This window comes from Hevea brasiliensis, chromosome 3, assembly GCF_030052815.1.
Source record: "Hevea brasiliensis isolate MT/VB/25A 57/8 chromosome 3, ASM3005281v1, whole genome shotgun sequence".
NCBI classification, from domain to species: domain Eukaryota; kingdom Viridiplantae; phylum Streptophyta; class Magnoliopsida; order Malpighiales; family Euphorbiaceae; genus Hevea; species Hevea brasiliensis.
In genome coordinates, this window is record NC_079495.1 from 112,084,055 (window position 1) to 112,143,949 (window position 59,895).

General features: G+C 34.0%; 7 protein-coding genes across 15 annotated transcripts; 4 read left to right on the forward strand and 3 right to left on the reverse strand.

Annotated features, from left to right (window-relative positions):
* Nucleotides 1-10,471: 10,471 nt before the first annotated feature.
* LOC131178564 (transcription factor BC1-like) lies at nt 10,472-12,578 on the reverse strand. Its single transcript, XM_058143511.1, has 7 exons — nt 12,203-12,578; nt 11,814-12,005; nt 11,647-11,712; nt 11,437-11,505; nt 11,250-11,333; nt 10,839-11,017; nt 10,472-10,555 (listed from the first exon to the last, which is right to left on the reverse strand). The coding sequence occupies exons 1-6, from the start codon at nt 12,536-12,538 to the stop codon at nt 10,871-10,873; spliced, it is 894 nt and encodes a 297-aa protein (XP_057999494.1). The 5' UTR covers nt 12,539-12,578; the 3' UTR covers nt 10,472-10,555; nt 10,839-10,870.
* A 5,367-nt stretch (nt 12,579-17,945) lies between these two features.
* LOC110659439 (RNA polymerase II C-terminal domain phosphatase-like 3) lies at nt 17,946-24,668 on the forward strand. The gene is made up of 12 exons (XM_021817372.2): nt 17,946-19,099; nt 19,220-19,352; nt 19,472-19,527; nt 19,619-19,679; nt 19,810-21,249; nt 21,609-22,187; nt 22,294-22,440; nt 22,536-22,804; nt 22,905-23,016; nt 23,110-23,367; nt 23,602-23,648; nt 23,732-24,668. Exons 1-12 carry the CDS (start codon nt 18,459-18,461, stop codon nt 23,793-23,795), a joined length of 3,807 nt encoding a protein of 1,268 aa, XP_021673064.2. The 5' UTR covers nt 17,946-18,458; the 3' UTR covers nt 23,796-24,668.
* A 1,019-nt stretch (nt 24,669-25,687) lies between these two features.
* LOC110659440 (protein NETWORKED 3C) lies at nt 25,688-27,603 on the forward strand. The gene is made up of 2 exons (XM_058144641.1): nt 25,688-26,390; nt 26,624-27,603. Exons 1-2 carry the CDS (start codon nt 26,291-26,293, stop codon nt 27,358-27,360), a joined length of 837 nt encoding a protein of 278 aa, XP_058000624.1. The 5' UTR covers nt 25,688-26,290; the 3' UTR covers nt 27,361-27,603.
* Nucleotides 27,604-28,292: 689 nt separating this feature from the next.
* LOC110659441 (coiled-coil domain-containing protein SCD2) lies at nt 28,293-33,341 on the forward strand. 7 transcript variants are annotated; one of them, XR_009147799.1, is made up of 17 exons: nt 28,295-28,893; nt 29,010-29,182; nt 29,321-29,396; nt 29,521-29,562; nt 29,650-29,712; nt 29,869-29,922; nt 30,011-30,034; nt 30,140-30,211; nt 30,354-30,464; nt 30,540-30,600; nt 30,984-31,100; nt 31,254-31,375; nt 31,555-31,624; nt 31,827-31,868; nt 32,043-32,083; nt 32,178-32,312; nt 32,404-32,530. XR_009147799.1 is itself a non-coding variant. In XM_058144642.1 (17 exons), the coding sequence occupies exons 1-17, from the start codon at nt 28,360-28,362 to the stop codon at nt 32,847-32,849; spliced, it is 1,854 nt and encodes a 617-aa protein (XP_058000625.1). In that variant the 5' UTR covers nt 28,297-28,359; the 3' UTR covers nt 32,850-33,341. The 7 variants fall into 7 exon arrangements, 4 of the variants coding, with proteins under 4 accessions (XP_058000628.1, XP_058000629.1, XP_058000626.1 ...); XR_009147800.1 differs by having other exon boundaries at nt 32,178-32,308; XM_058144642.1 differs by lacking the exon at nt 32,178-32,312 and adding an exon at nt 32,725-33,341 and having other exon boundaries at nt 28,297-28,893.
* Nucleotides 33,342-34,059: 718 nt separating this feature from the next.
* On the reverse strand, nt 34,060-38,580 carry LOC110659442 (DUF724 domain-containing protein 3). 2 transcript variants are annotated; one of them, XM_058144647.1, is made up of 7 exons: nt 37,988-38,580; nt 36,879-37,280; nt 36,015-36,443; nt 35,462-35,707; nt 35,135-35,183; nt 34,958-35,062; nt 34,060-34,846 (listed from the first exon to the last, which is right to left on the reverse strand). In XM_058144647.1, exons 1-7 carry the CDS (start codon nt 38,486-38,488, stop codon nt 34,194-34,196), a joined length of 2,385 nt encoding a protein of 794 aa, XP_058000630.1. In that variant the 5' UTR covers nt 38,489-38,580; the 3' UTR covers nt 34,060-34,193. The 2 variants fall into 2 exon arrangements, with proteins under 2 accessions (XP_058000630.1, XP_021673072.1); XM_021817380.2 differs by having other exon boundaries at nt 36,864-37,280.
* A 4,141-nt stretch (nt 38,581-42,721) lies between these two features.
* LOC110659443 (serine carboxypeptidase-like 45) lies at nt 42,722-45,876 on the forward strand. Its single transcript, XM_021817381.2, has 10 exons — nt 42,722-43,135; nt 43,234-43,335; nt 43,433-43,528; nt 44,043-44,135; nt 44,234-44,313; nt 44,457-44,738; nt 44,857-44,981; nt 45,146-45,238; nt 45,331-45,448; nt 45,548-45,876. The coding sequence occupies exons 1-10, from the start codon at nt 42,883-42,885 to the stop codon at nt 45,695-45,697; spliced, it is 1,392 nt and encodes a 463-aa protein (XP_021673073.1). The 5' UTR covers nt 42,722-42,882; the 3' UTR covers nt 45,698-45,876.
* A 77-nt stretch (nt 45,877-45,953) lies between these two features.
* Nucleotides 45,954-50,440, reverse strand: LOC110659444 (protein NEOXANTHIN-DEFICIENT 1). 2 transcript variants are annotated; one of them, XM_058144648.1, is made up of 11 exons: nt 50,283-50,440; nt 49,493-49,623; nt 49,286-49,369; nt 49,099-49,162; nt 48,898-48,944; nt 48,327-48,381; nt 47,816-47,854; nt 47,373-47,541; nt 46,809-46,872; nt 46,669-46,725; nt 45,954-46,321 (listed from the first exon to the last, which is right to left on the reverse strand). In XM_058144648.1, the coding sequence occupies exons 2-11, from the start codon at nt 49,555-49,557 to the stop codon at nt 46,051-46,053; spliced, it is 915 nt and encodes a 304-aa protein (XP_058000631.1). In that variant the 5' UTR covers nt 49,558-49,623; nt 50,283-50,440; the 3' UTR covers nt 45,954-46,050. The 2 variants fall into 2 exon arrangements, with proteins under 2 accessions (XP_058000631.1, XP_058000632.1); XM_058144649.1 differs by having other exon boundaries at nt 50,276-50,412.
* Nucleotides 50,441-59,895: the final 9,455 nt, after the last annotated feature.

Below are 59,895 nucleotides of genomic sequence, written 5' to 3' on the forward strand. Positions count from 1 at the left end.
AGAATTTGATTTAGAAATAAGAGATAAAAAAGGTGTTGAGAATGTGGTGGCTGATCACCTTTCTAGGATAAAAACTGAAAATAAAGATGATGAAATTGTGCCAATTGATGAGTTTTTTATGAATGAGCAGTTGTATGTGTTGAAATCTGCACTTCCATGGTTTGCTAATATTGTGAATTTTTTGTCTTGTGGTGTCTTGCCACCTGATTTATCTTGGCAACAAAAGAAAAGATTCTTGCATGATGTTAAATTTTATTCTTGGGAAGAACCTCTTTTGTTTAGGAGATGTAATGATGGAATAATTAGGAGATGTATACCAGAGGAAGAAATAAATGATGTTATTTACCATTGTCATTCTTCTGAATATGGTGGTCATTTTAGTGTCTCAAAAACTGTTGAAAAAGTTTTGACATCAGGTTTCTATTGGCCAAATATGTTTAAACATGTGAGAGATTTTGTAAGCAAGTGTGATAGGTGCCAAAGGGTAGGCAATATGTCTAAGAGAGATGAGATGCCCCAACAGTCCATATTAGAAGTCGAATTATTTGATGTGTGGAGAATTGATTTCATGGGGCCATTTCCATTCTCTTATAGGAATAAATATATCTTGGTAGGGGTGGACTATGTATCTAAATGGGTAGAAGCTATTGCTACACCAACCAATGATGCAAAAGTTGTGGTGAAATTTCTGAAAAAATTTGTTTTGACCAGATTTGGTGCCCCACGTGCTATAATCAGTGATGGTGGTAGCCATTTTTGTAACCACCGATTTGAAAAATTGATGAGAAAGTATGGGGTAAAGCATAGGATTGCCACACCATATCACCCTCAAACAAATGGCCAAGTAGAAATCACAAATAGAGAACTTAAGCAAATCTTGGAGAAAACTGTCAACAAGTCCAGAAAAAATTGGTCCCTTAAATTAGATGATACTCTTTGGGCATATAGAACAGCCTTTAAAACCCCCATAGGAACTACACCTTATAGGTTAGTTTTTGGGAAATCATGCCATTTGCTCGTAGAGTTAGAACATAAAGCTTACTGGGCCATAAGAGCAATCAATTTTGATTTACAAGCTGCTGGACATAAAAGACTTTTGCAACTTGATGAGTTAGAAGAATTGAGACTTGATGCTTATGAAAATGCTAGGATCTATAAAGAAAGAACTAAAAAATGGCATGATAAGCATATCAAGAAAAAGGACTTTAAAGAAGGAGATTTGGTTCTCTTATTCAATTCAAGGTTGAAATTTTTTCCAGGAAAATTAAAATCAAGGTGGTCCGGTCCATTTAAAGTTGTAAAAGTTTTCCCTCATGGTGCTGTGAAAATTTTTGGTGAAAAATCTGGTAACTTCAAGGTAAATGGGCAAAGGTTGAGGCATTATTCAGTTGGTGAGCCAATTGAGAAGATAGCAACTTGCTATGTCTCTCATTCTCCATAAAAATCTTGAGTGAGTAAGGTCAAGCTAAAGACCTAAACTTAGCATTTTTGGGCATAACTCACAATTTTTCATTGATTCTTTATTTCTTTCATATATTTATTTTAAGTTTTTCTATACTCCTTATTCAGAGTTTGACATTGTTCTAATTTTCTTGTGCAGATGGGATACAATTCATTGCAAGCAAATGAGCATAAAAATTTTTTATTTTAGTTCTAGCTTTAAATTTCAGCTTTAAATTTTAGTTTTAAATTTGTTCACTTATACTTTTCATCTTTTTATTGTTGAGTATTTGCTGGTGGATCTTGCTGGATTCATTGCCCTTTTTGTTAATTTTAAGAGGAAGTTTTTCCAAATTTTGACATCTTGGTTTAAAAAGGAAAATTATTTGAATGTGGATGTGTGAATTGATGCTTTGAAAAAAATTATTTTTATGAGAATTTGATGAACATAACAAGTTGAACAATTAGAATTCATGTTATGAAGGTTTAATCTTTTGAAATCTAAATTGTTTTAATTTTTGAGGTACTATGAAATTTTGTCAAATTTGGGCAGATTATTTCACAACTTTTGGCACAACCCCCATCCCTGTGTTTTAACTTATGTCGTTTGTTTGTTTTGCAGGTTGAGAACTCACTTCATCAGAATGGGCCCGCAACCACCCCAAGCCCAAGCCCAAAAGCCCACTAACCCATTTTGATATAAAAAAAAAACTAACTAAACCAAACCCAAAGCCCATAACCCATAACCCAAAGCCCATAACCCATAGCCCAAGCCTAAAACCCAAACCCAAAGCCCATAACCCGATAACCCCATTCCCTCCTTCTTCCTCTCGGCATAGTGCCCGACACAACCCCCCCTCTTCACCGTCACCTCCAACACCCACCATCTCAACCACCATTTTCCTTCTTTCCTCTTCTACTTCTTCGCATTCTTCTCCTTTTTCGGTCCTTCCCTTCCATTTCGCCATGCCCGATTCCCCTCTCTCCTTCGAAAACTCCCCTCCCAATCCCTCACACCTTACACCGCAAACCCAAACCACCCAACCCATGAATGTCGACTCACCGGCAATCCATTCTAGTGATGCCCCATTGCCACATACAAGAAGAAAAAAGCGAAGAGCATTAAGCCACACAAATCAACAAGCAGCGCCAAGAGGAAGAAACCCGAACAACCCACACAGCCTTAACCAGTCCCGCCGCCCACTTCCGCCGCACCTAATGTTCGCCGTGGAATCCCAAAATCAGCGGTAAAGCGCCCAGGGAAATCTAAAGGTAACTTCACCATTCCTTAATCTATGCCTACTGCTAAACAATGGGTGTTGCCTACTGCCGAAATGAAAAGAAATAAGACAAGAATCGAAGCTCGAAAAATAGTTCAGACTCGGTATTTGGATGTGTTTACACTTAAATCTTTGAAAATATATGATGAAATGCAGACTTTGTTAGATGATTTAGGTTGGGTGTGATTTGTCCATAAGCAGGAACTGGTTTACCCCACTCTAGTGCAGGAATTTATGGCCTCCCTGTCCACTAGTAAGCATAAATATGACTTGGATAATGACTTGACAATCAACTTTAGATGCCTTGGTCAAGATAGGGTACTGTCTATGGATGATTTTCATCATATATTCGGGTTTCTCACTGATGGTTTGCTCAAAATGCCTACTAGCCGAAGGGATTATAATGGGTATGAATTTTAGCAGCAAATAGCTCCCTCAGCAGGTGTTTTCAAACCGGGGCACAGTAAGGCCTTTAAAATTGAGAGTCACTCCTTGAGATTGCTTCAAAGATTAATTACAAATACAATTTTAGGAAGAGGAACTAGTGTTGGCACAATGTCTTTGTATGACTTATTTTTTCTGTGGTGTGCAAAAACTAGTAAAAAGGCTTCACCTGGTTATTACTTTTGCCGTCATGTGCTCCACCAAACTACTAGGGGTACTGGTAACATTGTGTTTGGAGGCTTGGTCACACCCATTGCACATTATTTTGGTTTTAACCCTCAAGTTCACAAGTGTGCTGCTGTTACAACTGGTTTGCTATATTTGGATGGACCTCATTTGGCCAACCAAAAATTTTGTATAAAAAATGAGGCTACACAGCTTTATGAGATTCCGGCACCAACAGCAACACCACCAGGCTCCCCTACTGCAATTAGCTCCTCCTCAGCATCTGAGAAACCATCTGAGAAGCCTTTTACACAACCTCCATGCCAGGCTCCACCAGCTGCACAACCTGCTTCATCAACTGCTTCTAACATTTATGGAAAATCTCAGTGATGAGATCTACTCTTTTCGGTAAATGACAGATGTCTCTTTTCAAACATTAAGGGATTTAGCTGATATATATTTGGATAGAAGTGCTAAAATGCCAGACGAGTTGAAAGCCATGCGAGCTAAGCTAGAACAGATTGAAACTAACCAGGCACTCATTTTGAGCATCATTTCTCCACAGTAACCACCAAAAGCACCACCACCTCTACAAGATGGCAAGGGCTAAGGAGTTCTTATACATGATTGACCAGCTTTTATTTTCAGTTTACATTTAATGTCTTTATTTTAGTTGCTTAATTAATTAGTTTTTTTTTTAGTAGCTTGTTTAGTTAATATTCTGCTTGTGTTGCTTTTCTTTTACTTGAAACATTGCTTATTCAGTTTTTTTAGTTCCTCATAAAGTACATTTTTCTTTTATATCTTTAGTACTTTGCTCACTTGCTTTGATATGCTACTTCGGATTTACACTTGATGGTTATATTTTTTAGCTTAACTTCCCTATTTCAACTTTTTGAGTTTAATTGATTTAATCGATTACATTCCACTATTTCTTTTGCAATGAGTGCAGCAGCTGTCCAAATTTTATTTAATTAAATTGGCTGCACCTTCAATGAGGTAACAATTCTTATCTCAGCTTGTGTCACTTTCAACACAAGTTGTGCTATCACTTATGAAATAGGGTAATAATTCTTTATGCACATATAGCCAAATTATCCCATTCCTTGCACTCTTTTAACATTGAGGACAATGTTCATTCTGAGTATGGGGGAGAGGGTAAATTTTTTGCAAAAATTATTTTTCCTTTTTCATTTGCATATAGTGACATACTCATTCATTACTTCATACTTGTACATATTCACTTATATACACTGCATATAGCTTCATATATACTTAGCTATGCATACTTAGTTACATATAGGTTGACTATACATTTATACATTTATGCATTTCATTTATTCATTTAAAATTTTTTTGAATTTTTAAACCAGTCTTTGAATTCCATAAGTCACTTATTCAAGCAATCCAACTTGCCTTTAGATGGTTAGTGGAATTAAAGTTCCAACTGGGTACAAAGTCTTAAGCATTATTCTTTCTCTTACTTAATAGCTGAAAATTAATATATTCATCTAGGTATGCAGATTCTGATTAGTTATTTTGAGTTTTGAGTGTCTGAATAAGCCTTTAAGGAAGAAAATGGTCATTGTCGTCTCACCATTCCTAGAACAAGCATCTTAGATCTTTCAAAGCAAAATTTTTAACTTGCATTTGATAAGAATATGATTTAGGCATTCCTTCATATTTTAAACCTCACATTTAGCCTTTACCTACCTTAATTTCATTTCAACCCTTGTAAACCCCCTTGAACCTTCATTCCCTAATTTATTTGGAACCCAAATCATTTACCTAGCCATAAAACCTAAACACTACCAGCTATTTATGAGAATAATATTTTAGCAATTAAGTGCATAAAAAAATAATAATTAAAAAAAAAACTTAGAGGATTGAAACATCTTGAAAAGTGCTAGAGTAATTGTGAAAAGTTGATCGAAAAAAAAAAAGAGGTCACCAAAATATCCCAAAGGTAATTTTGGGTGTGACATGAAATAGGGACACATACAAAATTAAATAAATAAATAAATAAATAAAAGGGTATAAAAAGTAGTCCCTTTATATAATCATTGTGATAGCACTTGAGATTCATTGTGAATTTCTTTCCTCTTGATATATATATATATATATATATTGGATGCACTTTGAGTTTCACGATTAATATTATTCTTATATTTTGTTTTCCTTATTCCCTTTCTTTGTTAACCATAATTTTACCCGATTTGACCTCATTACAACCCTTAAAAAGACCTAATGATTCTTTGAAAAAAGCTTGTTACATTAGTAGAGTTAGATCTTTTATGCTTGCATATGGGTTTGGCAATATAATCTTTCATACATTACTCACCATCTATTCGAGACACATTGGCTATCTATTTCATTTAGGTTTGCTTTGGCACAATTGACTCTTGTAGCTGGTTGGTATTTGTTGCTTGGGTTGATTGGTTAATTATTAGCTATTCTGTAATTGTTGAGAGTGATTGCTTCATTCTTTGTGCTTCGCTGGTGGGAACTTGGAATGTTGGTGGCTAGAGGTAAGTTGGTGTTTTGGATTAGTGATTTTTGAGTTTTCAAAGACTGATTCTATTCCCTTCCAAATGAGTTTTAATAAAAATTTTGCTTGGGGACAAGCAAGAGTTTGAGTGTGGGGGAATTTGATGCATGCATTTTATATCATCATTTAGGTGTAATTTTTGCACATAATTTACCCTTGTTCATAGTTATTATTATAGATATTAACATATATTTAGTCAATTTTATAATTTTTACATTTCTTAGTTTAATTTTTAGAATTTATTTGTTTTGTAGGTTAAATTTGGAGAAATTTGGTGTATTTTGATCAGAGTAGCCATTTGGAGGAAATTAGAGTTGAAATGCAAAAATTTTTTGAAGTTGAGTTAAAAAATGGCCGAGAGCTTCACAACCTGTAGCACAACCAATTTAGCTTATGTCGCGGGTTGTGTCGATCGTCAGATATTCAGGCCGCAGGTTACACAACCCGCGACACAACCCGCGACACAACCGATTCAGCTTATGTCGTTTTTACTGGAAATGGCTGACGTGGCATTTTCGTTACTCTGATTTTATACCTCACTTTCTCTGGAATCTTTCACCTTTTTACCCATTCTAGGGCAGACCTCTAACCCATATAAAACCTCATTTATCTATTTTCTTTCTAGAAGGAGGAAGGGAGGCATTTTTGGCAAGAAAAGAAGGAGAGAAAGAGAGAAGGACAGCAGCCATTTTCCAGCAGTTGCAGAGGCCATTTTCTGCACTCTCCAGTAGTAGATTCAGCAGCATTCTTCTGGGTTTTTCTATTCCTTAACTTAGATTTTCATTATTTCATCATTTCTACACTTGAGTTTGACTTGAAACTATGATTTGTGAGTAGTTGTTTGAGATTCTAGAGATGGGTTTGTAAATATTGCTTTGTATTGTGGTTTTGAACTGATTTAGTCATTTAAATGAGGTTTGTTACATTTTGATTTTTTACTTGTGAGCTTGTTGCCTTGCTTGATGAATGGGCCCTCATTAAGTTAAGTTTTAATCCTTAATAGATGGACTGAAAAGTGAATATTTGGGATAGATAATCTTGCAATAAACTTAGTTTTCTTGGTGTTAGAGATAACCTAAGAGGATTAAGGGGACTTTCCAAAATCAATTAGAGCTTTAATTGGGTTTTTGTTAAGTTTGAAATACCGTGAAAACAGGGTTTGATTTAATGAATACCAACTTTGAAATGCTTGAAAAAGGTTTCAAAGAATTAAGAATTGATTTCCCTCAAAATTGCAATTCTCATATGTTTGGCTAAATTAGGGATAAACCACATGTAAACAATATGGAAAATCCAATCTCTAGAATCACTTTAATTTTTATTGAATTTAGATTTAATTCCTCCAAATTTCATAAATAGAAATTTCAAATTAAATTTTAGTAATCTAGTTTAATTAATTTAGTTAATTGTTTGACTTAGTTTAAATTCCTCAAATACCAATTTTAATTTTAAATTTCATTTTTAATATCTTTAAATTTTACCATTCTAATTAGCTTATCCTTTTATTTCCAATTTAAGCACAATTTCCTGTGGGATCGATATCATTTTTAAAATTATACTACTGTGACCCGTGCACTTGCGGACACACTATCAACAAGCTCTGTTTAACTAGTTGATAAATAATTTCAATTTAGCAACAAGAAACTTCAGCTCTTTCCTTTTTTTAGTGAAACTTTAACCTCCTGTGATAGGCAAGTTATGGGTAAAAATCATCTTACTATGATTCAAATCTGATTAATAACTCTAATACTTGAATTCTTACTAAAATTGATTAAAACTCATCATAAACTACACATGTACAATTCCAAACACGATTATTATTACCCAAATATTCATTCATTTATTTATTTACATAAATGGTTAGGATAAAGCATATTAACAGGTATGGATCAAATCAAGTAGTCGAAAATACCTTCGGCACTACCATCCTTAAGTTTCACCATCCACTATCAATCTTCTCTCTCTCTCTCTCATTCTCTTACATCCTTTCTTCTCTATATTTCTCTCCCTGCGTCCTTGATCGCTTATCCTTCATTATCAGCCACCAACATAGAGGAACATTCCTTAAATGGGTAGTATAATCTTTGCGAACTATTGATTAGCTTATCGCAGACTGCTTCCTCCCAAAGATCAATCACTCCCTTAAAGATCTTAAATTTACAAGTTTCCAATTCTAGCACTACCTTACAATTCAATCCAACGTACGGTTGTAATCTTTGTGTTCACAAATTGTCAATGGTGAATATTTGGTTACTTTGTTTTCTTTTAGGACAAATCTCATAGAAAAATGAGTGAGGATTGACCAGCTTCCTGGTAATTTGTCTCTGGATGTGCTTCAATCATCAAAATCAATGATGGATTATATGAGAAATAATCACACAACTCATCAGAGCCTCCTGGAATTGCAACTCCTTCGTGTATTTGGCGTCTGAAACTGGAAAGACTTCTCGGTGGTCTTCATTATCGATGAGCCCAAATAAATAGAAATCGTCAACAAAATAACGATCAAAGACAACTTTATTTTTGGCAAATAAACCCTTACCCTTCATAGTTGATCACAAATGGGTACTGTAAATCAAAGCCTCCGTTTCCTTTACTGGTCGCTTAATTTTCAATATTTTCTTGTGTTTCTAACATTGATAATTGATATTTCCAGAGATTTTTTGAAAATCAATCAAGGAAATGCCAACATATATGATATCCTGATGGACCGTAGCCTTACTTTCAGTTGAATCCTGCCGCACCCCCTTTCTCATTATTTTTTTTTCTTTTATTTTGTTGAAATTATGTATTATATTAATTTTGTTGATTTCATTGACATGTTGATTTGCAAAAAAATTTTGTTAATGGATTTGTGATAAACTTATTTATGGATTTGCGATTTTTTGTTTTCAAATTACCCAGAAAGTGTAGAAAGAGAGAGAAAACAGATGGGGAGAGAGAAAGCGAAGCAATAGTAATAATGTATATTATTAAAATTAGTTGTTTAATATATTTTAAAAATAATTATTAAAAATATATTTAACTAAATTTTAATATATAATATTTTTTTAAATTTATACAGTTATAAAATAAATCAATAAATATTAAAGTAATAGAATAATTGATTTTAATATATTTTACATATTTATTTAATAAATAAATCAACTTTGAGATATAAACACACAAAGTCAAAAAGTAGTTTAAATAATAAGAGTTTTCTTTGTGCAATGAGAGGCTAAAGGTTCAATTTCCCTCTTCAATGTATATATATATATATATTAAAAAATTTGGTCGTGTTGACCGATTCACCAATTATTTGACCTGTTTACTCAAATCAAACTTAATTTTCAGTCAAAAAGAATTCTTTGTCAGAATTAAACTAATCATTAATTTGATTTCTTATTATACTGATCAGATGATATAAAATTGTAACTTTTATTTTTGGTATTATCAAAAATTTTTCATCTATAATTATGGGTAATTTAAGAGAGAGATAGAGTGAGTGAGAGATAAAGAAGAAAAGGTATGGAAGACGGACGAAAAAAGAAGAGAGGCAGTGAGCGAGGAAACAAACTTAGATTGAGATGGCACTTGACTTAATTTATAAATATTTAATGTTTAAAAGTTAATTTATAAATATTTAATTTTAAATAATTATATATTTAATTAAAATATTTATAAGTGAATAATAAATAATTAATATGTTTAATAAAAAAATATTTTATTATTTTTTTAAATAATAAATTAATTTTATTGACTTAACATTTTATTATAATATTGTCAAAATATATATTTCAATCATATTACAATACAATTTAGTTTTAAATTAAATAAAAAATATTTTATTAAAATTAATAAAAATAACTTTAATTAATCTATTAAAGTTAATGTAGATAATTTATTGCAGGAAAAATAATTTTTTTAACATGAATATGAATATGATAATAAATATAATAAAAATATAGAGTGAAATTATAAAATTGAATGAGGATAATACAATAAGATATTTGATCAAATTAATTTATAAATACTAAAATAAAAAACTTTTCTCCTAATGCTTATTATTATTTTTATTATTTTCTTATAAACATAACTTAAAAACTCTAAACATTTCTTAAATAAATAAGTCTAGCTTAAAAACAAACACTTGGTTTCCTTAAAATCCTTGCTATAATTGAGTTTTTTTTTTTATATAAATTAAACTCAACCTAATATATTTGATTAGAATATATTTAGTTTGGTTATATGTATATATATATATATATATATATATTTTTACAAGTAAGCATATTGTTTTATTTTTTTGAAGCCTAAGAGAAATTTAACATAAGCACAATCTTTAAGCTCTGGTAAATAGAACTCATAAAATGACTCTATTATTGATTTGAAATATTTATCTCAAATTGATCGAATCGAATTACAAAACCTTTAAGATATGAAATTAATTTTTAAAGCTCCATTATGTGTTTTTGTTAAAACTGTATTCACTTATTAATATTAATTTATATAACCTCGATAAAATTATGCATATGATTTAATACATATCAAGATCTAAGTACTTAAAAAAAAAAAAGATTGAAATTGCAAGTGAGAGTAATATAAGACTTAATATCTCTACTACAGAACTCCAGTGTAATGAATGGGTCGAATATTATTCATTTCTCAGTCTAGGATTTTCTCTCTTTTATGTCATTACCTGAAAACCAAAACAACACAAAGAGTGAGATATGCGTCTTAAGGAACTACTTAAAATTATAGTTTATTTATTATTTATTAGTAGGATGTATAAACATTGGAATACATATAATAATTTTTCACATTTTGACATAAACATACAACTGGCTTTATAAAATGGTTTAAAGCCAGATTCAAAAGTCACTAGGGCATGTAGTCTAGTTGTATATCTACATATACAATAGGAAATTAATTAAGTTGTAGAAAGTAAATGGATTGTAAAAACTAGAAATATGTTTACGTACCTCTTTATCCTTATTTCTCAGCATGCCTAAACTTAATTAATGTTGTAATTAAGTAGTTGATAAGTGGTGGCATTAGTTGCCTCTTGATCAAGAAACATTGAGAATTGAGGTGTTGCCTCAACGAAAGATGAGAGATGATGGTTGGAGTTCGATTCTTGAACCAGTGAGCTATATATACCCTGGAATTAATGAATTAGAAAGAAAACTGTACATTTGAAATTAGATGAATAACTGGGAAGAAAGCCTGAATACTTGTGGAGAGGAGTCAAGTTTTAATTATTAGCACTAGCTAGAAGTGTAAGACTAAATTAATTATTAGTATCATCTTTGTAATGAAAAATGATTTCAGTTGAAATATGGAAGTGATAATTAACTAGTGGTGTTGTCAGGGAAGAATTGATTAATTAATACCTTTGGTGCTAGTGTGTTCATGTGGTAGTTCGCTTGAAAGTCGTTGCCTATGCCACTCACAAATTCAAGTTTTGCTGCAAGGAACTGAACATATATGTGTGTAAATGGTGAGTGCTACGAGTATATGTTAGAGTTGAAGAGATCATGATCAGAGTAATTCAATGATGTTATATATATATATATGTACCTCTACTTGATTCTGTAGGGTTTGAACATATCTAATTATTTCCTCCAGTATGAGAGCCTTGCCAGTTATCTGTTGGAAGGAATTGAACAATAACATATCTCATATTAATTCAGCTACACAGTAGCATTGAACCGTCTCCGGGAGCATGAGATTTCTAGTTTGAGCCTAATCAACAGCATGGACTCAAGTAGTACCTGGAAAGAATATTACCTTGTCACACCCAGGAACCAGAGATTGCAACAGCTTCATCCTCGTACTTATTTTCTTTCTTCTTACCTACATATATAATATAAACCCATTTTTTCAAGGGGAAAAAAAAAGGTGTAAAATACTAAAATACACAATTCGCATATATATGTCCGTTATTAAGTGTTTACCCTCTCAGCAAGACTGTGAGGGTCCGTTGCTTCGCCCCTTCTCGCTCTCACATGAACAAAACCTGTCAAAGGCTGTTGGCGAACTTTCTTCTCTTTTCTGGTACTAGTGGAGTTACGTTTTTTCCTATGTGATGATGATTTTTTTGAGTCATTGCAGCATTGTTTCTCACCTTTGCTTTCTATTTCTGATCCCTATCCAAGGAAAAAAAACAATATTATATTTAGCCATATATAACTATTTCATGCAAGAATTGAACTAGCTTGCTTTTAGCTTCTCTACTAATGGACTTCAGTTCAATACGTTAAATTAGAGTCCTCTTCATACTTGTAAGGTTTCAAGATTTAGCCCTGAGCTAAATCTACCAAAAACAAATAATTAATAAATGTACCTTCCAGGTGTCGACGTGCTTTCTCTTTTGCTCCATTAGTATCGGGGTTATCAATGGAGCAACATGAACCCATCCGCTCTCAGGATCAACCATAAATGATGGAGAAGTTGAGTGTTGATTTACAATAACAGGAGAAGCTAGAGTATCAGTGGAAGGGACTTCTGGGTTGTCTGCAAAATGGCTAATTTCATGCAGATTAGGAATCTCCTGTCGATAGTCTTGAGAAGAGCTGGGTTTTGTGATGGTTTCTTTCTCTTGTAAAGAAGAAAAGGTGTTGGTTTTCTGTAGCTGGAGAAAAGGGTCAAGAACAAAATCAGGATGAGAAAAGGCAGCCATTTTTAGGAACTGGGAAATGATCAGATGGTATTGGGAAGAAGACAATATAAAGATGGTTGGAGTGAGACAATTTAGAAAATATATATATATAGGGGAGCACATCAAGTAGCTATTTTTGGCCGATCTTGATAGCCAAATTGTGAAGGTTATAGGTAATTCACCAAATCTGTCATAGAGCGATAAACACGTTCGTGTGATGTCCCCATCTTTTCAATTTGTTGAATTTCAAGCATGCACTTGTCTTATCATTTATGATTGAAACTTTGAAATATTAGCTTCTCTCTCAAGAATCTATGATATAATAAAACAAAAAATAGATTTATGATTTATTCAATGGGTAATTAATGCCTTAGATCCTATAGATTTTTTTTGAAACTAGGGTTAAGGAATGGATTGGAACAACATCTCAATATTGAATAATAACATTACAATAATTATAGATTTAAAGTAACATTAAGCTAACATATTTAAACATAAAGGTAACATGTAAAATAATAAATAATGCATATTATATAATAATGCTGTAAATTAATATAAAAATATTATTAACCATTATACCCAACCCACCTCAGCTCTATAAATTCCAAGCTAAGCAGTCTAAAGTATTTCTGTAGTAATTTGTTTAATTGCATAGAAATTTGTTTCTTATGGTTCAATTGTTATTCCCATACATATTCTTTGCTTTTGCTTTTTAAGATTTTGGGTAGTCCCATAATCATCGACTATTCTTTATTTTGGGTTGCCATTTGTTTCATAATTTTTTTCAAAATCTTGATTTTCCTATCAATACACTTTAAAAGCCGTGAGTCACAAGTCAATATCCACCACCGATGATTTAGCTGGTTTTGCTCTTTCCCAACTTTGAATTGAATCCTGTAATAATTATAATTTGAAATAATTTAGCTGGCTTTAGTCAGCACTCTGCAGTACACACACACACACGGCCTCCATGACGATGACCAACCCAACCAATTACATTATACTCTTGCTGTATCTTGCTCATCCCATGTGGGAAACTTTTTCTTTTTTTTTGACAGATAGCACAACCTTAACATAGGAATAAAAACAAATCTTTACCTTTTATTTTCCTTCCATCCAAACGAAATAAGAAAATATTCCTTTATATATCTTCCTTGTTCATCTTCTTTACTCCTTTCTCACTTTTGTTTCTATACAATGTGTTAGGCATGGTTCTAAATAGCACCAGCAGCAGCAGTTATGTATTTAAAGGAAAATAAATTTAATATTATCATTATACATGCATAATGAATTTTTTAAAGTTACAAACATAGAAACTGTTATGATCATTATGTAAAGTATATTCATGTTTACTATTTAGTTGTATTTCTTAGATTTAAATATATATTCATTAAATTAATAAATTTTTTAATAAAATTTATGTAGCAATATACTGTTATCATTATAATACAGCCGACATAAGCTTGTTTTCGTTATCTGTAATTGTGATCATAATTTAAAACAGCGGCATTAAGACATTATTAATTATTATGATATATTTCTTCAAAATTCAAAACCTAAAAAATTGTGTGATCCACATTGATTAGGTCTTTTTTGTCCTGTTCAGAAAAAAAAAAAAAAAAAAAAACAGCAGGTTAACACCTTGGATTTTAGAACAGCAAAATCAAAATGTTCAAACCCTATATGATTCTTCTTTGACATAATATAAAAAATAGCACAATCAAAATGTTCAAACCCTATGCGATCTTCTTTGAAATGTATGTGTGTATATATATATATATATATATATATATACAACAATAAATATAAAATGGTATATATATGTGTGTGTGGTTGAGCAAGCAGTAAGCACCCAATACTTAGTCAATATATCTAACTAACATGATAAGGACACATGAAACATATGTAAATCTTTTATCACCAAATTAGATTAAGGTTTCCTTATCCTGACATTGTTTAATTTTATCATTCCTCGCATCTTAGTTTACCGTTTTAGCAAGGAACTGTGGCCATTCTGCCATGACTTATTGACTGACAACGTGTCGTAACCTGTGTAGAGTATTGTAAAGTCGGTTCTAATATCATGTGAAAAATAATTAATTTAACAAATAATAGTTAAATAAAAATAAATTAGATTAATTACCGAAATCTCTCATTCCAATCGTGACCGGTGCTTAATTTTGAAACCCCATTTCCATTGTACGGATTCAATGGATGAGAGTAGCTTGGTTGTCTCACGTGTTCTGAGCAGCATCGTCGGTGCGTAAATGAAAAATCAATGTTGAAGAGTTGAGCTCGATGGTCTGATAAGCGTGCTCGAGGATTGAGTCCAGTTGGGACTGAGTGCATCGCGTAGCCCATGCTTACTCGAAAGTGGCGATGAGTCGATAAAGCTATAATTAAGTGAGAATTTTAATGGATAAAGCATTTTTTAATGGTGCTGTTAATCTAAACTTAATTTTTTTTTAATAAAGAATTTAACAATTATTTTATATATATATATATATATATATATAATGAAAATAATAATTATTAAATTCACAACATTTTTTTTAAATATAGGATAAATCATTAAAAAATCAAACATTTATAATTTTTTTCAATTTTAGGAAATTTTTTTAATTTTATTAATTTAATCTCAAATTTTTACATTAATTTCACTTTTAGTAATTAATTTAATTAAATATTTTAATTAAAAAATAATTTAAATATTCACCAACATCATTAATATTAGTCAATCATTTTATTCTTTTTATCATTTTAATGATTAATTTCAAATAAATCAAATAGAAATATTACTTTATTTGATCAAATATTTATATATTCTTTTGAAAGTTATAATTAGATTTATTTTGATTATATTATTTTTTTATCAATAAAAAATTTTAAAATTAATGAAAACATTAAAATTGTTAAATAAATTAATAAAATTAAATAAATTATCTAAAATTAATAATATATAAATAAAAAAATTTGAATAATTTATCAAATTTAATGTTTTTAATTAAATTTATTATTAAAGTTGAAAATAATATAAAAAATTAATAATTAAATTGATAAAATTAAAAGTTCGATTAAAATTAATAATTAAAATAAATATTTTATTTTTTTCATTTAACTTAAATATATACCCTATGTTTAGATTTTTTTTATAGATTGCAAAAAAAAATTTAATTAATCTCTTAATGATTAGCATTAAAATTTAAGAGAAAAAAAAAAGAAAAAGGAAACGATTAATAAGAGGATGAGAAAACGAGAAATCCTTATCCTCCTATAGTGAACAAGAAATTCTTTTTTATTTTATTTTATGGGATATCCACGTGTCTAGTTGCAGTGCGGTATCACCATAAAATTGAGGTTCCCTTTGAAAATCTTCAACTATTATTTGTTATTATTATTATTATTATTATCTCTTGAATATTAGTATTATGTTAAAATTTTATTTTTTAACATATTTATTATTATATTTATTATCATGAATAAATCTCTTTTAATAATATATGATCTTTTCTAATCACAATCAATTATACTAAAAAAAATTCATATTTAGAGGAAAATATAGAATAGTCATGTAAGAAATGTAAATTTAACTTAATTTTGATTAACATATAATTATTTAAAATTTTAATATAATTAATTAAAATTTTATTATTAATAAAATTTTATATTATAATTTTGAAATATAAAAAATAAATATAAAATTATATTATTAAAATAAAAAAATAAACTACATAAAATGCAGATTATCGATAAAGCGATAATAGTTTTTAAAATTAATAAAAGAAAAAAATTAAAAAATATATACTTTATATTTTTATAACAATATATGTCTAGCTTAAAAAAAAAAGGGCCGGAAGGAGGTGGAGAGGCCAAAAATTCATGTGAATTTAGTAGATGAATTCCTAAAACGGGGAAGGTTTCTCCCTTAAACTGATGGCCTGTCAACAAAGCTGTCCATGCTCTTGCTAGGGACGCATTGTTTCCTGATAGCCTTTTCTTGTTGATTGAGCCCTGAAGCTCACTTTCGTGCATTTTCCACGAGGACTCCGCAGTTCAATATTATTTCATCCTCCTCCTTAAAAAAAAAATAAAAAATTATATGGTACACAATTTGCTTACGTCCACATAACCATTTGCTTTCTTTCGCAATGAAAAAATTATGCACAAAGATTACAACTCCCACTCGCTTATAAATATTTTTTTAAAATATTTTTCACATTTTTTTAAGTATTTATTCATCTAAAAAATAATCAATGAAAAATGTATTTTTTTTTATTAAAGGAAAAAATAAATTATTTAAAAAAAAAATAACTTTTTTTAAGTATATGTTATTTTTATGATTTTAATTATTTTAATAAAATATAAATATATTTATATATATATAATAAATATATATTATTAATTTAATATTATAATTAAAAGGATGAAGAGTATTTTTTAAAAAAGTAATTTTTACAAAATAAAGTGAGCTTTATAGTGCCTGTTCTAATGATTAAAAAATTGTAATAATGACCTTTTCCCATAAGTACAAAACAGGCCTGACCCATTACAATTAGAATTTTTAGTCTAAATGGGAGTCATCAGAAGAATCGTATCGACGCCAGCGCGACCGCAGGGCCTTGCATGACCAAGTTGTGAAACTTTTTGGACAACAAATGTTCACATCACATGACATCAACACAACAGTGGTATTTGACATGGCCAGGCCATGTGATCTGCTATCCAAACATTTAACGTTAACATGGCAGTGGAATTTTACACGCCCCGGCTATGTGACTTCATGAATCCAAGGTTCTTTTTTATTATTAATTATTAGATATATTAAAATATTAAAAATAATAATTTTTTTATATTATAAAAAAATAAATTTTTTTTATCTTTATAAAAAATAATATATATACATTAATTACACTTAATAATTTTTCCCTTTTTATATGTTCAGACTGTGTTTCTTCCTTACTTCACATGGTCAGACTATGTAACTTGCTGTCTTCACTTACTTTAATGCTTCCATCCTGCTTTGTGCATAATATTCATCTACTTTGAAACCTTTAAGTGTGTAGCAAATCTTCAAAATATAGGCCATTTTAACTAAACATTATGTCATCATAATATTTATTAAACAAATATTAGAAAGTTTAAAATAAATTTGATATAAATAAAAAATTAAAAAAATATTGGTATTTTATCAAATTATTAAAATAATTTTATTAATTATTTTGAATTCATATATTTGTTGATTTTAATTAACGCAAAATCATTACTTAATTAATTTATTAATTCTTGTTTTTGAAGAGAATTAATTTACTAATTCTTAATTGCAATAAAATTAACTTTTTCATTTGAAATTAATAAATGTTGATTAATATGTGGATTTTGAATATTCGTCTCCTTGGCGGATGGAAAAAGTAAACCGGATCCACCGAGAGGATATGGAGTCTGAGGACCAGACCCATCTCCAGTGGCTGGTGTCACCAAATAACACGATTTTTTCTTTTCCTTTTCCGGATCGATGACGTGTACGGACCAGATTCAAACTCCTCCGTGTACTAGATTCGCATCCATATCGCCTAACTTATACATATATATATATATCTCAGAGAAACAGGGAAAACTCCTCGGATCTCGGAGCAATTTGAAGTCTGATCTGAATAGCTCTTATGCGGATCTGAGATTCGAAATTTCGAACATGATGATTTGTTCAAATTGTTATAATTTATCGGGTTTATTAATATCAGATCTTAGAGAAAAAGAAGGGAAAGAAAAAACCCTAATTTAATCTGGTCAATTGGGTTTTTTTTTTGTTAAATTCATTTCTAATTTACTGAGGATTTTTGGAAGTAGATTTATCTCCAAATTTTTTTTTGGAGGTGTTGACGAAGGTGGATCTAATTTGTTTGAGAGAAGGAATAATAACGTTAAAGAAGAAACCCCGGACACGATGGGTAAAGATGATGAGAATTTGAAGGCGGAGGATGTGGAGGAGGGAGAAATTTCCTATACGGCGTCAGTGGAAGAGATCAGTGAGGAAGATTTTAATAAGCAGGAGGTTAAGGTTGTAAAAGAATCGAAACCTATAGATGGTAGGTTTTGGACGATGAGAGATCTGTACAAGTATCATCAGATGGGAGGAAGATACGTCTCCGGCTTGTATAATCTTGCTTGGGCACAGGCAGTACAGAATAAGCCTCTAAATGAGCTATTTGTTGAGGTTGAACCCGATGAGAATTCCAAGCGATCGTCGCCGTCGTCTTCTGTGGCGTCTGTTAATTGCAATAGTAACAGCAGCAAAGAAGACGAGAGGAAGAAAGTTGATAAAGTTGTGATTGATGATAGCAGCGATGAGATGGATAATAATATTGTGGATGTTGACAAGGAGGAAGGTGAATTGGAGGAGGGTGAGATTGATTTGGATTTTGACCCAGGTGAGAAAGCTGCTGGGGAGGGTAAAGAAGGGCTGTCCAATAGTGATGAAATGAATGTTGATGGCTTACAGATTGAGTCCAAGGAGAAGAATTTGGAGAAGGAAATCAACTCCATTCGTGAGGCTCTGGAGAGTGTAACAGTGATTGAAGCACACAAGTAAGCAATTTGTTGCTGTTGTTTCAATAATTGGGTGATATTTTGAGAGTGGAATAAAGATTGCACATGTTGAAAATTTTTGTTTTCTTTTTTTTCTTTTTTTGGTTTATCTGTTGCTAGATCATTTAAGGCAACTTGCTCAAAACTGCGCAACACATTGGAGAGCTTGCGGGATGTGGTTCCCGAATTTAATATTCCCACAAAAGATGATCTTATGCAATTGTCATTCACTGCTGTTCGAACTGTTAATTCGGTGAGGCACCTATCTGAAGTTTTCTGCATTCTTCTATGACAATGTCATGATTTTATAGTTTAAGCAAAGACAATAATTTAGTATTCTTTAATTGCAATGCTTGTTGTTCTCCTTTCCAGGTTTTTTGCTCCATGAACCATAAATTAAGGGAACAAAATGAGGATAACTTTTCGAGGTATAAACTTTAGTTATGCTTATTGCTTTCTATTGTGAAAATTTTTTTCCTCACCAAGGGTTTGGTAATTTCTTTTCTTGCTCTGTAACAGGTGTCTGTCCCTTGTAAATAGCTATGTCCCTCCTCTTTTCTCCCCTGAGCAGGTCAAAGAGGTATGGTTAATGTAACAAGAACCTTATGTTTTGTTATTGTTTTGTTTTTTTTTTCTTTGGTATATTGTCATTTGGGAGGATTCTTCTTCTTGTCACCAAGTAAACTTAAAAATTATATCTGTTTCAACAGATTGAGGTCTTGGTTTGCTCTCTAGATACTCCTGGTGTTTTGTTGAGTTCAATATCTGGTGAAAAGGAGAAAGAGACACTGATCTCTAGTGAGGTGAATAAGAAGGATGATGATGTCTCAGCTAAAAGTTCAGTTCATAATTTGATTACTACAAATAAGTTTCCTTCATCTGCGGACTCTTTTGTTAATAATAAGCCAAACATATCATTAGAAGCTCCAAAAACAGGAATTTCTACTTTTAAGAGTAGAACAGTTTTGCTCCCATTGTTAGACCTCCACAAGGATCATGATGCAGGCAGCCTTCCATCACCTACACGGGAAGCGGCACCATCATTACCTGTACAAAGAGCATCAACACCTAAGGTGGTGCTTGACATTGAAGATTCTAGAATGCGTCCATATGAAACTGATGCACTGAAAGCTGTTTCTAGCTACCAGCAAAAATTTAGCCATAGTTCATTTGCAGTGAACGATAGGCTTCCAAGCCCAACTCCTTCAGAGGAATCTGGTGATGGGGATAGTGATATAGGTGGAGAAGTTTCTAGTTCATCGGCTGTTGGTCACTTTAGACCTGTGAATCCACTTATTTTAGGGCATACAATTGCTTCTGCTGATCCTCCTTGCACTGAGAGTTCTAGTATGCAGGGAGTTATCCCTGCTAAAAGTGCTGCATCAGTGAGTTCTGGCCCTGCTTTAACTGTGAAAGCCTCTGCAAAGAGCAGGGACCCTAGGCTTCGATTTGTTAATTCTAATGCCAATGTTTTGGACCAAAACCACTGTGTTGTGCCAATGGTGAATAATGCACTTAAAGTGGAACCTTTTGGAGGAACTAGGAATTTAAAAAGGCAGAAGTCTGATGATGATGCTATTCCAGATGTTCCTTCTTTAAAAAGGCAAAGGAATGCATTGGAAAATCCTGGAGTTGTTAGGGATGTGAAAACCATGATTGGAAGTGGTGGTTGGTTGGAGGAAACTGATATGGTTAGACCTCAAACTATGAATAGCAACCAGTTGGCAGAGAATGTGGAATCTGATTCCAGGAGAATAGATAATGGAGTAACTTGTCCTACTACTGTTAGTGGAATATCTAGTGTGAATGTTAGTGGAAATGAGCGGTTACAAGTTACAGGAACTGGTGTTGTTGCTGGGGCTGAAAAGGTAGCTGTGGTGGGTACTAGTGCAACATCTCTGCCTGACTTACTGAAAAATATTGCAGTGAATCCAACAATGTTGATCAATATACTCAAAATGGGACAACGACAGAGACTAGCAATAGAGGGACAGCAGAAGCCTGTTGATCCTACTAAAACAACAACACATCCACCGAACACAAATTCAATACTGGGAGCTCTTCCTATGGTGAATATTGATCCCCCACAATCCACAGAAATTTTGCCAAGACCAGCAGGAACAATTCAGATATCTCAATTGGCTGCTGTGGTGAGTCCCTAGGTTTATTCTATTTGTTGAGCATCCATAATTATGATTATGTGAAGCATGCACCTCCAATGAGAGTTGTTTTTGTTGTGCGCCTATTGGGTTAAAACTGTAAGAGACTTTCATTAGAACTGTTTGCTATCTGTTTATGCTGTTAGACTGTCTGCTTGATCTTGAAACAAAGGGATTTCTATTGTTACAATTTTTACATATTTGCCCAAAAAATATCATTTCAATTCCAATTTTTTAAATATTATCCTTGGGTACTTTTTTTTTCCCTATAAAAGAATATGAGACATAGTATGTGATAATGCCTTCTTTTAAGCATCTGATGTTATGCATGTTTAAACAATACATTGCAGGATGAAATGGGAAAAATTCGAATGAAACCACGGGATCCTCGTCGTGTTCTTCATAATAATACACTCCAAAGGAATGGGAGCATGGGGTCTGAACAGTGTAAAACAAATGCAACCTCTACATCAACTAACCAGAGTACCAAGGACAATCAAAAAGTGCAACAGCAAGAGGTTCAAGTGGAAATGAAGCCAGTGCCTATCCAATCTCATGTGCCACCAGATATTTCCTTGCCATTTACGAAGAGTTTGAAAAATATTGCTGATATTGTGTCTGTTTCCAATGCATCAACAACTCCACCTCCTGTTTCTCAGACTATTGTATCTCAACCTGTGCAATCAATAATGCTAAATTCTGACAAGCCGACTGGAATTGGTTCAGCACCTGGTGTAGCATCAGTTGGTCCTCATTCACAGAACACATGGGGAGATGTTGAGCATCTATTTGAAGGATATAATGACCAGCAAAAAGCTGCTATACAGAGAGAGAGGGCAAGAAGGATAGACGAACAAAAGAAAATGTTTGCTGCAAACAAGCTCTGCCTTGTGTTGGATCTTGATCATACACTTCTTAATTCTGCCAAGGCAATTTCTTACTGTTGTATAGATAGCCCCTTATTTTTAGGCTAATATTTGAGGAAGGAGTTGGTGTTTATTAATTTAGTATGACTCTTGTCTACCTTTTGTTCAGTTTGTTGAAGTTGACCCTGTGCATGATGAGATCTTGCGAAAGAAGGAAGAGCAAGATCGTGAAAAACCACAAAGACATCTATTCCGCTTTCCTCATATGGCAATGTGGACAAAACTGCGCCCTGGGATATGGAATTTCTTGGAAAAGGTAGTTTTAGTGAGGAAGCTGTTTTTGGATCAAATGCTCTTTAGCCCTTGAGTTGTATGCAAAGCATTCTAATGCATTCTCTTTCTGCTTTGTAGGCTAGTAAACTGTTTGAGCTGCATCTTTACACAATGGGGAACAAGTTGTATGCCACGGAAATGGCAAAAGTTCTGGATCCAACGGGGGTTTTGTTTAACGGACGAGTTATTTCCAAGGGTGATGATGGGGATCCTTTTGATGGTGATGAGAGGGTTCCCAAGAGTAAGGATCTTGAGGGGGTCTTGGGTATGGAATCAGCTGTTGTCATTATAGATGATTCTGTGAGAGTCTGGCCACATAACAAGTTAAACTTGATTGTTGTGGAAAGGTTAGCAGTAGGACAACCACTTCATTCCATTGAAGCTCTTATTTTTGTTTGATTGCATCATCCCTATCTTCAGATACCCATTTACCCATATGCGTGGCAGGTATATTTATTTTCCTTGTAGTAGACGCCAATTTGGGCTTCCAGGTCCTTCTCTTCTTGAGATTGACCATGACGAGAGACCAGAAGATGGGACTTTAGCATGCTCGTTGGCGGTGAGGCAAAAGTTCTCCATCCCTGTAATTTTCTTACTATTAATTTAACTTTTCAAGCCCTTAAATAATTTTTAATTTTTATTCCTGAAACAGGTTATCGACAGAATACATCAAAACTTTTTTACTCACCCCTCCTTAGATGAAGCAGATGTTAGAAATATCCTTGCATCAGAGCAGAGGAAGATTTTGGCTGGCTGCCGAGTAGTATTTAGCAGGGTGTTTCCCGTTGGTGAAGCCAACCCCTACCTACATCCGCTGTGGCAGACAGCTGAACAGTTTGGTGCTGCCTGCACAAACCAGATAGACGAACAGGTTACTCATGTAGTTGCCAATTCGCTTGGAACAGATAAGGTAGTTGCTGGTTTTTTAAATTGTTTTTCAGTATTTTTATAATAATTTAAATTTTCAAATTATGAAAGATATGAATAATTTTTTTAATTTTTTGAGTTAAAAAATTATTTTCTATTATTACGTAGTGAACGCGTTTTTTAATTTTTTATAGAAAATAAAAACTGAAGTTTTTTAAACACATTTTCTTAAATTTTTAGTTTTAGGTTGGTGTATGACATCATATCTTTTGAACAGGTGAATTGGGCTTTATCTACTGGACGATTTGTTGTCTATCCTGGGTGGTGAGAATCTTTCCTGTTCGGTTATTTTGCACTATTATAGACCGCATTTTTTCCGCCTCTTTGATCTCTTACAGCGAATGCAGGGTGGAAGCTTCAGCTTTGCTATATCGGAGAGCAAATGAGCAAGATTTTGCCATTAAATCATAACAATCCCCTAACCCTTCTGGTAAGATTAAGAACCGATAATTATAACATCAAAGCTCTAGCTAAAGTTGGAGATGAGTCTGGTTGTGATGGGTGATTGGGGGCAGAGCAGAGATTGCTTGGGTAATTTGGACTATTTTAGTCTTTATAACCTCCCATTACAACTGATGGGTTTGCCTTCCATTTGATTTTGATCTACCAATGTGCTGAAGAATTGGAAAGAGGGTGTTTTTGGGTCAAGGACTCGAGGCATGTGGATTGCAGGAGCCCCAAAAGTATCCAAAATTGGATACTGGGTAGGTCGTGGGGGCGAAAAAAGAATCAATCGACTATGGTTGACCTTGGTGAACTGTTGTGGCAGGGCCAGCATAAACGGTAGTTTACTCAAGTTGTGTACTAATCGGAAGTGTTGTGGCTAACATGGATTATCATCAAATGCGAGTTTGGGAGATCCGAAAGTGAAATAAACAGTGAAAAACAGTAAATATTGTGAGAAAACGTGGAGGCAGATACGTACAGTTGTAGAAGTGGGATGTGGATAATGAAAGCACAAGAAAAGGGTGTGAGTGATAACTTTGGTGGTAAAACAAATGCCTGATTGAGGAATGGAGATTGGAGATCTTTTTCCTAAGATAAAAAAGCATTAAAGTCAAGTTAAACGTGCCTAGTGAGGAGCAATTGTCAATGAGGTGATAGGGTGCTCGAATTTTTTCCCTATTTGGATTGATTCCGCTTAACGTCGGTGCCATGGCCATTCTGTTGGAAGTACCCTTTCGACCATTTTATTTTTGTTTCTCTTTTATCCTTCAAAATGCAATTGGATTAAAAGAAAATTAAAAGAGAGAAAAGTATGTGCTCAATCTTAATGTATTGAAACTGGTTGTACATCGGGGTATGATTTTAACAATGAGTGAGAAAGCGATAATACGAAAATTTAAGTGAAACATTAAACAAAAAAGTGGCCTAAATATACTGCCATTCTGGCAATGACGGATGGTAGATTCTCAAATGAATATCAACTAAATGTTAATTGATCTAGGATTTTCACTGGCAAAACCTTGGCCACGCAATGTCGATGGGTCGATCCGCATATACTGTTAAGAGGACCGCGAATCGTTGACTTGGCAATGGAATTATGTTCCGATGGATTCATGTGCTTCTATCTGCCTCAGAAAACCTGAGGTTACAATTTGTCGTCTCTTTCCATCTCTGATTACCGCTTTAAGACTGTACTAGCTAAGAAGGAAGATGGACCCTGCACAAGCTGTGGTGTCACATTTTGTGAAACTTCAAAGCATCATAAAGAAGGATATATCAAATATCAGAATGGCTGAATTTGGATTTTTGTTTTGCTTTTTTCTGGAGGGTAGGTGAAGGTGTTGTCTCAAATGGGAAACTGAAAATTTTTGACACTGTCAAGCATGCATTTGTCAATTTTTTTTTTGACAAAAAAAAAAAGGAAGCCTCCAAAGAGAGTATACAAGAGCACATGAAGGAGCCAATAGATGAAGCCGGATGGAGGGTAGAGTATGTCAATGAGCTTAAATAGAGCTTTTCTTCACTTAACAAAATATTATGTCACCGAGCTATAGTTGGAGATATTAAAATTATTTTTAAGACTATAAAATTTTAAATTGGAGTTTAAAAACTAAATTAATAAAAAAAAATTAATAATATCATACTTCTAAAAAAATAATGGGTAATAAACATATTATTAATTGAGTGATGAAATTTTTGTGCATGACAAAAAAATTTTAAAATATAATGGCAGTGAAAAACAGAAGCTAAACTTCATACTAATAATGATAGTTTTTTTTTTTTTTTTCATTAATGGACTAATATTCAAACTTGAGAACTCATATATTAATCGTTACCATTGAGCTAAAATGGTGGAAGATACTCTCTTGATATCTTAATTGTTACCCCCATATTGATACATTTAATCTGGATAATCTATATTTTGAATAAACAAGATAAGATTCAAATTCAAAAGTTAAAACCTTTAACAGATAGAAGAGAATTAGTCATATCCCCTCGCAATCAAGAGGAATTAAATTCTTCAAAACTCTATAGGGATATTACAAGATACTCTCTTCATATCTTAATTGTTACCCCCGTATTCATACATTTAATCTAGATAATCAATGTTGAATAAGCAGGACAAGTTCAAATTCAAAAAATTAAAATCTCTGATAGATGGCCGAGAATCACACATATTCCTTCCAATTAGGAGGAATTAAAAGTGAGGTTTGAGAAAGAAAAAAAAAAAATCGAGGGATGATTTGCTAACGATCGTATCAGTGAGTTGAAATACAAAAAATATGGGGGTCCCCTTTGTTTGAGTGAAAAATAGTTCAACACAAGGTTGGTGCCCTCCAAGTTTAAAAATCGTTTTCAAGTTCCACTCCCATCTCTTTTTTTTTAGGTTTGGTTTGATCATTCTTTTCATTTCAGACTTTGTATATATGACCCTTTCCTAACAAACATTTCAGATTTCCATGGAGGACGAGAAACATGACTTCTCTGCTTCTTTTTCATGGTGGTCAGGCAGCCATAATCGACCCCTTCAATCTCCATGGCTTCAAGCCACTCTTTCAGGTTTATCTCTCTCTCTCTCTCTCTCTCTCCCCCTCTCTTCTGTTGCCCTTTTTTTTTTTTCCTTTAATACCTCAGAAATTATCAAAAAAAGACAAATTAAGTGGTGAGTGTTTGAACATACACTCTGAGATAGGCATTCGATTAATATGATCCAGGCCCAATAGGCTTCTCTGTCACTTGTTAGTCATATCTGGTTCAAGAACAGAACAGTAATTATTTGTGGCATTATGCAGATTTGGATGAGAAGATTCAAATGATGGTCAATATTATACAAGATGATGGAGATTCTTTTGTGGATAGGGCTGAGAGGTTTTATAAGAGAAGACCTGAGCTCTTGAAGATCGTGCAGGACCTGCAGAATTCCTATCTTTCCTTGGCTGAAAAATATGACCAGCTAAGATCTGCAGAATTCATTCCTGCTGCCCATTTGAGGTCACCTCTTTCTTCTTCTTCTTCACTGAAGCTCCTACAAAACACTAACAAAGAAAATACTGAGACAACCAAACTAGAGGAATCACCAATTTCCCAACCCCAGTCGGTTCAACAAGAAGATTCTGAAACTAAAACTCAAATCTCCAGCTTCGAGCAGCATTCCTTGAATAAACCAGTTTCATGTAAACAATGCAAGACGGAAGAAGATAATCAAGGAGATAATATGAACGGAGGAGGGCTGAAGAAGATTGTACTAGCTGGTGATGATAGCGAAGAGAAGGAGAATATATGGAATCAAACGAGGCAAAAGGTTTCAAAACTGATTGAGGACAATTTGAAGCAACAGAATGAGCTAATAAGGAGAAATGAAGAGAAGAGAGAAGTGATGAAACAACTTCGTGCCCAAATCAACAGGTTAATGGAAGAGAACAGGGCCTTGAAGAGTTGTCTTCCAAGTTACAAGGTGGATATGAAACGAAACGAATCTCGTGTCTCCAAGCTCAAGGGTCTCAATTGCATTGGCCAGTTTCAAGGCTAAGTTGGTCTTCACCTATTTTATTGGAAATGGACGTGGACATGGAAATGGTTGGTTTCTACTATTTCATTTTCCTTGGTTACATCGTTTTGTCACCCATAGTGTTGGATCATTGTTTCCCCTGGAACTTCTCGAGTTCGATCCAATCAAGCCTACTGAACAACAAAAGAATCCATGATTGTTTCCCATTTGTTGATCAAATATTATCTCCTTTGCAACTTTATAAGACTCGATCATTGTTGGTCATTTAATTTTACCTTCCATTTGAATGAAAAATTTAAAATGTGAGCTTTAAAGTTGATAAAATTATAGATTTTTTAGATTGGTTGTAATTATAAATTTGTATTAGACTCGCAAATATGAAGAATATCTTTTTTTAAATGTGAATTTAAAATGATTCATAAAATAATATCATTTAAAATTCACTATAAAAGTTCTTAATAAATCAAATGGCCTATTTAAATATCTTATTTCAAATTTTAATATTCAAACATAGGGTTATTTTATTTTTATTCCTGTTGAAATTTATTTGTTTTAAAATAGAATTGAAGCATGAAAAAAGAAATTGAGCATAATTAAAATTAAAAAAAAAAATTAATTTGGACTTTTAATATAATAAAAATAATTAAATTAATGAATTTTAACTTATAGGATGCAAGAAGATTTAGAATTTTAATTTAATTATATTTAGAAAACCCTTTTAACTCTATACATCCATTTATTCATGCTTTTATTATTTTGAAATTTCTATACATCGTAATATATTAATTTAGTAATATTAAACTCAACGTAATATTATTTTATAAATAATGATTTGTTTTTATATACATTTTGTTTCTACGGAGATTTATTTTATAAATGGATTTAAATATTATTTAAAATTAAACAAGTAAAAACGAATATATAAAAAAATAAAAAAATTGTGGCGTGGGAAAAGCATATCTCTGTCTTGTTTCCTTTGTACAGGATGCACGCGCGCACGTCCAAGACCAGCTTCTGTGGATGGTCTTGAGAGTGAGACGGATACTGACATCTCTCCGCTTGTTTCTCCCTCCAACGTCGTGCGTTTATCTCTCTCTATTGCACGCAGATCTAGGCATTCCTCAATTTTCAGACATCAATCATTTCCCTCGCTCACTGTCTCCGCTTTTCTCTTTTATGGACCGGAACAGAACCGACAGCCCCATCTACTCGCGCCAATGGAGCAGCGATTCCAGCGCCTCTGCTGGCACTGGTCCGTCATCTCCGGTGGTAATGTCGCCTGGACGTCACCACCACTCGCGCTCCTCTTCTGTCACCGGACTTTCCACCGTCAAGAGAAACCAAAATTTCGCTGCCAAAGCAGCTGCTCAGCGCTTGGCTCAGGTCATGGCTTCTCAAACCACTGACGATGACGAGGACGATGGTGACGATCTAGGGTTTAGATATAGTGCACCACCTCCTCTCTCTCTTTCTAGGAATCTTAACTCTGCTGCTACTACTAATACTAAACCTACGGTTCCATCTAGCTGGATCACTAGATCTCCTTCCCCTGCCGTATGTTTTCAGCACACCACACCCCCCCCCCCTACATTTTGAGTGAAGGGGGTTGAGTTTTAATTTTAATTAGGGTGAAGTAGAATGCTAATGGGAATTTTTGTATTTGAATTTAGTTATCTGGGAACATGGTAGAGGAAACTCCATCGGTTCGTTCAACATCAGCTGGAAGGTCCTCAATTTCCTTTCGAACAGCACCGCCGCTGCCAACCAGTAAAGGATCACTGAGGACTGCGGTTTCTTTACCACCAATGGAGCCTCCCAGAAACGGGCAGAGAGACAGTAAAAGGTAGTACCTTTTTTGACATTGCAATGAACTAACATAGACATTTATCTTCTTCTGCTTATTCAGTTGAGTAATCCGGGAAAAAAAAATTGTATTGGTTTGTGATTCAATAACTTAAAATGTGAACTCCCATAATTGCAGATTCTCATCAGATGTGGGACACTTTAACTCTAAAGATACAGGAGATCAGCGCGAGGCCTCTGCTCTTCGTGATGAAGTATGTTAATAATACTTGTTAAGTTTCTGTCTGTGTTGTGTTTGACTATAAAATGATTCTCTACAAGAGATACAAAATAGATTTTTCGGTTTTACAATAATGAAGGTTTGGCTCATTTTTGCAGCTTGATATGCTACAAGAAGAGAATGAGAACATCCTTGAGAAGGTGTGGTAATTTTGTTATTTTCCATTGCTAAAAGTATAGATTTTATTCACTTTATTTGGTGCAATAAAACCCAAATTCACTTTACAGCTCAGGCTTGAGGAAGAGAGATGCAAGGAAGCAGAGGCCAGAGTTAAAGAGCTTCAGAAGCAGGTGATTGTTTGTTTTTCTCACATTGGTAGACAACGTTTTTAATTCAGTGCGTTGGCTTTGGGTGTAATTATTGAAAGACTCATAGTGATCTCCTTCCCAGCCCTAACTCATGATTTCACCCACTCATGCTCTCTACTGCTTGTCGTGGGTCTTTAGGTTGCTGCTCTTGGCGAAGGAGTATCTTTGGAAGCTAAATTATTGAGCAGGAAAGTTGTTGTTCTAACAACTTCATTGATGATTGTCTATTTTTCTTCTTAATGTTCTTGTTATGACATGCTGCACTTCCATCTGCAGAAAGGAAGCTGCTTTGCGACAAAGAGAGGTAATGGTCATAGTTTTCTATTCCATTTTAAATATGTTACTGTCTTGATAACTTATTCTGGCTCGTCTATTTAAATTTGTATGTTTTCGTTTTTTCTTTCTTCAGGCTGCACTCAAGGAAGCAAAACAAAATAATATGGTGGATAAGGAAGTTGCATCTATTAGATCTGAAGTGGAGGTAAGTAGCGCTTCCATGTGACGCTTAAGTTTCTTATATCATATTTCCCTCTACTGCTAGTGCTAGAGTAGGTGATTGATTTAAAAGCCTTGTATTTTTCTTACCGCTGCTAATATGCAGTTGAATTTTGTTCTCAAATTAGAATGCAAAAGAGGAGGCTACAGCTGTTGTGCAACAGCTTCATGGAGCTGAATCTGAAGTGAGAGCCCTTCGCTCAATGACACAAAGGATGATTTTGACTCAGAAAGAAATGGTTTGTACTTCAACAATTGCAAGTGACCGGTTATAATCATTTGAGAACTAGTTAGTTACTGTATTTGCATCCCAGGAAGAAGTTGTTCTTAAGAGGTGTTGGCTTGCTCGCTACTGGGGCTTAGCTGCAAAATATGGTACCTTCTGTTCAAGATATGTTTTGATTTATCACTGGAATTTTCTTTCTATTTTCAAATTTTGGTTGGTTCAATTTGTTGGTTGAGGTAACTTAACAAAGCCTATGCTTCATCATTTTCTGAATATGACTTCTTAGTGCAGATAAACTTGGAGAATCTCTTTGAGATTAGTCACCTCTGAACTTATAATTGCAGTACCATTTTGTCCTTAATATGGATGATATGAGATGTCTTACTTTATTCTAATATTTGATTTTAAAATATTCACGTGGAATTTGGAGTTGGTATGTAATTTCATTAATTTTTGCCTCTGAACTTGGGTCATGCATGCATCTGCTGGCTTTATTTCACTCAATGACGTCACTTTCCATTTTCATGTTTAGGTATCTGTGCCGATGTTGCTGTGTCAAAACATGAATATTGGTCATCCTTAGCACCTCTTCCATTTGAGGTTGTTGTTTCTGCTGGACAAAAGGCAAAAGAGGAATGTTGGGAAAAAGGTTTTGCCCTCTAATTGATTTTGCAGCTACTGTGTTTGGCCCTATCACGGACAATATTACTGGATATCTTTTTCTCAATAGATTCAATGTTACTGCACATTGTGTTATTTATTTCAATTTCTTTCAGGCTTTAACTCTTATAACTTTGAGTAGGAGATGATGACAATGAAAAGAGAAGCAAACTTGCTGTTGACCTGAGTGATCTAACTGGAGAAGGAAATATTGAGAGTATGCTTTCAGTTGAAATGGGCTTGAAGGAGCTTGCTTCTTTGAAGGTTTTTTCCCCCTATTAACTTGTTTGTTTTCTAACGTCGGTACTATCTTCTGTTAAACTTGGAATTATTTTTCTGTGTTCTCAACCGTCTTTAATTAGCAGTTATATTTGCATGCTTTAGAGACTTCTTTATTGAGAATTCCCTCTATCCATAATATCATGTTGTTTGAAACTTTTAAGGTTGAGGATGCTATTGTGCTTGCATTGGCTCAACAAAGGCGCCCAAGTTCTGCTCGGCTATCCATCTCAGGTGTCAGTTGAATGACCAACTTGCTTAGCTTTATTCTTTGCTGATTTAGTTAGTTCATTCCTTTTCCTTTGTTGTTCTTGTTCTTTTTTGTTAGATTTCATTCATTTAGCTTTCTCTGCTACCATTTGTTGCGTTTTAGTCACGGAAATGTCTGCATTATTAATGTGTTCTGAATGTGTACTTTGCTCTTTGTTGCTCTCAGATATCAAATCACCAGGTGATCCAAAGTATATGGAGGCAGTTGGTAAGTCATATTTTTTGCTACTCAATGCTTTTTGCAATTAGAATCTTCTACTATGTTGAAAATAATGTAGGTACAGCCTACTATCACTAGTGTAAAATAAAGTTGATAGCCAATATTTTCACCATTATGACTTTAATTATAATTTCAATCCATGATCCATCTGTCCTCTGACAGAATTGTTTCCCGAGGAGTCTGAAGATGTTCTTTTCAAGGAGGTACTGGCATTTATTCTTAATTACCCTTGTTCATATCTCTTTTAATTTCCAGCAGTTTTATGATCTTTCCTTTGTGATGGATGAACGTGCTTAGGACTTAGGAGGAGTTGTGTTCTTTAACTTCCTTTGCCTTCTTCAAGACACTTTCAGTGACTAGCCCACTTGTTGTAAGGGTTTTCAGTGAAGAAACGGTGCCTGCCCAGTTATTCAATAAACATTTCTTTGGCATGTATATATTCATGTTTGTACAACTGATATTATGCAAAGAACAAATGTTGATTTCTTACTGGATCTAATCAATCTACAACATATTCACACAGGCGTGGCTTACATATTTTTGGAGCAGAGCCAAAGACAACGGTATAGAGGAGACCATTGCCAAAGAACGGCTTCAATTTTGGATCAACCGCCGTGGCCACTCACCAAGTTCACATGATGCTGTTGATGGTTAAGCTTTCTCTCTTTCATTAATAAATTACTGCTTAACAATTCCCTAAAACCACAAGGGAAATACATTGTAGAACTTCCGGTCCATATCACCAGAATCACTTGGGACATTTTAGGAAGTGTTAACTTCTACATATTTTTGGTCAGGACCTTTTCTATTTCTTTATATCACACTTTGGGTGTTTGATTTTCAGTTGAGCGAGGCCTGATGGAGCTCAGGAAGCTAGGAATAGAACATCGACTGTGGGAAGCATCTCGCAAAGAAATTGATCAGGACTCTTCCACCAAACGTAACAAGGAAATCAACTGGACAATTTAAGAGCTCTGGTTGATGGGAAATGTCTATATTTTTCTTTCTGCGTTTTTCCTTGTGTTTTTTGGAACATGTCTAATTATTTCAAGTGAGACATGGCCACCGGTTCTCTAGCGTCCACGACTCTATTACACTATACCAAAGTAGAGGCTTCCTCTCTGTTGCAGACAAATGAGGCACTGAGACAAATGTCTTGTAGAGAAATCATGATTGAAGATGCGTAGGATGCTATTTGATTCCTCCATTTCCTGCATTGTTTCACTAAACATGGATACGATGCCATTTCAGGTTAAACACATTGCTCGATACACGCAAATGTTTTTTAGCCACGTAAGATGAACAAATTACTAGTTCTCAATTCGAGTTGTAATTGTCCTCTGTTGTTATATTTCAAATTCTTAACAATATTTTGTCATTGGATAGGAGATGGAGGCCATTTTTATACATTGTAAGGGTGATCAGTATTTGAATTGATTTAATTTAAAATTTTTTCAGTAATTTGGTTTGGCTGAGCCTTCTAATCGGATTAAACATAATAATAGACTCATGCGATGCTGAAATAGCAATTAGCCACCATGATTAAATCTCAGGGTATTACTTTTTTATATTATTATATAAATTTAAATTAAGAGGATTGTAGCAAACTATCATATGATATTCTTAAAAAAGCAAATCTGATTTATTATAGATGTATATGAATATAAATAAGATAAAATTTTTTATTTTTAGGAATGAGTTTAGATAAACAACAGAGCTAATCAATGCTCCAATCAATAAATCAAATTAAATTAAACATTCATTTGACTTTTGTTTAATCTGCTAAAAGTTTAATTAATCCGATTAATCCTCATTCCTATTAACTTGTAACTTCTACATCAATGTTAAAGAAAGATGCCTCATTTTAAATTTTAGAAGATGCACTACTTTTTGGAGCATTAATTGAAATATCCCTCGTGCAGGGCACATTTCATGCCTGGCTTTTGCAAGAAATCTTGGTCGTTGAGAGGATGCTGTATAGCGGTTGCAATGCCTTTTTCCAAGTGATTTTCTTGATCTGCTTCATTTTCTAACAAACTGTGAGCCAATATCTGAAGAGTCAGAATAGTTGATCCCACAAGTTTTCTCCGCTGGTTTAGTCAGCTCCAGAGCCACAGGTGAAGAGCCCCAACAAAAAAATTTACTGAATTAGGAACAAACGCTTGCTTAAGTGCTTAGCTAGTGGGATGATAACACTTATATTAACCTAATAACCATAACATTAGTCTTGTATATACAAAACCGAACTAAGATTAAGAATTACCATCTTTTGGCCAAAATAACTACAAGGATCAATCACAAAAAAGGCATCAGTTACCATGGTGCAGCAGCTAGACTTTCAAAATCTTGCCTGGATTTCACAATGTCTTCACTGATAGCATTAGCATCTTCTTGTAAAGCAATAATCTCAGAATCTTTCATCACCTTCATTGCCACTTTCATTGCCCGTTGCTCTTCTATCTCCCTTAACTTCTTGTCAATTGCATCAATATCTTCTTTCACTTTGGCTTTTTCGTGATCACACTCTGCAATCTGAATGTCAACATTTTTTGACTGATCCTGAAGCTGTTCTTGCCTATCTTTGATAGACAGTAACTTGTTAAGACGGTCCACAACAGCCTTAACATCAAATCCAAGCATTTCCAGATCAGCGAGAGTTTCCAAATAGCTATAAAAAAGCATTCTAGGATCATCAACGTGCAACTTGGATGTCTTATCTACCACAGTGGCGAAGGTCAACATATGACCAATAGCAGATCCCTCCCGACTTGCCTCTTTACAATCAATCAAAGGACTAAAATGTGGATTTTGTGGTAGAGATTGGAAAGCTTCCAGAGACTCAACATTTTTCCAAATAGGTGAGCTCTTCACAAAAGGAGTTGTTTGAATCTTCACTAGGTCACTGTCTACTATAACATTTATTGCAGAAGATTGTGTGAATTCGTCAGCTTGTCTTTCTTCTTTACCTGCACGAACATTATACTCAACCATACTGGTATATAAAATCAAGAATGCATTAACTGAATTTTTGAAGTTACCAAACAGAGAAGGATTTTCAAGTTGTTAACCAATCGTACCTTCAGGCTCAAAGCCTATTACTGTACACAATTCTGCCTCTTCAGCTGTACAATGTTTAAAATTCATTTCATTAGCACCATCTCCAGCTACATTGTGCAGTTCACCTGCATGAAACAAATCAAATTAGTTTTGCCATAAACACTTATTCAGCCATTACTTAGGTAATATCTCTGTACCTGCTTTCTGCTGCTGAATTGCATCACTTTCTTTCTGTAGATTAATCTCCTGCACAGTTAAAGCACAAACACTAATTAACATGTATGGATATGACAAATTGACTAATTTGTTACTTAATTAGCTCCATATTATTCTAAAATTCAACATATTTCGTAGATAGAATGGAACAAGCAGCATATTATTCTCAAATTCAAATGCTTCACTTCTAGTGCCTGAAGATGCTGCTTTGCCAAAGTCAACGTGACTTTTCTTTGTTTGTAATGTTCTCATTCAATTGTTGGATCAAGTAAGCGTCTCTTCAGATATTCAAACAGCTTCAAATATACCTCATCAAGAAGCTGGTAAGAATTTTCTGGATATGAGCCCTTTCTCCCCTCAGCTAAGGCACCAGAAGATTCAGCATCTTTTTCTATATGGTCAACTTCAACAATAACTTCAGAAGAATCTCCTTTTGTCATGTCCTCTCTGCCTGCTGCTGTATCCCACTGGCTTGTAACTTGAGAATTCAGTTCCCCTTTTATCACAGAACTTTTCATTTCACTATTTAGTCCAGCTTCTTGTTGATTAGGCTCCTGGAATAGTAAGAAAAGAATCCAAACAAGTTGTCAATAAAATTGGAGAAAAAGTTAGCAAGAAGCATAACATTCACTTCCTCCTTAATTAAGGAAATAACATATATTGATCAGAGCACAGTTCCCAGGTTCACTAATTGACACTAGATCCAGTGATGCAAGCTGCAAACAAAAGCCTATGAATCTATAAACAAATTTTCCAGATACTTTAACAAAATTCATGGTTCGATGTGATGGCAACAGGAGATAATCACCATGCCAGTCTTTGCATTTAACAAAGTTTGCCAAAAGCAAAAATTAGGCTTACAATGTTCTCTCCCCTGAATGGACCTTCAGACCCAGCATTGTCAACCAATTGTTGGGTTGAGCATTTAGTTAGTGCGCTGTCTGTGACTTGCACTTCTTGATTTGTTGTCTTGATTGGTATCAACTTTGCAGGACATGCTTGTGGAGACAAAGGGTTTGCAGACTTTCCCCTTTTGAACTTCTTGGAAGGGCATGATAGTTCATCCTCAATCTTAGGTGCTCTCTTATTCACTTTCTTACTTGTTGATTTTGCTTCACAAGGGGTTGAATGCTCTAATAAGTTCTTCCTTGAATTTTCGCATGAGGATTTTCCTTCTGAGTGATCCCATTCTGCAGTTGAACTCTCAATATGAATAGCCACCTCAGGGCTTTTGGCATTGTTGTCAACATGGGTTGAATGTTCTTTGCATTGTATACCAATTGATACATCCTGAAACAGAGCCCAATATCTAAAGCTACATACACTAATTTGGTCATGCAGATGTACTAATTCTAGAGCAACAAAACTGTACTAAGTTAACACATAACAGCATCATCAAACTACCAGCAATATCTACAAGGGATGACAGGAGGGAAATATAGGGAGAAGTGGTTTCACATTCACATCCAACAATATTAATTCTAGTTTAAACTTGGGCAAAACAAAATCATATAGTTGTTTTCAAGGCAATGACCTATTCATCCTCTTTCTATCTACTCCTTTGACAGTCTCAGTCATTTAGTTAGGTGAACCTTTCTGTCAAAACCTTCTGTCCCAAAAAGGGAGAGTGCAAGATAGTTAACAATTAAGTACGGTTTAATATCAAAAAATGCAGCAGATGCAAAAGAAAATTGGAGGAAGGCAGAATACCCTGGAATAACTAACCCATGAGCCATTCATCAAGTGCAGGTGTGGCCTTATTTCCGATTGGCTGAATTGCTTCTCCACATTTGCGTGTTTTAGAAAGATGTTATACCTTCCATCTGTAAGAATTTTGGTGATGAAGCCATCCCTCCAACTTGAATCATAGAAAGCATCTACTGTTTCCAATATCTCAAAATTTTTAACCTCCAAGTTAGGAGGGGGAGACCGAATATGGAAGGAATCAACAATTTCTCTCATAAGGCCATTCTCATCATTGTTTCTTGAGCTGCCACACTCCACCAAGAAAGAATTGAAGCCAACTTCCTCAATAACAATTGCTGGGAACCAAGCATCTTGAAAATTTTCCTTGTTGAGGCTCACTTCCACAGCCATTCCTTTTCCAAACTTTAACCCTTCCATTCTCTTTGAAGGATCAGTAGACCAAATCAATCTTATGAGTCAAAATTCAAAGCAATAACATCAAGAGAGAGAGAGAGAGAAAGAGAGTAAATGAATGGGGGAAAAAAAGCATGTTATCAAAACATGAATGTGCTGTGCTGCAAAGAACAACAAATATCATTACTCGTTATTCAAGAAAGATTTAGCATATACTATATCTGCTTAGGTGAATATGATGTAAAAAGACAGACACGTTTGTCATGGAAAAACGCTCAAAACGAAACCAATATGTTATGGCTAATGCAAGGATACCACAAGAGACTTTAATTTGAAATTGTGCTTATCAAGTGAGAAAGAGAGGGAATATCACACCTATGTATTAATGGTCCTGATCAATATACGTAGCAATATGTAAGGCATGCAGGCTCGATAAGAAAATGCCCAAGGGAGATTAGTTGTCACAATCAATAATCTAATGCATCAGGAGCTGTAAAGATTAAATTATCATGATGAAATTGAGTAAAGGATGTAAAGTAACGGACTGAAAACAACAGAGCAGAGTGAGGGCATGAGCCTTGAAGCAAATATGCTTAAAGGTGATATTTTGATTCCATATTATTCTAATAAGCTCTTCAGTAAGGGCACACAAATTGCACCAAGTATTTCACAATATATCATGCAAAAGCAGAAGCAGAACCCATATGAATAAAATAAAATAAAATAAAATGTACCTTCTGTTTTGGGGGTCGAACCCAGTTGCCATCAGTCCAAACCCAGTGAAACCTCAAATCTGCAGAGCAAAAGTCGAACTGTTCAGGTGGGTTTTCAAAGATCACAGTGTACCTCTTGGAATTGTCCTTCTCCAAAACTTGAACTTTAACGACAACAGCCTTCCACCACCCATCACGGTGGAAGGCGTCAACGACGTCGTGCGGTTCAAAAGACTGATCAATGTCGGGAGGCGGAGGCAGAGGCCTAATATGAGAAGCATCGACGAACTCGGTCAATCGCTCGTTCTCGTCATTGTCGGTAATTAATTCATGATACTGAACCAATACCTTGAATTTTCGCTTGGCGAAGGTTTTCCTGGAAGAAAAGGGTGACTTGAGGATTGTGGCCACGTACCATGCGCCTTTGAACCCTTCGTCGTCGCTGCTCACCTCCACTTGCGAACCCACGCTTAAAAAATGGGTCTTTCTCTCTATGTTTACGTCTTTGCGCTTGCCAGCCATGGCTCTGAGCTGTGCCTTGGGACTATTCTTTCGGGTGTGTTTGGAAAGAAAGAAACATGCACAGAGGGGTCAAATGTTTTTCTATTATTTTCTGTGGCCAGTTGCCAGTGGCTATAATTTTCAACGAAAAGCTCAAATCCCATTCCCAAGACCAAAGGTCCAGCCATTTCTTTTGGGCTAAATTCAGGTAGAAAACTACTCAAAAGTGTCCCATAGTAGTGGGCTCTAAGCCCTTCAAAGAATTGGTAACCTTCTTAACCATTCCATTCCTTTATAACCAACACATTGCCAAATTTATGCCCCAGGCCCATATCTAATTTCTCTCAGTCATTCTCGTCCCTATCCCATTAGGTACTGCAGTGGGAACAGTTAGGGGTAAAAATTTATCGGAGTCAATAGGTGAGACCCATGCCCGCCTAGCTTTGGTTCGTGGCAAGGGCACAATGATTATAGGGCCACGTCCTCGGTTCGATCTCTCCTTCCCCATGTACCTATTGACCAAAAAAAAAAAAAAAAAAATTTGAGACCCATCTATGTGTACGCCATGAATGATATTGAATTGGGTAGATGTAATGTTCCGGTTCCATCTTTGGATTCTCCAGATTAGGTAATAGAGATGTGAATAGCAGAAGCTCCTTCACTCCTTGTTCTGTTCATTTTTTTCCCTTCAAGTAACCAAAAAGTTAAAGGAAGAGCATAATGATCAAGTGCCAATTAATGCCAGAGCTCCTTTAACATATAGGTGGTTAGTTGCCAGTTGTTGGGGTTTGAAAATTTTGTGTGAAAACCGAATACTAATAGCAAGTAGTAATAGGGATCAAAACTCAAAAAGCAGCTTTCTCCGTGGAGCCCTTTCCTGGTTGTAGGGGGCTGTAAACGCTATTCCTTTTGTCATTTCTCTAGTGGAACGTTGCCAAATGGTGCCGTTGGAAGGCTTTGTTGGAATCTTTGGATTTGGATATGTCTTCTTATTCAACTTTATATTTCTCTCTTTTAATATAATGCGTGCCATTTCCAGGCTATCTATATGGCACTTAGCACGCCTTGCATGCAGCTCTTGTTTTCTGGCCCTACCCACACACCAATATTTATATACGCGCAGATTGTCAGAGTACATGAAATCTTTCCTGCAAATTTCACAGGATTATCAATTATCAGTTTATAAAGCTTGAATCATTATGAAATTTATATTTAAACACCGACTAAAAAAATAAAATTTACAAATATATATGTTCTTACTATCAGCCTACCAACTGAGATGGTAACCATGCCATAGCCTTAGCCTAAAGTATATAGGCAAAGTAATGTTTTCAATTTTCTGCATTTGCCACTTGATGGGCATGTGCATTTTAATATAATAAGGGCATTAACAGAGAAAAAGGCTGTATTTTTTCTTTTGGTGGAAAGAAGGAAAAGAAAGACCATACATACGATTCTAAAGGTGATTTTGACCCTAGCTAATCCTTTATCTAACAATTCTTCACTTTTTGCTTAGTTTTGGCTTTAGAAAAATTTCCCATTAAAATTCTCTCCTCGGCTAAGTGAGGCAAATCACCTAGAAAATAAGGAAAAATTACCCTACGTAGGTGTTCATTTCTCTTTGTTTAATTTTTCCTCGCAATTATTGCACAGAAATGATTACAATGGATTAAGTTCAACTCTTCTAAATACACTTTTAATACTCTAGCTGTGAAAGTTTATATGGAAGTTAGTTCATATATGGGCCATCAAAAAGGACAAAGGGAACATGGTTGACGAGTGGTTCCAAGAAGAATTTATCTATATGTGTGTGTGAGATTGGTGTTTGTTAATGCTTTTTCTGTATAGGTTTTGCCTTTTGTCTTTACAAATGGTAGGGTGAAATTGGGTCACAGACTGCTTGGGTAGTGGAAATCATTCTCTCCTCTTCACCTCATCATCACATCACACAAGCTTAATTAATCACTTTTCAACTTGTGTTCAAACTTGTTACCTCTTCTCCAATATGTTCTTCTATCTCTTAGTGACGAAACCCTCCAATATACCTAGAGAAGTCGTAGATTTTTCATTTCCCATAGATATGATGTAGAGTTGACTCTCTGTGAATTGTCTCTTCGAAAAGCAATATCAAATCATTTACCATTAGGTGTTGAGGGTTTCATGATTGTGAACTTTCAAGTTTGAATTATAATTTAAATTAAATAAATTAAAAGAAATGGGAGTATTAGTAGAACAAGATTGATATTGGAGAATTCAATTGGGAAGCCAAAGTTGCATTATGAATTAAGAAAGTACATTATCTTTTAATATATTTGCAAATTAAAATAGAAATCATCAAAAGGGAAGGAAAAATATAAAAGGTTCTAAGAGAGAAATAAAAAGGAACTTTGCTTCCATTTCGAGACGCATAAAAGCTTAGGGTATAGGCTTGAAGCAGTCGTCACTCTTAGTTTCCCCATCATTTCTCAATTCCAACCATGGCGATCACAAACACTACCCATCTCTCTTTTTACTTAATTTTCTTTTCAAAAGTTATCTTATTGTGCTAATATATATATATATATATATATATATATATATATATATATATATATATATATATGAGATAAAAGAAAAACAGGCTTTTTTTTCAGAAAAAAAAAATCACAAATGCTTTCTGCTCTTAGCCTACTACTCAGCAGGGCAATTCTTTGCCTTTATCTTTCCATGGACCCCTATCAATTAGCTGGGAAGGACCATGCAATTGCACACCAAGAAATGAATCTTTGCCCAACAAAGTAAACCACCTAAAAAGATTCTTATTTGAGTACATGCAGATAATTTGAATTGCAATGTCATTACATTATCTGTTTACTGTATTTTGAGGCTAACTGCAAATTTTTAATCAAACAATTTTTTAAGGGTTGTTAATAATAAGACTATATCCGATCTTCCATTAGATATACTTTCATCATGTCTTCAAAAGATTCTAAATAAATAAATAAAAATATAAATAATTGAAGATTTGGCCTTTGGGTTTGGAGTGCTTATCTAATAGTGACATAAAATGTCAGGATTTTTTAAGAATTTTTCATGTAAAAAAAATAATAAAGATTTGGGTTTGTATTTTTTTTTCTTTCTGTGATGATTCAGTCAGGCTTAAAGTGGACTAAAGCCGCCTTCTTTTTTTTTTTTTGCCCCCTGTGAAAACCAAAAAGAAAGCCTTCGTTGCTTGTATCTATTAACAATGAATAGTTGATTGAGCTCATGAATCATGATTCCTACACAAAGCCATTTTCTTCAAAATTTGCATAAAGAGAGAGATGAGATATTCAGGAATATATTCACCATGGTTCTGTCTTTCAGAGAAGAAAAAGTATACTTGGGAAAAAGATCTTCCAATAGAAGATAGAAGCTATGCTACTATACAGTGTATACCATGTAATGTAATCTGATAATATTCATATGATTATATTTTGGCTTTACTTGTAATTAGTCTGACATTAAAGAACAAACACGTCTTCTCGTGAGCAAATTCCAGGGTTCAGTCCTCCATGGCAGATTCTCTCGTTTCAATTTTCATTCTCTCTTTGCCTTTGTCCTTCCAACAGCAGCCAAACAGACCCTTACCCCGTTTTGATATGCTGAAATTTAAAATGTAGAATTTATTTATAAATATATTTCAGATAAAATTCATATTTAATATGTCAAAACTTAAAACATGAGTTTGTAGAATTTAATTTAAATATATGTTTTTTATATAAATGTGTTTAAATTAAATTTTACAAACTCATGTTTTAAATAAATGTAGAATTGAAAATTCATTTATATTTATTTTTTAAAATATTTCTTGATATACTAATCTTATATAATAAATAATATATTCATAATTATATTTATTTATCTAACATAAAAATGTTATATTTATATTTTTTATTAAGATACATAATATATTTATATTTTATTATTAAGTAATTAAATAATTTAAAATGACAAAATTCAACAAATAGTGTGAAAAATAGATTTTAGGGAAAAGAAATACAAAGTGAAAATGAGTAATTTTATTGTAAACATATTTGTGGTAAATTTTATGAAATTTATTTAGAAATTTTAACTGTTACAAATTTAATGTAATAGGTATGTTAGTAGAGTTCAAATTATAAAATTAAATTTTTTTTTTATTTTCAAACACAAAATTTTATATTTAAAAATAAATTATATAAAATTTTGTGGGATGTATTCATTCTAGTCTTCCGAGGGAACAATGTTTTAATAATAATAATGCAAAACCCAGTACCCATCTCCTCTTCTGCCATGTTTTATTCTTTATATAATGCCCTCCACCAAGCAATATCCTAGCTGCCTTGAGTAACTTTCTTCTTTATATACTGTTTCTGCATCTGGGTTCTTTGCTATCTGCTTTGGAAGTTGGAACCATGCCTTATCTCCCAAGGAAAAAAATGGCATTGCCTGTAGTTTTGCTTCTGTTATGTTTTTCCGTAAGAGTAGAGTCCAACCTCTTTCTTTCTGATAGAATTGTTAAGTTACCTGGTCAACCTCAAGTCGGGTTCCAGCAGTATTCGGGTTATGTGACCGTTGATGAGAAAAACCAGAGAGCTCTGTTTTACTACTTTGCTGAAGCAGAAACAGATCCAGCGTCTAAGCCTCTTGTTCTCTGGCTAAATGGAGGTCTTAAAGCTATACTTATTATTATTTTTCTTTATTTAAAGGGAAAAAAGGATTCTTCTTTTGGGTTTTGATCGTTTGTTGGTGATGTTTTTATTCAGGGCCAGGTTGCTCTTCTTTGGGAGTTGGAGCATTTTCTGAAAATGGGCCATTCAGGCCTAGTCGGGAGGTTCTTGTCAAGAACCAATATAGCTGGAACAGAGGCAAGTTCACAAATTTATCTCGGGATGCGCTATTGATTTTGTTCTTTCATTAAACAATTCACAAAGTGCTGATGTTGAGCATGCTCATTGCATCCAGAAGCTAATATGTTGTATTTGGAAACACCAATTGGAGTTGGGTTCTCTTATTCCACTGATACCTCCTCCTATGAGGCTGTTAATGACAAGATCACAGGTATATTTCCACCAATTTTTGGTATTTCTCCTTCTGTTAAAGTTATCATTGGCTTTGCAATTTGTTTTCACTCTCAAATTGCTTTAACTTTCTTTTTCCAATTTCCTAGGTGGAGATCTTGCTAGAGAAGAAATGATAAGAAACTGTCAATTCAAATAATATTGAATTGCACAAAAACCATTTTTCTTCCAAAGATTCAAAGTCAATTTCTTCCGTCATTCCCTTCTCTCTCTCTCTCTCTCTCTCTCTCTCTCTCTCTCTCTCTCTTTCTATTTTTAACAACTTCTGGGCTAATGCGCTTTTTCCCGTGTTCTAAATGTTTTGAATTCTTTCTACACAAAAGCTTCAAAGAATGAATCCCTCTTTTCTTTTCCCTTGCCACTTTACAGATATACCATTTCAATGGCTACTGTGCTTTCTTTTTTTGTTGTTTTGTATCACAGTTGACAAAAGTCCCTCTTTACAGACCTATACGTTTCATTTTGAACCTATTTTTGTCTTTTGTTATCTATAGCTAGGGACAATCTGGTGTTTTTGCAAAAATGGTTTGTCAAATTCTCACAGTACAGAAACAGAAGCTTGTTCGTCACTGGAGAAAGCTATGCTGGTAATAATTTGCTGTTACAAACAATTTATATTTTTCCATTCTCATCATATTGAAAATAGAATGACCAATGCTTTGATTCTGTTATTATAAATAACTAGGTCATTATGTGCCCCAGCTAGCAGAACTCATGCTTGAATTCAACAAGAAGCAGAAGTTGTTCAATTTGAAAGGAATTGCTGTAAGCAGTAACAACAAAGAAAAAGATCCCAATTTTTTTTATTTACAAAATTTTTCTTTTATTCATGAGCATTCAGCTTGAGTCCCTTTTTCCTGAATTTATAAAAGGTTGCAATGTAAGGCATTTATCCATTTTGGTTGCAGATGGGAAATCCAGTTTTGGAGTTTGCTACAGACTTCAATTCGAGGGCTGAGTTCTTCTGGTCTCATGGATTGATATCAGACACAACCTATAAAATGTTCACTTCCTTTTGCAACTACTCACGTTATGTGAGTGAATACTACAGAGGTTCAGTTTCTCCTATTTGCTCAAAGGTTATGGGCCAAGTGAGTAGAGAAACCAGTAGATTCGTAGACAAGTATGATGTTACCTTAGATGTCTGCATATCATCAGTGCTCTCACAGTCCAAAGCCCTTAGTCCCCAGGTGAGTATAATCCATCATTTGATAAGCATTTTTTCCATTTTTCACTTAGGCTATCTGCAGCCATCCAATTGCTAATTGTAAGACTGGTTTTTTTCCCTTGCCCTTTTTGGTCACACAGCAAGTAGCTGACAATATAGATGTATGCGTAGAAGATGAAACAGTTAATTATCTCAACAGGCTAGATGTGCAGATGGCTCTCCATGCACGCCTTGTAGGTGTCCGACGATGGACTGTTTGCAGCAAGTAATTCTTCTTCTTGTTCTTCTTCTTCTTAATTATGCTACAATGCTTTACTAATTCCAGGTCAGTTAACAATTTACTGCCTATCTCAGAACTTGCTATTGGAGCAAGTTATGGAATAAACAATTTCTATTATCCTTTTTCTCTTCTCACTTTGCTTATCACAGCATCCTAGATTATGAGCTGCTGGATTTGGAGATACCAACAATTCCTATTGTGGGGAGACTCATCAAGGCAGGAATCCCAGTCTTGGTATACAGGTAAAATTCCTACCTTGTTGGACTGCTTTATACATGAGGAATTCACTTCATTAGAAGAAAAAGAAAATTGAACATTGCTTCTTTAAATGCAGTGGGGATCAAGATTCTGTTATCCCATTGACTGGAAGTCGAACCTTAGTCCATCAACTAGCCAAGGAATTGGGACTGAAAACCTCTGTGCCTTACAGAGTTTGGTTTGAGGGACAGCAGGTAATTCTCGTTGAAGAGTATGGAAAATAAAAGTGTAGAATTTGATTATGGGATTTTTAGGTGTAATGGGGAAGTATTTGATTGGTTTTTTACCCTCAGGTTGGCGGGTGGACTCAAGTATATGGTAATATTCTATCGTTTGCCACCATCAGAGGAGCATCTCACGAAGCTCCATTTTCCCAGCCTGAGAGATCCTTTGTGCTGTTCAAGGCATTTTTGGAGGGGCAGCCTCTACCAGAAGCATTTTGACATTAATTCTTTGATGGGAATACAAATTCAATTGTAAGTAAAGTTGGATTTGCTGTTGCAAAGAGGCACTTGATTGCATTGGTTTGTTTTTGTTTACTTGGATTTGTCCATGCTATGGAATGTAGAAAAATTTTGTAAAGATTTCGAGTAAAGGAAAAAAGGTTTTATTGTGAATTTAATTTTTTGTTTCTGTGCTATGGATAAATTAATGAATCTTCAAAAAATTACATATTGTGTAAATTCTTAGAATAAAAAATGGTTGCAACTTGGGCTTTTATGAAATTTTATTGCATTACAATACAAGGAGGGGAAAAAAAAGATGTGTTGGATGGAGCAATAATGTATTTGCTTAGTCAAGAAGCTCCTAAGGAAGTTCTGCTGGAGCTTTTAGGGTGGGGAGAAACTGCAATTGGGGTTTCAACCTGCATTTTCAGACAACTGAATTGCAAAGCCAATATGGGTTTTGATAACATCACAGACATGCTTAGGCTCTGTTCATTGTCTTGGAGTTCTCCGTTAATAGTATCTACAGATTGGCATTTGTGGTGGCCCAGATATTTTTCTGTGTCAGGCTTTGACGTTGGAAGTGGGCCTGATACTTTCGCTGGCTGCACTGCCCGAATCCTGTGACAGTTTATTGTGAAGCATATTCAGTAATCATTTCATCTGAACTCTTGCCTTAGCCTGATGGTAAATGTAAGCTTTGCTAGAAGCAGGCGTCAGTTCAAATTTCATTAGTGTAATGTACCTCTCCAATTCTAAAACAAAAATCATTTCATCACCCATAAAAGATTTGAAGTGACGGTTTTTGCAAATTGCAGTTGTAGACCCCAATAGAAGGAAAGAGGAACTGCTAGGGAAGTAAATGTGACATGCAACAACTTCTTCGCATACAGAAGAATAATTTTAGGACCCAAGTCTCTAAAGAAGAATAGTCTTTCACCTACTTATAAGCAGAAAAGAAAAGATACCTGCACTCAATATTGCAGGAATACTTCAGAAGGCTGGGATTATGCTCCGTACGTCCACTGCATTTTCACAACGTGGATAATTTTAGTTGCCATACAATACAACAGGTGATTCTTTAAGCACCAACCACTTTGAAATTTACCTAAAACTTGGTAGTGACATTTTGATTGCTGGCCCCATCCACTTGTCATGTGTCAGCCCAGTAACTTACATCACCCAAAAAAATAAGGGAATAAAGAATATGCAATAAGGAAACCAATGAAGACCTTTAAAGACGAAGTGCTGCATTTACAGAACTGTGCAGCAAAAATTTCTGATGAGAAATTTGTTGCCTAAGGAAGGGTGGTGGTTAATTCCCTAGATAAATAACTATCTGGCTATATCCCTTAACAATTTTCTTAAATCTCCAGATATGGCAGAAGCTGCATCTACAGTAAAGGCAGCACAGCTAACAAACCAATAAGAAAAGCGATGATGCCTGGGATAAAGCATAAAAAGCCTCCGAGACTAAAACAACTAGCTGGTATGTGCAACAATGGTAAGCACTAAGCAGTGCTTCCTCACATCCACAAAAGACACAACACAAAGAGAGGCTATTCTCAGTGCAACTGGAACAAGCAAGCATTTCATGGAAAATTTTACCAATTGAGAATCCAAGCAACAGTTTAGCTTGAAAGAATTGAAGTTTTCAATATAACCAACTCACCAACAGTTGCAATGTTGTTATTACACATGTTTGTCGCAGAAGAACCAGTAATTTCAGTCACCTGAACATCCATGCTATCCTTGGATCTAGAGCGTGCAGTACCCAAACCAATCATGTTGAGGAGGAAATTAGATGTAATCGTTTGCTGCCTAGGAATCGCAGTAATCCTCTGTTTGAAACAGAGTATATTACAAAACAAGATAAGGTCTCATTTTCATTAATGAATGAAATTGCTCCTAGACTTGCTCTGATTGAGGTATGGTACAACCATAATCTGCCGTAGGGGTTAATTTCACTGAAAAAACTGAATACATGTCTTAGGCAATATATATGGGAGCCCCACTTGAAGAATAATATTCCATGGTTATGAAGTAGCAGATATAGCCTATCAGAACAGAGTAATCAAATGCGTGTAATTGTGGAGTTCACAAATTAAAAATCACCTTAGAAAACTTGGCAACATGACTTGGGAGTCCAACTTCCTGCAAGCAAAGAGTGAAAGAATGATCATCGATAAGATATCATTTACTTTCAAATACTTCTAGTTCAGTGCCATTGCTTCTAGTTGAGGCAAATCCTGACAACTCCCATTCCTAAACTTCTGGCATAGTGGCCAAATAGCATCATATTCACACATGGCATCCCCATGTCAACTCATGGAAGCAGCCTGAGTTACCAGGTTAAAAATAAAGGTGGCAAATTCCACGTGGGGTGGTCGTCTTGTTCTTTTTTTTTTTTTATTTTTCTTTTGTTCTTTTCACTTCAGAAGAATATTAGAATGCTATAAAAGCAAGTGCTTCCCAAATTTTTATAACATTTCACTCTGATGAAGGCCACCAGTGTACTCTTAAATTATTCAAACGATCAAGACGTTTCAATGAAAAATTTTACGGAATCAATTTAAATACAAAGCAAAATTTCAGAATTTGCACAAGGATTTTTGTGACCTTCCACCTTTCGTCCATGACAACAAGCATCATCACTACTTACAAGCACCCTGGCTGCCCATCTGTTGACAAAAAGGAAAAAAGGCCACTTAAAGTTCAAAATTATTTCTAGTTGATAACTACTAAAATATAATTGAAAAGAACATGCTACAAAAGCAGAAAGGGAACTTGCTGTTTTAGGTTCAATGGGTAGGAAACTGTGTGCTCCAAGTCATACTGAAAAACGATCCATGGTTTGTTTGATGCCTAAGTCACCAACTTGAGACCATAGCAACTTCGCAAGTTGCTGAGGCCACTTGCAGATAAATATTTCAAAAGATGATTAATTTGATAAGAAAATTCTTTGAACAAAACAAAAGACATGCAAGCTACCAAGTTCGACTGACCCAATATATGTGTAAAGTTGAAACAAGAACAAGATGGCCCTCGTCGAACTGAGACAATAAACCCAGATCAAGAGGAAGGCTATGGGCCCGGCAGTGGTACTTGAAGCAGGAAAAAGAAGGGTGCTTTCGCTTGTAAAATAATTATTTATTATTCATCATTAAAAACAAGAAGAGATAGGAGGGTAAACATACGCGCAGGACGTTGGAGGGTTCCACACGGTTCCAGCAATCACCACTAGCTGTGGATAGAAAAACACTGTTACTTGTGCTAGTGACCAATGAAATAACAAAACCAAACCATTTTCCTTGTCATGAGATTAAAACAATCACCAAAGAACTGATTCAACAACCATACAAAGAAAAAATTATGAGTAAAGAGCATTAATCTACAACCTCATCAAATGTCCCAGCTGGACTTTCCTCGTAGTTGGCAAGAAAAAAGCCACCAAGAGTGTACCTACAGCGCAAAAATGTGAATTATGGGTGAAAAAGGAATTCTTGAACTGATTAACCCAGCCCTTTGCCCCTTCAAAGTTCAAAAAATGATCATAAAAAAATTATAATAATCGCTTATATATACCCAAAAGCTTCAACTAATCTGAACTCTTTTGGAATTAACGCTCGAGCTGTTTCTGCTTTCACAAGATGAAGCTGGTACAAGGCACTGAATGAACATTGAGATCATTAAAGAATCTCCATGTATGGTACTGCTATATTATGAAGTTTAGCCATAACGAGAAAAAAAAAAAAAAAAAAAAATTGAAGTAGAGATTTATGAGATACATGCCTGCCTTTAAATATCCAAGGAGGCTTCCCGTAGCCTGACGAACATTTTGTTTCCGCAATTTCCATGATTTCAGATAGCGATTCACAACATTTGGAGATGCCAGCAGCAGTTCAAACTCCAACCCACGATCCCTACCGAAATGCAGCAATATCGGTTCTTTTTATTTGACTTGAGAGAAATTCTATAAACAATTAATAGATCTGCATTCTTCATTGCCCTGTACTCTCATACTATGTAAACTATTTAGAAAAGCTCTCTAATAATAGAAAATCTTGAGATATGCTAGGCACTCTCGCATAGTTCATCTAGACTTTTAAGTACAAGAACTCTAAAAGAAAATTCAAGTTCTGTTCAGACAAGATTCGGAGGAAAAAAAAATCCTGCATGAACACTTTGAAGCATATTAAACTTCAGATTTTTTTTTCCCTTTTTCCGGATAAAGCCGATCATCACAAGGCTCCAAATTATTTCATGAAGATAAAGAAACTGTTACATCCAGTTCATTCAAATTTGAGAGAATGGAACACAAGACATGAAACACCTATATGCTTCAGCCGAGGATAACATGCAGGGAAAATACAGTTGCCAGAGAGATTCTAAAGTCAAAAGAAAATAATATACCCATGGAAGACTAGCATAAGAGGAGGCTAAGAAGTGAGTACAGGTAGTACTAAACCATAAAGGAACTCTAATAAAAATAACAAAGAAGCAAAACCCATCTTATATTTAAGAACATGGACAAAAAAAATAAAAAAAATAAGGAAAGAAAAGAAAGAAGAAAACCCTTTACTTGGAGAAGCGTTGAGTGGAAAGAGTCGAGCTCACAGTTGCCAAAATTTGAGTGCAGTTTATGGGGAGAGTGTGGACGACACAGAATTTATGGGGGAAGAGAGAGAAATTAGGTGGGGGGTCGTGAGCTAAGCAATCAGAGGCAGCAGAAGTGGATAGGCTTTTATCTGTCCATCCATTCATTTTATCATACGTGAGCAGTGAGTTCATTTGGCGCCAACCGAATTTAACAATACCATTCACCGACTGAACCATTTGTTCTGTTGGCAAATTATAAAATACATCTCATGCATTAATTTTAATTTTTTTTTAATTAGTATATATATATATATATATATATATAGTTAAAACTTGACATTTTAGAAAATAGGATACACATTTTACTAGTATAGTAGCATATTCATCGAGTGCATTCATAATTTATCTATCTTATTTATAATATAATATAATTAAATTTTTATTTGTATATTATATGAGTATAATCATTCTTAATATATTATTTAATTAATAAAAATATAACTATATAGCGTTTTTTATCAAAACTATATAGCATTTTCTATATCTATATTTAATTATTTCAAATGCTTTAAAAATGTATTTTAAAAGGGTTTATGAAAATATAAAAAAATAAATACAAAAAATAAATAACAAATTGAAAGTAAATATAAAGAATAAAATGTATATAAATAACCTTTTATAAGATGAAAACTACCTTAGTAACATTTGTGAAAATTATTTTTTTATTTTTTAAATACTTTGATTATTAAAATTTCATTTGATAAGTTTAAGAAAAAATCATAATTGGATATTGTATCTTCCATTTGTATTAGGGGTTTGCTTAGGGGTGAGCATTCGGTTCGAACCGAATTAAATTATCAAAATCGAATTATTATATTTTAAAATCGAACCGAAATAAATGAAAAATCGAATTGAACCGAATCACTTTATTTCAGTTCGGTTCAAATCAATCAGTTTTCGAATTTTGCTTAATTTTTTAATTTAGACATGATTTTCAAGTTATTTTGTTTGATTTTAATCTTAGTTTGAACCTAATAACCATTAACCAATTAAATTAAGCAATATATATATATATATATATATATATATATAATTCATAAATTTTTCATAAAAATAAATTAATTCAAAAATAAAAAATACTAATCGGTTCAGTTTTATTCAAATCGATTTTCTTTCTTAAAAATCGAACCGAACCAAAATAACAAAAATTTTTAAAATACAAAACCGAACCAAACCGAATTATATCAAAACCCAAACCGAATTACTGAATTAAAGCTGTTCGGTTCGATTTTTCAATTTAAACCGAATAATGCTCACCCCTTGCTAGTTTGATTTTTGATGTATAATATATATCAGTCTATATAGTTTATAAATGTGATTCTTGTTTTTCCTAATATTAATTAAATTATAACTGTTGCCATAAACTTTTTTATTATAAGGAATTAAGTACATAAAGGTGACCTTACTTTATATAATTTGTAATTATATATACTCTTAGTTTTCTTAGTATTAATTAAATTATAATTATTGTTATAAATTTTTTAATATAATAAATTAAGTATATAATTTTACAATTATAATGGACAATAAAAAGGTAGCTTATCTATGTAAATATTACAAAAATGAGGTGAAATTTATAATATTTATGTAGATGTACAATAATATATTTTTATTATAAATATCTATTTAATTTATATTGATAGAATTAAAATATTATTTTTTAAATAAAAAAATATTTATATTTTATCATAAACCAAATAAAAATATATTAAAAAAAAACCATTTGAGAGAAAATTATACCTACGATTTTCTTAATCGTTTGATGTTTAATGTGTCTAAAAATGGAAAAGATATTAGATTAGTAATAATGGTTGCTTTTTTTTAAGAAGAAAATCGTGAGACACAATACATTTTTATAATTTTTAAAATTAAACATATATAAAAGTTAAGAATTTTTAATTCAATAACTATATAAAAGAAATTAACTAATTAACGCAGTTAATAAAGAAGAGGAATAGTTAAATAATTCAAATTGATTTATTAATTTAAATATTGATAATATATACCACTAAATACAAATAATATAAATATCATTTATTAAAAATCAAATTTATTATATTTGTGCTATTATTTTGCTAATGTTAATAACCGTAACACTCAAGCTGAACAGACGAGCTGAACAGACAAGCTGCAGGAGCCGCTTAGAAAACGGGTCAAAATTACAGTCCTCGCCACCATTTTCAGATGCCTCGAATGCGTTCTAAGTGTCAGAATCAACGTTGGTAGACCTGAACTCTAAATTTTCTTATTTACATAGTATCAAATTTAGAACAAAAATACATAAAATATTCGTGGGTAATTAGAAAATTATAATTCTTTTTGCAATAGCCTTATAGCATTATTAAGGACTGCAGGGTAAAATTTTTAAATTTTTAGAGCTAACTTGAATGATTTTTGCAGAATGCCAGCTTTAGGAGCTACAACTGAATTTTTTGATTTTATGAGTTTTGTCTTGTTTGGAGGGCCCAGGAGGGGCCATATGATGTTAATGAGATGTGGATATAGGACTTGTGATTTTAGAAGTGTGATTTGTGTCATGACCCAACCTATGGGCCGGACCGGCACTAGGATCTAGGCCAGCCTAAAGCTTCCGTAAGTCTGACTAATCCTTAACCCAATCCTAAAGCCCATTTAAGCTCAATTTCAAGAATTCAACTGAATAGAGTTCGGTCATAATATGGACCATACAACGGGGAGTTTTTAACTCGTCCAACCTGTAAACACAATATATATATAACAATTTGGGGAGCTCAGCTCACCCTCCACATACTCATCAAGTCATAAATCAAATGAGAGCTCAGCTCCCTCATCCAATCTAATCATACTCACACATACATGCATTTAATGTTCATGCGGAGTCTAAAATTTGGCTAAATTGTACAAAATATATTAGATATTACTAATTAACTTGCGAAGAAAAGAAGCAGGTTAGTCATAACAAGTAATCCTCCTATAGCCTGAAAAAATAAGTTGAACAAGAGTGAACGTTTGACTTAGAGAGTAAAATACTAATTTTAACTATAATTTCTATAGCTACCTAAAACTAATGCATCATAAAGAGTGGAATGCAACACCATTAAAATTTTCATACACATCACGTCATAACAACCAAAAGGCAATTTGGAGCACTCACACACCCAATAATATTCAAACAGTACATATATGGGAGCTGATTCCCTATACAGCTCTCTTGATCCAACCTTTGCCAACGAGTGTCTCTCTACCCCGACTTATCCATAAAGGACCGGGTCCCAGCGAGTGTCTCTCAAGCCGCGTCTACCCGTCCTATCCATATCCAATACCACACACCATATGCACGCTAACTGCTCCAAATTATCATAAACAACAACCATGACACTTCATCAATTAAGAATGAAATATAAAACTTTCTTGGTATTTAACTACATAGATACATATTTATAAGTGATGCATGGACATGTTTGAACATATAATAATATTGAAATTATAATTAAAATTAATATTTTACTCACAGACTTGACTCGAGGTCACTGTGGCGGCTGGGCAGAAGAGGAAGGCTGTTCTGGCTCACCTGACAATTTCATTATAATTATTTAATATATTTGACTCAATAAAAGCTTAAAAATGACCAAAGACACCCTAAGTCATGACGAAAATCCGGTAGAATCTCCCCTATACCTAGGACCTACTCAACCTGCAAAATGGCTTAAAATGTACTTCTATATCCACAATTCACACATCCACAACTCAATCACATCACATGGCCCCTCCTGGGCCTATTCAAACAGTCAACAACCACAATTTGAAAAATTATAATTTAATCCCTATAACTAACCCTTTTGCAAAAAACTGCCCAAATGAGCTCTAAAAATTCTAAAACTTTGCTCCGTGGTCCTTAGCAATATTATTAAGTTAATGCAAAAGAAATTATAATTTTCTAATCTACCACGAATATTCTATAAATTTTTAATCACAATCAAGCCTATATAATTAAGAAAAATAGGGGTTCGGGTTAACCTATGCCAATTCTGACCCTGCGAACGCGTCCAGAACATCTGAAAATCGTGGGGTGGCTTATAATCTCGATCTAATTCTGAAACTTTTTGTAGCACATGCCTTGCCCAAAATTACAAACTGAGTAATCATAAATTTTCGCGAATAGAAGGTACCTACGCGAAGCCCACAATACTAGGGGTTAGACTAAAATATTTATATTTATATATAAAATAATAATTTGAAAATTAGGGGTGTTACATTCTCCCCCCCCCCCCCTTACAGAAAATTCATCATCGAATTTTACACTACACAGAATAAAGAATTACAAGATTACATAGTGGACAAGTACGGGTACTTGTTGCGCATGTCCTGCCCTAACTCCCTGGTACACTCTTCTACCGATTGGCTCCTCCACAAAACCTTAATCATAGGGATATATTTTGACCTTAGCTACCTCATCTGAAAGTCCACTATGGCTACTGGCTGCTTCTCGAAGGTTAGGTTTTCCTTCAACTCCATTGTATCGGGTTGTAACACGTGGGAAGGATCAAGTATGTACTTCCTAAACATGAAAATGTGAAACAGTGGGTGGACGTGAGAAAAGCTTAACAGTAACTCCAATCGATAGGCCTCTGCTCCAACTCTATTAGTAATATCAAAAGGCCCTATGTATCGGGATTCGAGCTTGCCCTTCTTCCCAAATCTCATAACTCCCTTCATTGGAGAGACCTTCAGGAATATATAATCACTCACTGCAAACTCTAAATCCTTTTGCCTAGGATCTACATAGCTCTTTTGTCTGTTGTAGTGTCCTAGCTATCATCATCATTTCATAGCAAATCTCGTACCTCAAACCACTCCTCATTCTTTTTTTTGACATCTACAGTACTCACTATACCTCCATTGCGCTTGACTTGATATCTCATAACTTCAATCAGCTTTAGTGCTTACCTTTCCTTCATTGTTTCCTGTCGCAAGGTATTTTGCGGTCGCCTGGACGAACACTCACCGAAGTGGGAAAGAGTGAGGAGTCGCCACTTTAATTTTGAGGGAAATTAAAGAAAACCTTTTGTGAAAGTAAATTAAAAGAAACCACTTCGAAAACAGAGATTCTAGGTTCGGGGTCCATATAAGGGAGGGGAAGGTGTTAGGCACCCCGCCTCGTCCCTCAATGAGGGTAAACAGATTTAATCTTATGCTCTTTCATGAATTAAAAGGGTATTTAGGGGATTAGGATGATGATGTTAATCCTTTGTGCAAAATAAAGGAATGTTTGATTAAGGCTGTTCGGTTCAGTTTTTCAATTTAAACCGAATAATGCTCATCCCTCGCTAGTTTGATTTTTTATGTATAATATATATTAGTTTATATAGTTTATAAATGTGACTTTTGTTTTTCCTAGTATTAATTAAATTATAACTGTTGCCATAAACTTTTTTATTATAAGGAATTAAATACATAAAGGTGACTTTAGTTTATATAATTTATAATTATATATACTCTTAGTTTTCTTAGTATTAATTAAATTATAATTATTGTTATAAATTTTTTAATATAATAAATTAAGTATATAATTTTACAATTATAATGGACAATAAAAAGGTGGCTTATCTATGTAAATATTACAAAAATGAGGTGAAATTTATACTATTTATGTAGATGTACAATAATATATTTTTATTATAAATATCTATTTAATTTATATTGATAGAATTAAAATATTATTTTTTAAATAAAAAAAATATTTATATTTTATCATAAACCAAATAAAAATATATTAAAAAAAAAACCAGTTGAGAGAAAATTATACCTACGATTTTCTTAATCGTTTGATGTTTAATGTGTCTAAAAATGGAAAAGATATTAGATTAGTAATAATGGTTGCTTTTTTTTAAGAAGAAAATCGTGAGACACAATACATTTTTATAATTTTTAAAATTAAACATATATAAAAGTTAAGAATTTTTAATTCAATAACTATATAAAAGAAATTAACTAATTAACGCAGTTAATAAAGAAGAGGAATAGTTAAATAATTCAAATTGATTTATTAATTTAAATATTGATAATATATACCACTAAATACAAATAATATAAATATCATTTATTAAAAATCAAATTTATTATATTTGTGCTATTATTTTGCTAATGTTAATAACCGTAACACTCAAGCTGAACAGACAAGCTGCAGGAGCCGCTTAGAAAACGGGTCAAAATTACAGTCCTCGCCACTATTTTCAGATGCCTCGAATGCGTTCTAAGTGTCAGAATCAACGTTGGTAGACCTGAACTCTAAATTTTCTTATTTACATAGTATCAAATTTAGAATAAAAATACATAAAATATTCGTGGGTAATTAGAAAATTATAATTCCTTTTGCAATAGCCTTATAGCATTATTAAGGACTGCAGGGTAAAATTTTTAAATTTTTAGAGCTAACTTGAATGATTTTTGCAGAATGCCAGCTTTAGGAGCTACAACTGAATTTTTTGATTTTATGAGTTTTGTCTTATTTGGAGGGCCCAGGAGGGGCCATATGATGTTGATGAGATGTGGATATGGGACTTGTGATTTTAGAAGTGTGATTTGTGTTATGACCCAACCTATGGGCCGGACCGGCACTAGGATCTAGGCCAGCCTAAAGCTTCCGTAAGTCTGACTAATCCTTAACCCAATCCTAAAGCCCATTTAAGCTCAATTTCAAGAATTCAACTGGACAGAGTTCGGTCATAATATGGACCATACAACGGGGAGTTTTTAACTCGTCCAACCTGTAAACACAATATATATAACAATTTGGGGAGCTCAGCTCACCCTCCACATACTCATCAGGTCATAAATCAAATGAGAGCTCAGCTCCCTCATCCAATCTAATCATACTCACACATACATGCATTTAATGTTCATGCGGAGTCTAAAATTTGGCTAAATTGTACAAAATATATTAGATATTACTAATTAACTTGCGAAGAAAAGAAGCAGGTTAGTCACAACAAGTAATCCTCCTGTAGCCTGAAAAAATAAGTTGAACAAGAGTGAACGTTTGACTCAGAGAGTAAAATACTAATTTTAACTATAATTTCTATAGCTACCTAAAACTAATGCATCATAAAGAGTGGAATGCAACACCATTAAAATTTTCATACACATCACGTCATAACAACCAAAAGGCAATTTGGAGCACTCACACACCCAATAATATTCAAACAGTACATATATGGGAGCTGATTCCCTATACAGCTCTCTTGATCCAACCTTTGCCAACGAGTGTCTCTCTACCCCGACTTATCCATAAAGGACCGGGTCCCAGCGAGTGTCTCTCAAGCCGCGTCTACCCGTCCTATCCATATCCAATACCACACACCATATGCACGCTAACTGCTCCAAATTATCATAAACAACAACCATGACACTTCATCAATTAAGACTGCAATATAAAACTTTCCTGGTATTTAACTACATAGATACATATTTATAAGTGATGCATGGACATGCTTGAACATATAATAATATTGAAATTATAATTAAAATTAATATTTTACTCACAGACTTGACTCGAGGTCACTGTGGCGGCTGGGCAGAAGAGGAAGGCTGTTCTGGCTCACCTGACAATTTCATTATAATTATTTAATATATTTGACTCAATAAAAGCTTAAAAATAACCAAAGACACCCTAAGTCATGACGAAAATCTGGTAGAATCTCCCCTATACCTAGGACCTACTCAACCTGCAAAATGGCTTAAAATGTACTTCTATATCCACAATTCACACATCCACAACTCAATCACATCACATGGCCCCTCCTGGGCCTATTCAAACAGTCAACAACCACAATTTGAAAAATTATAATTTAATCCCTATAACTAACCCTTTTGCAAAAAACTGCCCAAATGAGCTCTAAAAATTCTAAAACTTTGCTCCGTGGTCCTTAGCAATATTATTAAGTTAATGCAAAAGAAATTATAATTTTCTAATCTACCACGAATATTCTATAAATTTTTAATCACAATCAGGCCTATATAATTAAGAAAAATGGGGGTTCGGGTTAACCTATGCCAATTCTGACCCTGCGAACGCGTCCAGAACATCTGAAAATCGTGGGGTGGCTTATAATCTCGATCTAATTCTGAAACTTTTTCGGTAGCCTGTCTGCCCGGCCCAAAATTACAGACCTGAGCAACTGTTAAATTTTCGCGAATAGAAGGTACCTACGCGAAGCCCACAATACTAGGGGTTAGACTAAAATATTTATATTTATATATAAAATAATAATTTGAAAATTAGGGGTGTTACATTCTCCCCCACCCCCCTTACAGAAAATTCATCCTCGAATTTTACACTACACAGAATAAAGAATTACAAGATTACATAGTGGACAAGTACGGGTACTTGTTGCGCATGTCCTGCCCTAACTCCCTGGTACACTCTTCTACCGATGGCTCCTCCACAAAACCTTAATCATAGGGATATGTTTTGACCTTAGCTACCTCATCTGAAAGTCCACTATGGCTACTGGCTGCTTCTCGAATGTTAGGTTTTCCTTCAACTCCATTGTATCGGGTTGTAACACGTGGGAAGGATCAAGTATGTACTTCCTAAACATGAAAATGTGAAACAGTGGGTGGACGTGAGAAAAGCTTAACAGTAACTCCAATCGATAGGCCTCTGCTCCAACTCTATTAGTAATATCAAAAGGCCCTATGTATCGGGATTCGAGCTTGCCCTTCTTCCCAAATCTCATAACTCCCTTCATTGGAGAGACCTTCAGGAATATATAATCACTCACTGCAAACTCTAAATCCTTTTGCCTAGGATCTATATAGCTCTTTTGTCTGTTGTAGTGTCCTAGCTATCATCATCATTTCATAGCAAATCTCGTACCTCAAACCACTCCTCATTCTTTTTTTTGACATCTACAGTACTCACTATACCTCCATTGCGCTTGACTTGATATCTCATAACTTCAATCAGCTTTAGTGCTTACCTTTCCTTCATTGTTTCCTGTCACAAGGTATTTTGCGATCGCCTGGACGAACACTCACCGAAGTGGGAAAGAGTGAGGAGTCGCCACTTTAATTTTGAGAGAAATTAAAGAAAACCTTTTGTGAAAGTAAATTAAAAGAAACCACTTCGAAAACAGAGATTCTAGGTTCGGGGTCCATATACGGGCGGGGAAGGTGTTAGGCACCCCGCCTCGTCCCTCAATGAGGGTAAACAGATTTAATCTTATGCTCTTTCATGAATTAAAAGGGTATTTAGGGGATTAGGATGATGATGTTAATCCTTTGTGCAAAATAAAGGAATGTTTGATATTTCACTTATTTTGAGTTGCCCAGGAACACAAGTTCATGAGATGGCCCTTTTAGTGAATAGGTGTTCGGATAAAGTTGCCTCGTGTATTGGAGTTTTGTTTATTTTGAACTTCGCTAAGAGAGCTCGGGACAGAACTTCTCCCGATCTCTAGATATATTTATTAAGGGTTGGGAGATTTTGGATAAGAACTCTTCTCCTATCTCCCTGTTTTAATTTAAGTGAGAATCAGGTAAGAACTCTCCCCCGA

Bases quoted from the DNA above. Each gene is read 5' to 3' on its own strand.
- LOC131178564 (XM_058143511.1), bottom strand. From the start codon at position 12,538: ATGGCTGCCTTTTCTCATCCTGATTTTGTTCTTGACCCTTTTCTCCAG. The intron at 11,713-11,813 runs GTAAACACTTAA...TTATATATGTAG, and splicing joins CTCACAGTCTTGCTGAGAGG to GTAAGAAGAAAGAAAATAAG. The intron at 11,506-11,646 runs GTAATATTCTTT...TCCTTCCAACAG, and splicing joins TGGTTCCTGGGTGTGACAAG to ATAACTGGCAAGGCTCTCAT.
- LOC110659439 (XM_021817372.2), top strand. From the start codon at position 18,459: ATGGGTAAAGATGATGAGAATTTGAAGGCGGAGGATGTGGAGGAGGGA. The intron at 19,100-19,219 runs GTAAGCAATTTG...ATCTGTTGCTAG, and splicing joins ACAGTGATTGAAGCACACAA to ATCATTTAAGGCAACTTGCT. The intron at 19,680-19,809 runs GTATGGTTAATG...CTGTTTCAACAG, and splicing joins CCCCTGAGCAGGTCAAAGAG to ATTGAGGTCTTGGTTTGCTC.
- LOC110659440 (XM_058144641.1), top strand. From the start codon at position 26,291: ATGGAGGACGAGAAACATGACTTCTCTGCTTCTTTTTCATGGTGGTCA. The intron at 26,391-26,623 runs GTTTATCTCTCT...GGCATTATGCAG, and splicing joins GCTTCAAGCCACTCTTTCAG to ATTTGGATGAGAAGATTCAA.
- LOC110659441 (XM_058144642.1), top strand. From the start codon at position 28,360: ATGGTCTTGAGAGTGAGACGGATACTGACATCTCTCCGCTTGTTTCTC. The intron at 29,183-29,320 runs GTAGTACCTTTT...CCATAATTGCAG, and splicing joins GGGCAGAGAGACAGTAAAAG to ATTCTCATCAGATGTGGGAC. The intron at 30,601-30,983 runs GTACCTTCTGTT...TTTCATGTTTAG, and splicing joins GGGCTTAGCTGCAAAATATG to GTATCTGTGCCGATGTTGCT.
- LOC110659442 (XM_021817380.2), bottom strand. From the start codon at position 38,488: ATGGCTGGCAAGCGCAAAGACGTAAACATAGAGAGAAAGACCCATTTT. The intron at 37,281-37,987 runs GTACATTTTATT...GATCCTTCAAAG, and splicing joins TTCGACCCCCAAAACAGAAG to AGAATGGAAGGGTTAAAGTT. The intron at 36,444-36,863 runs GTATTCTGCCTT...GCTCTGTTTCAG, and splicing joins CATGGGTTAGTTATTCCAGG to GATGTATCAATTGGTATACA.
- LOC110659443 (XM_021817381.2), top strand. From the start codon at position 42,883: ATGCCTTATCTCCCAAGGAAAAAAATGGCATTGCCTGTAGTTTTGCTT. The intron at 43,136-43,233 runs GTCTTAAAGCTA...GTTTTTATTCAG, and splicing joins TGTTCTCTGGCTAAATGGAG to GGCCAGGTTGCTCTTCTTTG. The intron at 44,982-45,145 runs GTAATTCTTCTT...TGCTTATCACAG, and splicing joins CGATGGACTGTTTGCAGCAA to CATCCTAGATTATGAGCTGC.
- LOC110659444 (XM_058144648.1), bottom strand. From the start codon at position 49,557: ATGGAAATTGCGGAAACAAAATGTTCGTCAGGCTACGGGAAGCCTCCT. The intron at 48,382-48,897 runs GTATGTTTACCC...TTTTGTCAACAG, and splicing joins AACCCTCCAACGTCCTGCGC to ATGGGCAGCCAGGGTGCTTG. The intron at 46,322-46,668 runs GTATCTTTTCTT...AAACTGTCACAG, and splicing joins TCCTGCAATATTGAGTGCAG to GATTCGGGCAGTGCAGCCAG.